General features: G+C 36.3%; 2 protein-coding genes and 1 long non-coding RNA gene across 3 annotated transcripts; 2 read left to right on the forward strand and 1 right to left on the reverse strand.

Moving 5' to 3' along the window:
* The first annotated feature begins 385 nt into the window (after positions 1–385).
* LOC138323095 (uncharacterized) lies at positions 386–2,548 on the forward strand. The gene is made up of 3 exons (XR_011208524.1): positions 386–475; positions 1,697–1,846; positions 2,215–2,548. It is a non-coding gene; the product is annotated as an uncharacterized lncRNA (long non-coding RNA).
* Positions 2,549–14,704: 12,156 nt separating this feature from the next.
* On the forward strand, positions 14,705–28,532 carry LOC138323086 (uncharacterized). The gene is given in 10 exon segments (XM_069267433.1): positions 14,705–14,866; positions 14,869–15,027; positions 16,379–16,732; positions 17,049–17,426; positions 17,945–18,060; positions 20,700–21,052; positions 21,490–22,369; positions 23,212–23,236; positions 23,355–23,675; positions 25,513–28,532. Coding segments are annotated over 10 exon segments (2,913 nt in total). The 5' UTR covers positions 14,705–14,841; the 3' UTR covers positions 25,815–28,532.
* An 8,992-nt stretch (positions 28,533–37,524) lies between these two features.
* On the reverse strand, positions 37,525–55,448 carry LOC138323090 (nose resistant to fluoxetine protein 6-like). Its single transcript, XM_069267438.1, has 15 exons — positions 54,720–55,448; positions 50,509–50,657; positions 48,249–48,348; positions 47,707–47,803; positions 47,405–47,583; positions 47,141–47,305; positions 46,774–46,867; positions 46,038–46,130; positions 45,184–45,346; positions 44,945–45,024; positions 44,606–44,731; positions 43,092–43,218; positions 42,555–42,741; positions 42,213–42,355; positions 37,525–41,860 (listed from the first exon to the last, which is right to left on the reverse strand). The coding sequence occupies exons 1-15, from the start codon at positions 55,255–55,257 to the stop codon at positions 41,741–41,743; spliced, it is 2,361 nt and encodes a 786-aa protein (XP_069123539.1). The 5' UTR covers positions 55,258–55,448; the 3' UTR covers positions 37,525–41,740.
* Between the last annotated feature and the right edge of the window lie 7,649 nt (positions 55,449–63,097).

The following is a 63,097-nucleotide window of genomic DNA, read 5'->3' on the forward strand; positions in this document are numbered from 1 at the left end:
TGAGCATGTGTCTAGTTTATTTATAATACATGTATATACATGTGTACAATAATAATATATACTGTGGCCTTGGAAATAAACCATAGTATTACATGTAATAAAGAAAATGGGACTTGTGTAAGACTACACAACATGACTCTGTCATACGTCACAACTCGACTCGCTTACGTCACAGACATTATAAAATAGAACATAATTTTATTCCGGAAATAGTACCCACTTCAAACTGTATTACTTGTTCCTAAAATAAGATAACAAGGATGTTCAAAATATATCAAGAAATACAGATTATTCATATTGATATTTTAGTAGCATTGATTTGAGATAAGTATTTGAATTTGAATTAAAACGTATTCTTATCGACGTTTCACTTTTCCGGAATTTCGTTGTTTCGGCAATTATGCTGTGACCTGAAGTGCACGGCGATTGTGCTCGGCAGACGATCAATGCATTTGACGTTCATGGAATATGCACGGTAAGTTGTGAGTGAAATAACACACACTATATAGTTAATATAATACATTGTTTAGTTATTAAAAAATCTATGTAAAATTTCGATGGCCATACTGCAGTGTAGGCTAAAATGAAATGCCGAACTGATCAGCGCGGACATTCGTTTTGATATCGCATTCGTGGTGGTACACTATAGGTACCGTGGCCGTTTTCGTTTATAAAATACGGTTCGACCGGTTGTGAAAGTCATTATTTAGGCCAAAGTTTAAATCCTGACGGATCTGCGTTTTTATACCGGTCTACATGCATGTAAGAACTTTTTCAAAGTTCGTCTAAAAACAATTAATATAAAAAACGAACAACTAGCCAGGCTATTGTACATGTACTGTAGGTCCAATCAGTCATCGAAAACCAAAAATGGAAAACAGTCCGCATTTCATTTTTTCTAGTAGCCTATACATTTAGGCCTACATTTATATGCTAAATATTGAAGCACTATGATTCAAGATTTGGCCCGCTTTACAATGAGAACACATGATTTTTACAGTGAGTAACTTGTACATTTACAATATGTTAGGACCTACAAATACAAATGAATTGTTACACTGTTACGTAATCAGTAAAACACGTTTATAACGAACACTGTTACAAAGTTTCCCATGATAGGCCTATATCTGCATTATCTGTATAACGAACTTTGCTAATAGCGAAATGATTCTGCTGGTCCCCAGGGGTTCATGATAACGTGTTATACTGCAACTCAACTGTGTTTTACATTACGAGTGTGTATACAGTGAGTGTGACCTTATGATGTGTTGGTCTGTCTTACATTGAGTATACATGTACATGTTCATGTAAAGCCAGTTATAGACCTGTTTTACAGCGAGTGTATTTTGTAATGAATGAAGTCTGAAAGGATTAACTGATATGGCATCCCTAGCCTTAGCCCGAGATACCCTAGCCCTGACACCAGACTTCGACATTATGACATCTACAACATGTATCTGTCATAATCTCCAAGGATTTATAAGCGTCATGTGCGTCCTTGTAATGTCTAAACTATTAAGCCTGGTGTCGGGGCCAGAGTATCACGGGCTAGGTAATATAATCATCCTCGAAACTGCAGGGGTTACTATCAATGACTGTCACAGTGGCGTTATATCCAGTCCTGGACTATATATCTCGAAAAACTAGAGGCAACATCCACTGCTTTTAATTGTATTTTTTGGTTCATATTCAACAGTTTTCACTAGGATGGATCTGGATCTGGTGCTTGTGAAGTTCAGAACCTAATTATAAACCATTGACTACAGGAGACTTTGCAGAGGCGACTATACTGTACATGTGTCCCACGTTAGTCAACAGGAAAATACGAATACTAAGAAGCCAGAAGGTAATGTATGTTCATGTAAATATATACATCGGTCTAATTTCTACCATGAATAATTCGAAGTCTCGATGTTTCGAAGTTTTTCTGACGGTCCCTTGAACTTCGATACATCGAGGTTTGACTGTATAAAGATGTGAAATTTAGTGAAGGAGGTGATAAACATATTGTACAATCATAGTGAAAATTATAAATAACATGTATTATTTATATGTGTCTTACACAAACAGAGTTCTAATTACTTGCTGGACCCACTAGACACATTCAGTACTTAAAATAAACTGATAAACTACTTCAGTTAACAATTTAGCAGTAACTGTTACATGCAGGCTGCCAGCTAAGTTTTACCCTGAATTTTCACATCCGTTTTACAGGTACAAAGAAATGCTGACCAGAGATGCAGGAATTGAAAGAATCCATGGATATAGGATACGTGAATGCAGTTCAGAAACATTTACAATTTGATTTGAGGAAGAGTAAATTTCCCGTGTACAATTTAAAACAATACCTAGCCTGGTATCATCAAAATTGTGATGGCGATGACTGTGTTCCTTTGGCTTGAATGATGTAATGATAAACATGTTAGTTCAGACTCCTGACAATATAGTACATGTAAATAGTGAGTGGTATAAGTGTAATTTGAATATGTACCATCACAGAATGATTTTGGTATATGGTATTGGATTGCATTTGATGTTTATTAATAAATTTGACACTAATTTAATGTTATCTTTCTTTTAATTATTCTGCTGGCATCCTTCATTGTGTCAGACAGCACTAGTGTATTCATTTCTATCACGGAGAGTGTACCGATACATGTAAACGATCAACAGAGAAAACTGACAGGAACACCACCTGATTTACATATGAAGACTTTGACTTGATTTCACATGAACATTTCTTCAGGTCAATTTCAGGTGATATTCAGGTCAATTTCATATGAATTTCAGGTCAATTTCCAGGTCAAGATTTAGACCTGAAATGAATTTTTTGCTTTTTCAGGTAAATTTCACCTGAAATTGACCTGAATTTACCTGAAGACATATTGCCTGTGTATACTGGAAGTAGATCAGAATAATTTTTTTCATCTAAAGTCGATTACAATTTGAGTCAGACTCTCGTCTTCAAAGTGGTCGACATAAAATATACAATATTTACAACATGGCATATATCACGGACAATACAGCATTCTATCCCAGTTAGCTTAGCACATATTTTTTTAAAGGCACTCATAAAACTTATGGTGCATAAATATATGGAAAATAAAAAGCACATCTTAATGACAAGTGTCTATTGTACATATATGTCAATATGACAAAAGTAAAAAATATTATAAAAAAGAACAAAAAGTGGTGAGTTTACTAAAATAGCTATATTAAGAAGCATATGAAACAGTCATCACTGAGATAAATGTAGAAAATGATTTTTGCTTTCGTATTCAAATCTAGAAAGTTTTGTAGTTTATATCTCGCCCATGTGAGGTAGGCTCTGGGTTCTGGCCCCTGACCGATAATACCATAATCTATTAAAGTAATAGTTGTGCACCTGCTTATCGCTCAGCATTAAGGGAGTGGGACGACTGGTTTGCTGAAAATGGTCAGGTTACATAATCTATTAAACCATGTCTTTACAGCATAAAAAGAGAGAACAAGGACATAAGTCATTCAGATCCCCCGCCAATGAAGATATCAAAGCTGAAGTAAGTTTGATTGTGGAGACTTACGTGTAGAAAAAAAAACAGGAAAAAGGAAGTTGAGCTCAAGAAAGATGGAGTATAATTCAAGTAGAGCGGGGCTGCAATTGTTGAATCGGGTATACAGCCTTGACATTTATTTTAGACTATATACACAAAGATGGGTGGAGTTTTGCAAAGTAACATTTACCATTTACCATGATATTTTCAGCAATGTTTCCATGGTAACGGAAAAAGTGCAAAAGGTACTACTAGACCATAAAAAGAATGTGTCTATGAAGTTTCGTGGAAATATCTCTGCTGGTTTTAGAGTTATGCTCCGGAAATGAACCTGGTACAAAAATATGTTATTTTCAGCAATGTTTCTATGGTTACAGAAAAAAAGCACAAAAAGTGAAAACCTAAAATAGCAAAAGGCACTACTAGACCATAAGAACAATGTGTCTATGAAGTTTCATGGAAATATCTCTGCTGGTTTTAGAGTTGTGCTCCGGAAACGATTCTTACACAAAAATCTGCCATTTTCAGCAATGTTTCCATGGTTACAGAAAAAAGTACAAAAAGTGAAAACCTTAAAATAGCAAAAGGCACTACTAGACCATAAGACTAATGTGCCTATGGAGTTCCGTGCATATACCTCAACCGGTTTTCCAGTTATGCTGCGGAAACGAACCTTGTACAAAAATATGATATTTTCAGCAATGTTTCCATGGTTACGGAAAAAGTGCAAAAAATGAAAACCTAAAAATAGAAAAAGGCACTACTAGACCATAAGACCAATGTGTCTATGAAGTTTCATGGAAATATCTCTGCTGGTTTTAGAGTTATGCTCCGGAAACGTACCTGGTACAAAAATATGATATTTTCAGCAATGTTTCCATGGTTTCTGAAAAAAATGTAAAAAATGAAAACCTAAAAATAGCAAAAGGCACTACTAGACCATTAAACCAATGTGTGTATGAAGTTTCGTGGAAATATCTCTACTGGTTTTAGAGTTATGCTCCGGAAACCATTTGTACGGACGGAACTTCGTTGGGCGGGGGATAAAAATCTAGGGAGTGAATGTATAGAGGCTTAGATTCGATCCTTTTGACTGTACCATCATGAATGTCGATAAAAATTTTAAATGAAATATGAAAATTATCATGCATTTTGTCTGTGTATTTGAATGATCTTGGTGATCATCAATAATTACGGACAATTTACGGTTTACAAAAGATTACTAAAGGAAAAATTAGATGTCAACATTTTCACTCACATATAACTTTTATTTATTATATTTTCCCGCCTTAACATTATATCAAACAACCGCAATGCCCTTCGCTTCCGGTGGTATTTTCCAATGCGCTATAAATATACCTATTGTTGTATATGTAAGGCAGTCTCGGTGAGAAACCATATATCTATCGGTCAATGAAAAGAATAGTGGAAGAATACTACATGAATATGTTTTTTGCTGTTATTGTGAAAGGATATGGTTGACTTTTGATCATAGCAACACGAAATACAACTGGACGACGTTTGACAACGTAATGCGTTAAGACAGGTTTGTCATTTGATCTCAACAAAATGAATAAGGCCATAGGAAGTAATATATAGTGCAATGATTAAATGCTATAGCAACTGAAAAAACATATATTGGTGGTACAGTGAAACCTGTCTCCGTGATCACATCTGTATAATGACCACCTGCGTAAGGACAGAGTTTTAGAGTCGTTAATGGTAATTTGTAATACCATTTGACCAGTATATCAAGACCACTTATCTATAAAGACCATTTTCCACTTTACGACTACTCTGCAATATTCTATATGGTTAATGCCTTATTTAAAGCACTTATTTTTTGTCTTCTTTGATAAAAGAATATAATATATATATATTAATAAAACACTGATCGATTTGCATAGTAAACCCGTTTTGTGGCCTTCGGTTTGATAAAGACATTTTACATTGTGGGGATATTTAATGAATAACAATGACGGCCTACACGGTTTTTAAGCATTACATGTATAATAGCCATATAGAGATATTCTGATAAGATTGAATGATTTAAACATAAACAAAATGTCAGTACGTAGCTTGAAGTAGGAGCTGTTAGTGACGAAATAAAATAGCCGTAGGCATAAACACTTAACAATATAAGTGTAAATTATCCAGATATTGAATGAGATAAGATATGAAAATAATAATAAAAAATAACTAGATTTGATCGCGATCAAAACACGGGATTTCCACCTATGTGATGATAAAGTAATGTTAGCGAACACACGATTGCTTGAACGAACGGACGATCTCACTCAATATTAATCAGAAAGCGTTTCTTACGAAAGTAGTCTGGTTCAACCGAAAAACAGATTTAGGGGAATCCCCCTTTGGGCAGAAGATTTCATAGAGAGGTGAATATTCAGGGTACACCAGTTAATGGTTTATGTGTGGGTCGGACAATACATGTAGATGTAAAATTTGTAAAGAATTTTGATAACTTCATTTAACCTGAATAGTAGCAAACGTTAACACGGTCCTCTATGGGAATTTATTTGGTTCTGTGATCTCAAAACGGCCGGGTAGTTTCTCAAAATAGCACCGGTTGTGTTTGAACATCCGGTGTCACAGGTGACGGCTCTGCCACACACATAAAAGGTTTTTAAACCTGTCAGTTATTGTGTTTGTGCATTACTTTTATTGTTTGTTTGTTCAAATGTACGTCCTATTAACAGCTAGGGTCACGTAAGGACGGCCTCCCATGTATGCGGTGTAGCTACACATGTACGTGTATTTACGCAAACACGTGTACATTGTTCATATATACGTGTACATGTAGAACTTAAAACATCCCGAAAAGTATTCAAAACTAAATGAAAAAAGACCTTCGAAACGGCCCGTGTGTATAGAAGATTGAGCCCAGGACAAAATTTTAACCCGGCTGCTGATTGGCTGGCTTATTATGAATTTCAAAATTAAAAATGTTTTCTGACAGGTAATTATTCCTTGATAACCGTGATATGAATTTGGAAATTCCGATTGAGATTTAGGTTCAAAATATCAATTTTGATAATGAATAGGTAAACACATTAGAATTTCAGGTTTTTTTAAAGTGCAAAAATTCTCCATTTCTTATAAAGATCTTGGACCAATGCGGAATAACTCGTACGAGTTTTAGTATTAGAGGATTATCTCCCTTTGGTGACATCATGTAATCTCAACTAATGTACAAAATCGCTGAAAGGACAATTGATGTTCTATACCTCCGCCATTTTGAATCATATGACATTGAAATTGGTCAATATATGTGTCTGAGAGCGTGCCCTTTCACATTCGATTCAAAACCTTTCTCTTGAAATTTCTTAAATTACGGTAAAATTTACGTTAAAAAAGTGAACGAAACGCCATATTCATAGGGCTATATTTCGGCCATTTTCTAATTCGTGATTTTGAAATTATAACCCTGAACAGGCAATATGCCAATGTCTACATTCACATAAAATCAACACCCTAAATTAAATGATAAAGGCTCTACGATCTCAACAAATTACGGAAAAAAAAAAGGAAATGGAACAAATTGACATATTGAAGAGCTATATTTCCGCCATTTTTCTATAAAACCCCTTTTAAATCCATAACTTTTGAAGACAAAAGTTTATACAACATAGGTATGAAAAATCAACATTGTACATGTAGCGGGTGGAATTTGTTCAATAAATGACAAACCCGCTGGGTTCAGATTCCTTTATGATGTATGTTTATTCCATTTTAAAAACATTCTGTAAATATAATAAAACACTATTAGAATATTCAACTCTCAAATCATATATCATTCATTCATCACCGAATCACGCGAATAACTTTCAAAGACAAACTTTACATTTCACACAATACCGAAAACGTATTATTGAAAAATAGATATGATATATGAAAGTAAAAACACACACTTACAACACGTATGGTGTATCAATGTAATTGATGTATTCACTACAAAGTATACTAGCTCCGTACGTCATGAGTACGACCATGCAATCACAACAGATCGAACTACAATATAAAACACACAATTCTTACTTCATTTCAGAAATATATAACTTAGACATTTTACTCACTTTACAATTACAATAATCGGATCACATGTATACAATACATGTTTATCCGTATATATTTCATATTTTAAAAATATCTAAATTATAATAATCACATTCAAACCATTTTCATACTGGGAGAATAGAATAATGTATTAACCAAGATAAAGAACAAATACTAGAACAACCGAAAAGCAAGACTTACCAAAATTAATGAATTTCTCGACCGGGCAAACGAAACGTCCAACCAAGCACAGGGACGAAATTCAAATATCCCGAAATACAAAAAGATATATATCAAATACGTTAAACTGACCACACTGACCAATCAAACAACTTCGTCAATGTCCGTAACAGTCACATGTCCTGTCCGTCATAAAAGTCCGTCAGTGAACACTACTAACGGGTACACAAACATATACGTACATACACATATAGACAAACGCAGCGCTCGCGAATATATACGATATATTACGCACGCGAGTAAAACACGGCACGGCATAGATACATACTAATATTATTATTCACTGCAAATTATATATTTGCAAATATTGAAACATCTTTCAAATACACTTTTATACCACTTTTATTTATTACATAAATTCACATAAAATATGACCCTACTACATACATACAGGTTTAAAGGCGCTGATACTTCTCGCGCAGGGACAAATATAAACTAAAATTTCGATTTTTGATGTCCAATATCTCCGCCATTTTGAATCTTATGACCTTGAAATTGGTCATTTTATGTGTCTTAGAGCATGCCCTTTCACATCCTATTCAAAACATTTCTCTTTGAAATTTCAAAAATTACGGTAAAATTTACGTTAAAAAGTGAACGAAATGCCATATTCAGAGGGCTATATTTCCGCCATTTTCAAATTCATGACTTTGAAATTAAAACTCTGTACAGAGAAAGTGCCAATGTCTATATTTACAAACAATCAACACCTTACAATAAATGATAAAGGTGCTACGAGCTCAGAAATTACGGGACAAAAATAAGGAAATGACACAAATTGCCATATTTGGAGAGCTATATTTCCGCCATTTTTCTATATAACCCCTTGCAACTCATTTGTTTTCAAAACAAAAGTTCATACAACACAGGTACGAAAAATCAAGACTGTACATACAGGTTTAAAGGCGCTGAAACGTCTCGCGCAGGGACAAATATAAACTAAAATTTCGATTTTTGATGTCCTATATCTCCGCCATTTTGAATCATATGACCTTGAAATTGGTCATTTTATGTGTCTTAGAGCATGCTCTTTCACATCTAATTCAAAACAATTTTCTTTGAAAATTCATAAATAACGGTAAAATTTACTTTAAAAAAATGAACGAAACGCCATATTCGGAGGGCTACATTTCCGCCATTTTCAGTGCTTTGTCTTTGAAATTGAAACCCGATACAGATAATATGTTAAAGTCTACATTTACAAAAAATCAACACCCTACATAAAATTATGAAGGCGCTACGAGCACACAAATTACGTTGAAAAATAAGGAAATAGAACAAATTGCCATATTTGGAGAGCTATGTTTCCGCCATTTTTAGGTCATCTGACCCAAAGGGTCAGGATGACCTATTGTCATCATGCACCGTCCGTCGTCGTGCGCCGTCCGCCGTCCGTCGTCCGCCGTCCGCCGTCCGTAAACTTTTCATTCAAACGACTTCTTCTCAATAACCGGAAGGCCCAGGGTACTCATATTTGGCCTGTAGGTTGCTGGGATGAAGGGCTACCAAGTTTGTTCAAATGAATTACCTTGACCTTCATTCAAGGTCACAGGGGTCAAATAGGCTAAAATCTTTAAACGACTTCTTCTCAAAAACCAGAAGGCCCAGGGTACTGATATTCGGCCTGTAGGATGCTGGGATGAAGGGCTACCAAGTTTGTTCAAATAAATGACCTTGACCTTCATTTAAGGTCACAGGGTCAAATAGGCTAAAATCCTTTAAACAACTTCTTCTCAAGAACCAGAAGGCCTAGGGTACTGATTTTGGGCCTGTAGGATGCTGGGATGAAGGGCTACCAAGTTTGTTCAAATAATTGACCTTGACCTTCATTAAAGGTCACAGGGGTCAAATAGTCTAAAATCCTTTAAACAACTTCTTGTGAATAACTAAGAGGCATAGAGACCTGATATTTGGCCTGTGGCATGCTGGGATGAAGGGCTACCAAGGTTGTTCAAATAAATGACCTTGACCTTCATTTAAGGTCACAGGGTCAAATAGGCTAAAATCCTTTAAACAACTTCTTCTCAAGAACCAGAAGGCCTAGGGTACTGATATTGGGCCTGTAGGATGCTGGGATGAAGGGCTACCAAGTTTGTTCAAATAAATGACCTTGACCTTCATTCAAGGTCACAGGGGTCAAATAGGCTAAAATCCTTTAAACAACTTCTTGTGAATAACTAAGAGGCCTAGAGACCTGATATTAGGCCTGTGGTATGCTGGGATGAAGGGCTACCAAGTTTGTTCAAATGAATGACCTTGACCTTCATTCAAGGTCAAAGGGGTCAAATAGGCTAAAATCTTTCAACGACTTCTTCTCGAGAACCAGAAGGCCCAGGGTACTGATATTGAGCCTGTGACATGCTGGGATGAAGGGCTACCAAGTTTGTTCAAATGAATGACCTTGACCTTCATTCAAGGTCAAAGGGGTCAAAAAGGCTAAAATCTTTAAACGACTTCTTCTCAAGAACCAGAAGGCCCAGGGTACTGATATTGGGCCTGCAGGATGCATGGATGAAGGGCTACCAAGTCTGTTCAAATAAATGACCTATGACCTTCATTCAAGGTCACAGGGGTCAAATAGGCTAAAATCCTTTAAACAAGTTCTTGTGAATAACTAAGAGGCCTAGAGACCTGATATTAGGCCTGTCGCATGCTGGGATGAAGGGCTACCAATTTTGTTCAAATGAATGACCTTGATCTTCATTCAAGGTCATAGGGGTCAAATAGGCTAAAATCTTTAAACGACTATGTTGTATTGTACTATTAGTCAGATGACCGTTAAGGCCCATGGGCCTCTTGTTCTATATAATCCCTTTAAAACCCATAACTTTTGAAGACAAAAGTTCATACAACAGCCGTATGAAAAATCAACACCGTACATACAGGTATTAAGGCGCTGAAACGTCTCGGGCAGGGGCAAATATAAACTAAAATTTCGATTTTTGATGTCCTATATCTCCGCCATTTTGGATCATATGACATTGAATTTGGTCATTTTATGTGCCTGAGAACATGCTCTTTCATATGCGCCCTTCGAAACATTTCTATGGTAAAGTTCATTTTTGACCTTTGTTTGACCTCATTTGACCCCCTAGTGAACTCGTGACCTTGACATAATTTCTGATAACATGTAATGAGAAAAAAACGTGAATTATCGTGATCTACATGGAGAATGAAACGTACATGTTGTGTAGCGTACGGTTATGAAATTATGAGCGTTTAAAGTTCGTTCGAAAAAAGCAGTGTTTTACGTCTGTGACCTTGACCTTGAACGTTATCCTCCAAAATCGAGAGTACATTTTAAGAACTCATGTACGTACATAACGTCTCCAAATTTCAGCGCTCTACACCTCTTATTTATTACGAAGATGTCGTTTAAAGATTTAAAGCTTTTTGAACCCTGTGACCTTGAATGAATGTCAAGGTCAATAAAACAGCATAAGTTCTGTAGACATTCGTCCATGCTATGTCTATACAAAAAATCAAGCATGTGTGTTAAGTATTAAAGGCGCTGAAACCTTAAAAAATTTTGGCGGGAAAACGCCAAAATAGCCTTTTTTCAAAGGCCTATATCTCCGCCATTTTGGATTTCATGACCTTAAAACTTGTCATTATATATTTCTGAGGGCATGCCCTTTCATATCCAACTTTCAAAACTTTTCTGTGTTGAATTTCGTTTTTGACCTTTGTTTGACCCCGTAGCGAACTCTTGACCTTGACATAATCTCTGATAACATGGCATGGGAAAAGCACGCGCAATGTCAAGATCTATCTGAATAACAAAACGTGAACGATGTACACCGTACGGTAATGAAGTTATGAGCGCTTAAACTTCGTTCCAAAAAATTGTTTTTTTCGTCTATGACCTTGACCTTGAACATTTTTGTAAAAAATCGAACGTACATTTCAAGATCTTATGTACATTCATAACGTGTCCAAAGTTGAGCGTCGTACCTTATTCCGTTCCTGAGATATCCTGCTAACAAGATTTGTGGAAATAAGAAAAAGAAAGAAAAATAATAAGAAGAAAAAACAGAACAATAACAATAGGGATTTCCATCCTAAATGGAAATCCCTAATAATCAGGACAATAGTATAGCATTTAACAGGGAGCGTTTGATTTTACATGTATACTGGTCTGTTTAATCTAGTTATGGATATGTAATTAGTAATGTACGTGTTTATATGATGTTAAGTAACATGTAAAACAAAGTCAATCTAAACCTTATCTTATAATGCTAGGTTTACACTACGTTCCCGGCGGCCACGACAGCCCCGTTTCAGGCCACCGTGGACAAAAGGTGGTGACCGCGACACAACGTGAAACAACGCAGGAGGACGTGATAAATAAACGTGAGCGGCCGTAATTACCGTGGATGACGTGCCAGATTTTTAAACTGTCAAAAAATTTGTCACGTCAGTCACCTTACAGATGGTAAACGTAACATGACGTAATAAAACGGGATTGACGCAACAAAACGTTACAGTGCGTATGAAGCCGTAACATAACTTTCAGACGGTCCGTGGTGGAACGGGAAGCAAGCACGTTCCCCGGCGACTCACGGTGCTTTCAAGATTTGTAACGTTCTGTTGCGTTTTTTCCACGTTTTATCACGGTTGACGTAGAATGGCTGCACGTTTTGTTCCAGGTTTGGCACGATTTTCACGGCAAGCCAAGGTGGATGGTCACCGTTTCGATGCGTTCTGGCAAGGCACATAGCGGTTGAAAGCCCGACGCGCTACGGCGTGGTGCGTCATATTACGGTCTTACGTTGCATGCAATATATCATGGAGTATCATTGCTGGCTCTGGTACATATTTAATACATGGAGTATTAATGAAAAGTAGAAATAATCATTATCAAACACATTTTTACCATCAAATTATACCAAAGCTATTACTACAAAAAAAGCCTATTAAGTGAGAACCATAACATCACAAATGATCTGCGTAGAAACACTTTACCATATGAAACTGCTGTCTCCTATTACTTCGCTGCTATATAATACATTAGATTTATGATAATGATATATTTATACCAAATCTAGTTCAGTTTTCTTTTCTATTAATACATTTTGTAATTAAAATGTGTTTTAAAGAAATGTTCGGCTATAGATATTGTTTCATTTCTGATTATTTCATTTCAACTTTAATTCTCTGGGAATACACCTGCTCCAAAGAGCCCGTCATCAGACTATCATCCCTATAGAGACCGCAGAACCAAATGATTTCGCTATATACGATATATTAACGTTTGCCACTGTCCAGGTTAAATGGAGTTTTCAAGTCTGGTCACCTGTCACTAATTTTGAAGAATGGCATCTGGCATACCTGTGAATAAAAAGAAATAAAGATCTACCATCTTGCTAAAATATTCATGAAATTCCAATATTGATTTCCTCCCCCTGTCAGACACACACTTGACAGAATTTTAAAATTTCTTTACATATTTTACATCTACATGTATTGCCCAACCCACACATTAACATTTGAAACTGATGCGCCCTGAATACCCAATCAGCAGGCTCCGAAACATTCACCTCTCTATGAAATCTTGTGCCCAAAAGGGGATTTCCAGGAATCTATTTTTGGTTTGATTCTGCGGTCCCTATTAAGCCTTTGCGAACCCTGAAAAACTTATAAGAACTTGATCAAAACGTGCAAAACGTAGTAGACCTTATCAGATCGCAGAGTGCCTAGAGAGAACGAAGTGTACCTTTAACCTCCGGGGGAAGTCCTTTCCCCTACATCCACGGTCCACCACGTTATCCGTAAAAGACCGTAGCAAAACTTCGCAAGACCTAGCTCAACTTGAATATAGAGACAAAAATAGCTAAAATTCCATTGCGTACTAAGTTTCCGGCAAAGAGGGCTGCCGTGGTCGCCGGGAACAGTGTAAACCTGCCCGGTTGTTCAAAAGGTGGTTAGATTAATCACTTTATTAGTGAGGTTTTCATTTCTTATTTATTGCTAAATCTGTGATTATATTGATCTCTAAAATTAGCTGGTAGGTATTAAATGGAATAGTTCAGGTTTCAGTAAATTTTGGCAAGTTTGGTTGTGAAAAAAATATTTTTATCTTGATTTGAAAATTGGCATTTGGAAAACCGTTAAAGGCCCACTACCTTTCCGGAGCAAAATTTAAAGGTTTCTAAAAATCATAGATAACATAAGAAAATATATATCGATGGCCTAAGATGAGGTTATAACATGAAGCTTATGCAAGTTTTCCTGCGTAATATATGATAACAGTTTCATTTCACTGTTTTGCCTTCTGGGGCAGTGATAGTCAACTACCGCGCGGCATTTAGGACGACGGCGGGAAACATAAGACGACCCGCGTTATGAAAATTAAGATTATATTTGTTTAAATTAAATTGTTCAGAAGGTGATGATAAGTGTAGCATTACCGGTAAGTTGATAACTTTTGCGACTTTATAAATTTATCAATCTCGTTTTACATTTCTATTTTAAAAATTAAAAGCCGTTTCGGAAAGGTAGTGGGCCTTTAAAGAGTGATAAGTATAATCATCATTTGGAAAACCGGGCCCAGCAGTCCGTTAAATCAAAAGCAAACAATATACACCTGCATTATATAGATTGCGTAACCTCACCAACTGCTGCAGTATATTCGTGTTGTGTTTTCTTGTAATATTAGGACTAAACACAGCACCAAGTCACATTGTACTGATAACGGAGAACCTGTCTTCCTGTCGAACTCGGGTAACAGTTAAAGCCCATGCGCCTCTTGTTTTCTAGATATGAAAGCGGACAATGTCTTCACTTCCTCCTTTGCACCTAGAAGCCAGTCGTGGGGATCTAGGAAAGGTACAGGTCCTATTAAAAGAAGGCGGATTATCGTTAGGAAGTAGAAGCGATGATGGCCTTACTCCTCTCATGCATTCAATTCACAATAATCATAAGCAGGTGGCGAGTTACCTAGTCGATGAAATGAACGGTAAAGACCTAGTCGTTGAAGATATATTTGGATACAATGTGCTTCATTATTTGGCAAGGGATGGACGTCCGTGGTTACAGGTAATGAAGACAATCTGTGAAAAATGCCCTGAAGCAATACAACAAGTTAACTACAAAGGTCGTCGACCAATAGACATTACAAGAGAAAAGTTGGACGACAATCCAGGTCAAAGGAATCACAGGGAAGTCATCGAATATTTGGGTATGAATTCTAGTCGGTTTTTTTTCAAATGTTAACCTTGATTTTCTTCACTTATGTTAACAATTATTAATATCAGGAAAATTGTCAAATTTTCGAGGCGATCTGTCCCTTTATCAAGACCCTAGAGTTGAGTGTTCGCCCCGGTGAGGAAGGCTTTGGGTTCAGTCTCTTGGCCGAGACACACCACAGTCTATAAAAGTGGTAGTTTTTGCTCCTACTTAGCGCTCAGCATATAGGGAGTGGGACGACTTGTTCGCCCGTTGTCAGTATAATGTGACCGGGTGGGATGTGTTGCTTAGTGTCTCCGGCGGCAAGCTTCAGTGATATACCACTATAAAAAAGGCAACAGTTCCACTATATAAGAAGACATAACATGAATATATCGCAGTCTCCCAGAACACGCACATCGCACAACATACATGGGAGGCCGTCCTTACATGATCATAGCTGTTAATAGGACGTTAATAAATCAAATAAATCAAGAAGTTATGAAATCCTGATGTTATCAACAATAATTTTGTTGAAGTGCAATAATTTAAACCGAGACTTTCTTAATAAAACATTATAATATCATTGATTACACATTATTAAACAAATAAATCTGGGATTTTTCAAGGTACGTTCGATCACAGATTATTGTGGGAAAATATCGTTATGATTGTTTGATTATTTTAACGTCCTATTAACAGCCATGGTCATGTAAGGACGGCCTTCCATGTATGCAGTGTGTAGCGTTGCGGGGTGAGTGTTTTGGGAGACTGAGGTATGTTTCATGTTTTGTTTTCTTGTATAGTGGAACTGTTGCCCTTTTATAGTGCTATATCACTGAAACATGCCGCCGAACACACCACGCAACACACCCCACCCGGTCACATTATATGGACAACGGGCGAACCAGTCGTCCCACTCCATTAATATTGAGTGCTAAGCAGGAGCAGAAACTACTACTTTTATAGACGTTGGTGTGTCTCGGTCAGGGGACAGAACCCAGAGCCTCCTCACAGGGGCGAACACTCAACTCGAGGCCAGAAGGAGGCGTTTTGTCTGTCATGTACTCAATTACACAATGATGATATGCCACGCTTGATCCGTTCTAACCTGGTGGAGTTTGCTTATTTGATGACTTTGGCGGCCTGCTTCAGTTTGATAGCACTATAAAAATAACACACCGCAAGGAGGCCGTCCTTAAATGGATACTAATAGAACATTATTATAATTAATCAATCTATCAACAACCTTTCACATAACAAACCGGTATACCAACAAAGAAGTATAGTGCTATTGCATGATATTTGATTTGCACCAGAAAGTGATTCAAGTGCATTATACATTTTTCGGTTATATGTTTTAGAGAAACTGGCGCATTATCAAGTCAAAAAAGGCATTTCCGATAAAATGATTCAGACATGCAACATCACAATTACTTTCATTGGTAATAATGGATCTGGAAAAACATGCCTCCGCAAACAATTATCAAGGGAAGCGTTTCCAATCAATGGACCTGGTTCTACAAATCTTGCAGAATTTTTGGCAAACTACATGGATTGGGATCCATTAACAGGTTTTCGTCAGAAACTTGATGAAGGAGGCGAAGAGGCAACTGGGATTGAACGTTTAAGGCGAATATTTAAACGTTATAGTGCCCAGCAGACCGTCGGCGAAATTCCAGGAACAGGACAAAACGAGAAAGTGACAGAGAAACCAGGTTATTAAGGGCATTTTCTCTAGATAACGTTCGACTTCGAAAAAAAACTAATTAATCAACTTCTTCAAAATTCAATTCTGAGTAGGGACCATTTACATAATTATTAAAGGTCAAGCCATAGCCGAAATATTCTCCTGTGTGTATATCATTTATATTTGCTGACAATTTATTTATCAACGAATTATCCCTCCCCTATTCTCAAACACAAAAATAGATAAAGAAGTTTGAGATAAGGTTTTGTGGTAAAATGCATATGCAATGAAATATTTCTTTTTAAATCGTAAAACTAATTTTAATTTTAAATTGAATATTTTAGATGATAAATCACGACGAAGTGAAGAAACAGACATATCCTCGATAACTGATGTTGACACAAGCCATACACAACAAGAATTGGTTGGCGATATTTTACATCAATATGACGACGATACCTACTGGTATGATCGGGAACTAGACGACGACTTTCCGAACGATGAAAGTGACGAGGAAAACATACACGAGTTCGAAAAGAAAAACGAAAACCCAAAGGAAAAGGAAAGTGATACGATCAAAGGTTTCATAACCCTTTACGACTTTGGTGGTGAGACGATATTCTACAACACTCACCACTGCTTTATGTCTGGGGATATGGTTTTCATTCTACTTTTTGACGTAGCAATGTGTGTTGATGCCGAGAAAGGTGAAAAGGAAATTAGTGAGTATGACATATATGATTTTATTAGCCTTTTTGTAACATATTAAGGTTTGTAAGTCCTAAGTGTAACCTAATACTCAAAGTGACAGACCCTAGAATCCGTATTGAAAAACGCATTATCTTCATCTGATTAAGCGTTGTGCAGTATTACCGACATTGAAAAAAATGAATAAGTTACCGCCGCTGATGATGATGATGATGATGTAATGCGACTATATTAAATGTCATATGGCATTTCCTCCTTCCATCTGGGCAAATTATTTCTAAACTGAAATTCGGCATTTTCAATGTTCCTCAAGCTGAAATTTTGAATAATCCTTACATACTCCCCAACCTGAAAAAGTTAAGAAATATTACAATATGTTTAGGGCTAGTGGTCGGAATGTCCTTACTACCATGAGAAGATACTTAAATCATTTAAATTAAGCATTATACATTCCATTAAATAAATCAAAACTGAGCGATACAAGCACTGTTGATAAACTTCTGATTCTAAGGTGAATTGCTATTATCAACAGAAAGTATTGAGAAGTGGCTGTTCTCTGTAGGAACATACTCCATAGACGACGATGGTGTCTCGGGGACACCTCCTATCATACTAGTTGGATCTCATCTAGACCAAGTCCCGGGATCGGTAAGATTTGTTTTCATAATCATTTTATATGTACACGATCTAGGAATTCATATATTAAAAGTATTGGCATACTCCTGATGGAGTTTTTATAGAAAAGTCATGCTTTATAATCCGCAGTATGTGTATGTTAAAGGTTGTTTTTAAATTAGTGCTGTTGGAGGGAATGAACTTTTTCAAAAACAAGAGGCCCATGGGCCTTAACGGTCACCTGAGTTAGAATATATAATGAAACAAATAATGAAACAAATTAAAGACATACAAACACTATATGCTGGGCCTTGAAGTTGGTCAGTGATTTATAAATTTGACTTTTTAGACTATGAAGAGTATTTGCTTCCATCAAACCTGTGAACTTAGAGGTATTTTTTGAAATTTTAATCATTTTGACCCTGTTTGGTCCTGCCCCTCTGGTCCCCCAGGGGGTCATCGAGGACGGATATGGATGTTAAAATGCTATATCTTAGGCTAATAATTCTAATCAAGTTTGACTAATTTCTTACGAAAATTGGGCAAATAATGTTCACAAATATGTTTTTCCTATATAAACTAAAGTAAACTTGACCCCTCCCCAGGGGGTAATGTGAGACCCCAAGGTCATGATATAATTCACAATTTTTATAAAACACCTTAACACCTTTCCATCTATAATTATTTGATTCTACTATATCCAGAATTTTAGAAGATTTTTGAAATTTTAGCCTATTTGACCTTTTTTTAGCCCCGCCCCTCTGCCCCCAGGGGGTCGGCCAGGACCAATGTGGATATGATATTACAATGCTATCTCAGGCTAATAATTCTAACCAAGTTTGACTCATTTCCTATGAAAATTGAGCAAAAAATACTCATTAATGTGTTTTTACATTATAAACTATTATAAACTTGACCCCCTCCCCAAGGGGAAACATGAGACCCCAGGGTCATATAATTTACAATTTTAAAAACAAACTTTAAGACCTTTTCATCTATAAAGTGTATTTGATTATACCATTTTCAGAATTTCAGAAGAAGATTTTTGAAATTTTAGCCTATTTGACCCTTTTTTAGCCCCGCCCCTCTGTCCGCAGGGGGTCGGCCAGGACCAATGTGGATATGATATCGAAATGCTATCTCAGGCTAACAATTTTGACTCGTTTCTAATGAAAATTGAGCAAAACATGCTCATAAATGTGTTTCCCTATATAAACTATAGTAAACTTGACCCCCTCCCCAGGGGGAAACGTGAGACCCCAGGGTCATATAATTCACAATTTTTGTAAAGGACCTTAAGACCTTTCTATTTATGAAAAGTATTTGATTCTACCATTTCCAGAATTTCAGAAGAAGATTTTTGAAGTTTTAGCCTATTTTTCCCCTTTTGACCCCGCCCCTAAGTCCCCTGGGGGTCAGTCATAGAAAATTTGTTAATAGGATTAAATGGCCATCTCATACTGATAATTCTGACAACATTTGACTCATTTCCTATTACAAATGACCAAATAATGCGCAAAAATGTGTTTTTCCAATATAAACTATAGTAAACTTAACCCCCTCCCCAGGGGGAAACTAGAGACCTCAGGGTCATATGATTCACAATTTTTGTAAAGGACCTTAAGACCTTTCTATCTATGAAGAGTATTTGATTCTACCACATCTGTGAGTAGAGAAGAAGATTTTTGAAATTTTACTCAATTTTACCCCTTTTGGCCCCTCCCACAGCCCCCTGGGGGGTGGGGACCACATAATTCACAATTTTGATTGGCCTTATGCCTTAGAAGGTTTGTGCAAAATTTCATTGAAATTGCTTCAGCAGTTTCGGAGAAGAAGTCGAAAATGTAAATTGTTTACGGACATACGACGCACGACGGACGACGACGAACTAAAGGCGATTAGAATAGGTCACTTGAGACTTCGTCTCAGGTGACCTAAAAAAGCTTTTAAAGATGCTCCACCGCTGATAAAAGGTGTTTTTTTCTCAATCAAAAGCAGCAGCAGAGGAATTACTTCTCTTCACTTACAAAAGTTACATACTTAACACCATTGAAAAGTTTAAGCTGCTAATATAATTTTACTGTAAGATAAAATGAAGTGGAATGAAGTACTGATTGCGCATGTCCCAAAAACAAAATAAATTATTTTAAGTTATTTTTTGTGTTAATTAGACATATGTATATACACGACTAATCACCAATAATTGTTCAAATGATGAGTATCGTTTATGCTCAATCTTTAAAGACAAACTCTTGCAAGGAAAATGCATTCATTTAAATAGGAAAGATGGTCATAACCTGCTTCTTAGAAAAGGGGATAGTTATATATAATTAACATATAATGTATCAAATTTTAAGTAGATCTTTATGGAAAATATATATGACTAACTGTAAAATAAGCAAAATTTAATATCGCAGGATAATTATTAAACTAGTTCATTGATAGAACTGATGTATTAATTTCATTTGCATATCGTATTATAATTAAACGTACTGCAACAGACAATTGTTAACCATTCATATACATCTTTATTGAAATTGATTCGATTTTTTTAACAAATAGCAATTTTATTGTTACATGTGTCTTCGAAAATAACAAATAGCCATCACTGCTATAAAAACTGATTTCTGATGTTTGGGATTCCTTATACCAAACATTTGTTCTGTTGGAAGGAGGAGGACAAACTCAAAGTCTTCGGGTCAATTTTGGATAAATTGTACGAAAATCGACGACTTAGACGAATAATGGAAAACAACGTTCATGACATGTTTCCAATATCCAACCTGAACGACTCTTCAAAACACGAGGATTTATATGAAAAGATGTGGAGAAAGATTTTCGAGGTTGCACCTTTTCAGTCTGAATGGAGAAAACTAGTTCCAGCAAGGTGGGTGGCTATTGAACAAGAACTTCTAAAGAGGAAACGATCAGGCATAGACATAATTACTTACCCACAGCTTAGAGAAATTAACCAACATCTCCTAGTGCCGCTGTCAGACGAAGATGATATCCAACGCTTTTTGAAGTAAGTCTGAATAGAAATGTGTGTAACTTATATTGAAATTTAGTATCATTTTAATATTACAAATACTTTTGAAAAATTAAATATTAGAGATGTGTTTCCGTTTTCTATTACTTGATAGTGTAAACATCACCATGTGTGATAATGCACCTCTTAATTATCCCCCGCTTTCACCGAAACAGGGGATATTGATTTAGGTCTTCCTTCTTTCTGTCTGTCTGTCTGTCTGTAACGATTGGTTTCCGTTCAATAACTCGCAAATATTACCGAATTTTCTCGAAACTTGGTACCATGGTTAAATGTCTCAGGGCCTTGGCCAAGTTCGTTCGGACCTTTCATAGGACCCTATTAGGCGGAATTTTGGGTCTTTGATTAACGAAAGCGGGTGATAGAAATTCCATGAATTTGCTTGTTTATTGTATGTTTTAATGTAATTTCAGGAAATTACAAATAACCGGATCGATGTTGGTAATCAATCTTCACAGCAATCCAGTGATAATTCTGAACCCAAACTTTGTCTTGGACGCACTGAAATGCATCATCACAAATCCAAAATTTACGCATGGATTCAAAGAACGAATGAAATGGAATGCATTTGCAAAATCCGGAAAGCTTCCTCTCTCCGATCTGCATGCATTCCTGCGCAACGAAACAACCAGAAGTTTCAGCAATTATCAGGATATCATCGAAGTTGCTATGGAGACATTTGGTCTCTTTGCCAAACCCATTTCGGACGACTCGGGCATTGATTACTACATTGTGCCATGCATGTTGTTGGAAGCAGACCCTGATTTATTGCAACCACTTTTAGCTGAAACAGATGTTGTCACATCCTCGAGTCTGTGTTTCAAGTTCGAGAAAGAATTCATCCCTTTCGCCATATGGGACAAAGTAGTTGCATCTTGCATCCATAGGTTCTATTGCATTAATGAGCATGTAAATGATCCATCCATTTTCGTTCGCAGAGGATTCGTCTGTCTAGCTGTTGACAACCTATGGAATATCGTTATTAACTGCAACAGAAACGCCATGAAAGTCACCATGTTTAGGAGAGATAGGGGTCACCAGTTGCCAATAGGTAGTGGTATACAAGTCAGAAACATTCTTGAGTACCTTCTACAAAACGTTTTGGAAAAGAATCGGCAGAATCACCTGAAATACGAATTCTACCTCCATCATGACTTCCGATTTTCGTCTGATGATAAGATGATTAAAGTGGATCATCTTAAATCTGTAAGCCTGCCGTGTTATAGCTCATCATCTGGTAGAGGCTGGATCTCTATCGAGGACTATCGGTTCTGGTTTTTAAAAACTGGAGACGTGAGTTATGCTATTTTTACTAGTAATGAATGAAAAAATCATCTGAAATAAATGTTTCTTTGAAGGTATTACGCCGAAAAGCTTTTCAAAAATACTATATATTCATAACAAAACATCTTTCTGTTTAACTACAATATGTTTTTAAAGTAGATTTCTTTATCGCATTTCACTTTAAAGAAAATGATAACAGATAAGTCCCCAATATTCAAGTGTCTAATCAAATTGGTGCTTTCAAATTATTGTGAGATAACATTCGAATGCAAAGTTTTTGGGGGGATAACGAACGGCTATGGAGTTACAACTTGATGTAATAATCACGTAACTGTGTCAACTACACAAAATGAGAAGTTGTTGCATGCAATATGATTTTTTTGGGTATTTTGAAGTGAAGAAATGTATATATTTCTTTGAAGATATTACGCCGAAAAGCTTTTCAAAAATATTATATAATCATAACAAAACATCTTGCTGTTTAACTACAATATGTTTTCAAAGTAGATTCCTTTATCGCATTTCTCTTTAAAGAAAATGATAACAGATAAGTCCCCAATATCCAAGTGTCTAATCAAATTGATGCTTTCAAATTATTGTGAGATAACATTCGAATGCAAAGTTTTTTGGGGGGATAACGAACGACTATGGAGTTACAACTTGATGTAATAATCACGTGACTGTGCCAACTACACAGTATGATGAGTTGTTACATGCAATATGATTTTTCTGTTTTACAACCGATAAGAACCATTATTATTTCTTTATTATTTGGTTTCAAAATTTGATAATAACTCACTAGAATCGCATTTAATGTATCTAAAATATACTAATTGCCTTTTTTATTTCAGCGTAGAGGACACCACTCTGGTACAGGTGAGTAAAATCTTATCCAAATATTGTATCATTAATCGAAGAATCCGTATGCAATTATCAAATAAGTTTCTTTATATCTTAGATTTGCTATTAAACCATTTAAATTATATGTTTACAGCTGAATTTCTGATAAATGATGATGTTCTAAACAGACGACCGTCGCATAAGGAGGCTGGCAGAATAGCAAAACTGATCAGCGGGAGAGGATATCAAATGTTCTTTTCAGACCTGTTCCTTCCAATGCATGTGTTAGATCAAATAATGGAGGAAACACGTAACGCCTCGTTTAGGACACGCATTACGAGGATCTTCCTTCATCTCCTGAATACACGACCTGACCTCACTGTTGCAGAAATTGCAGCAGCAATGCAAAGACATGAAATGCCTTATGATAATCTGGCAATGACACTGGAAACCAACAGGGTCAACATGTGTAATGGTAAGTGCATGGAATAAGATCAACATATTTTAGATATTCCAAAGTGAAAGAAAATAACAAGACACTAAAAATACAGCTTTTCATATCAAAATGGGCGATATAAAACAATCATTTGTTTTAACAATGATATCAAAAACGTGTATATATGTGTCCAATTAAAACAAAAATACATATATAATAATTAATTTTGCCTTTGGTACATGCACAATCATCCCATATAGGGCATTGTGGGATACAAAAATTATTATTTTTAAATATTTTTATCTTAAATTAAGATAAGAAACTCAAAAGTGATAATGATGGTAATGAAGTAAGTAACTTTTGTAATTGAAGAGAAATAGAGGAAAAATACTAATTCGTCTGCTTCTGTTTTTGATAGAGGAAAAATGCTATTCGCAGCGGTGGAGTGTCTTTAAAATAGATAATAGTTGTTTGTAACAACTGTTCCTAAATGTTTTGTAATAAAGATAACAAAAAATATCAAAAGGCGTTTGTGCGTACAGGAAAGGAACATGGTCTTACTCGCACATAATTTCCGTTGATTGTAATAAAGTAGCATTTTTTTCGGACATTTAAAGTACAGAATTGGAATATTAATTGTAATACAATCTCAGTTTTAGTCTAAGATGCAGACGTACCACGTACAAAGGGACGATAGTGGAAGAATGGCGAGAAGCCAGGCGGCCATCTTTGATTTTGATAGTTAAAGTTTGTTACCGCTATTTCTAAAAAAGTACTGAAGGGATCTTTTTCAAATTTCATATGTAGCTTTCCCTAGGACCCTTGTTATGCATATTGCATTTTGGGACCAATCGGTCAACAAGATGGCCGACGGGCAGCCATCTTGGATTTTGTTAGTTAAAGTTTGTTACCGCTATTTCTCAAAAAGTACTGAAGGGATCTTTCTCAAATTTCATAAGTAGGTTCCCCTAGTGCCCTTGTTGTGCATTTTGCATTTTGGGACTGATCGGTTAACAAGATGGCTACTAGGCGGCCATCTTGGATTTTGATAGTCAAAGATTATTACCGCTATTTCTCAAAAATACCGAAGGGATCTTTCTCAAATTTCATATTTAGGTTCCCCTAGGGACCTTGTTGTGCATATTGCATTTTGGGACTGATAGGTCTGCAAGATTGCTGCACGACCGCCATCTTGGATTTCATTGTTGAAGTTTGTTACCACTTTTTCTTAGAAAGTACTATAGCGATCTGTCTCAAATTTAATATGTAGTGTGTTTGAAAAAGTTTGAAAAGCAGGGAAAAGATCCCTCTTTAAATTGTCAGACATAGATCACTCATTGGTGGGCGCCAAGATCCCTCTGGGATCTCTTGTTTTCTTATTGGAATTTAAATTGTCAGCTAAATAAATTAAATATAATATGAAAAAAATTGGATTTTAGAGTGTACTGTGCAAGATCATGTGCCTTGTTTACTTCCGTTTCAAACATGTGGTAAGGTCAATGTTTTTCCCTTTTTTGGTCAACTGAAAAAGTGCCATTTATTTTTGGAAATGTACTGAAAAACAAATGTTTGTTCCTTACTGTCACTATGATACATGGTATAACAATAAATTTATATTAAAATAATTATCTATCAGCTGCGAATCTCTTAACTGCGCAATATCATGTGCAGGCTTTACAAGTATACAATCTTATTTTCTGTGATGCTTTATTGTTCCAGCATTGATTACAATTGCTTACAAACCGCTACACTTTGTATCAATGACTTTCATCATAAATTCGAGAGTTAGACGATTTACATATTACGTAGGTAACATCAGGTGGATAACATTGTAATATAGGTTAAAGTTGTTGATTCTATTTTCCTTGTGCCATAGGTGATGATTTACCGAAGGAAGTGCTGGATAAGCTGATTTCAACTCTAAACCTAGCTGCGGTTGCCAACCACATTAGTGCAAAATCCTACTATAATCTATTTTTAGAGCTTGGTGTTGATTCCAAGGCAATTGACAGATTTGATGTCGATCACGATAAGATCAGCGACAGAATTCGAGCTCTTCTTCAGAAATGGATTCGTGACAATGGCAAAAGCGCTACAGCAAAACAACTTCTCCTGGCGATGAAGGAGTGCGATATGGATACTCAATCTCTTGTTGATTACATATCCGATGTCATTTAACGTAATAATCTATCGAAATCTATCTCAACCCTCAGAATTTGAACTACATTAAACAAAACCCATTGAGCAGACATCAGCAAGATGATCCCAAAATTTTCGATTCGTATTGTCTGCATTTGTTTGCAAGAGAAATTTACGGATCGTCAGCTGTCAATCAAGAAGTCCGGGTACCGCACGTGACTTTGCATTTTGTATATTGTGTATGTACATTTGCTACCATATTGAATAGGTACACATGAGTTTGCGAGCATGATGCTTGGCTACATACCGCCTGACGATCGATCATTTGGACTAGCTAGTGTTGTTAAAGTTGACGATGTGTAATGATTGCGTTTCACTGTTAACCCCTTAACTCCAAACTTCGCATTTCTACGCATTTTCATGTCGGTGTTGGAAAAATCATGCTGTAAAACTACAGGTAATAACCGACAAGTAGCAATAATTCATACTTGTAGTTCAGTATATGTAGTTGATATTGTCAATTTTATGTGTGACCAATTATTGAAAGAAATCCACACTTACATTTATTTTCTCGTAGCTTAAATACATGTAATAAGTATCATGTGTACTACACAGTAAACTTCGACGAATCCAATAGTAACAAAATTAACAAAATATCGTTTTTACTAAACATACCAAGAAAACTAGAAACCACTGGTCAAAAAAAACTCAAATTAGTTATTCATGCCGAAATAGTTTTCTATTGCCTCTACAAATCAGATGATAACTTCGACGGAAAACGCGGTCCGGTACAATTTCTAACTTTGACGTTATCGATACAAAACAAGCACATGTGTGATGAAGATGGGCATCGATTTTGACTTTTTTTCCTCAAACGATATGCATAGAGATACATTTATTCACACGAGAATTTATTCAATTTATCATTAGAATAATGAATTTTAAAACATCGTTTGATATATGTGACGAAGAAAAAGATATATATGTATGGGATTCCATTTCGGAACAAAATCTGACATGTTGATGTAATGCTTGAACAGCTGGAAAAGGAAATTTCAGACATATGCATTAATTTTAGAAAGAAAAAAAATGAGCAGTAACATTTTATAACACTTAACCAATGGCACAATGAATGTCTATTACTCGTCTCATTTTTACGTCATTCCTTGGGTCAGTCTTAATCCGCTTAAATGAATTTACATGTTGACTTCTCAGACTTTCCGAGAGTAATAACAAAGCCTAATATATAAAGTTTGTTTACTTCATATATATTTGTGATTTCGATAGATCCGTGTTCTAGAAAGCCACGTGTCCCTTGTGCGTTTGTTTTGCAATATATATATATATATATATATATTTGTTCTGTGAAAAATAAACATATTCCTGAAGAGCCATCATGAAATGGTGAATGTACAAGAGGAAAGTCGTTGACTTTTATTTTTTATATATATTGATATAGAGATAACGTAGATTAAGGAAGTACGACATGAGAATTGACCCGCCGTAGTAAATTCGCTATTGGTGTCTTCAGGAACAGAACGTTTATACATTCCTTGTATATAGTTTAACATAAAGTGGGGGTTTGTAATTCGCCGAATTGTCTTGTTGAAATTTATATAATAAAATGGGATTCACAATCAATATACTATAAACTTTTCGCAACCACAACATGTCTCATCATCACATTACTCAATACGTGTTATGCTGAGTTATCTCACTTCATCTCTCACCACTCATCTATTTAGATGTTCTTATCTGTATATCTTTACACAAAAAATAGTGCAAATATACATATAAGTTCAAAAATGACATTTGATAGGTCATTCTATAAATGCACACTATCAAAATAACTAGAAACAACATGCCTTACCTTCACATCCTATACTACAGTTGCTTGCTAAAATACACGAAAAAACCTATGTACTATGATAGTATCAACGTAAAGTTGAACATTAAGACATGCTACAGCATAAATGATTAAAACAATAACACCCTGACAGTCTTAATTGCATAATTTATTTATCAATATGCTCAAGCGTAATACATTATGATATTTCCTGTCATTTTGTGGACAGTTTATATGGATCCATATAAATCTGACATACTTCCTTAGTATTGAAGTCTTTGTTTGTTTCTAGTGAACCGGCACCTTTTAAAGTATGCTAAACGGAACTTATCATGTTGGGAAATAGCTCTACTTTTACAAAAGCAGTGTGGCGAAATGCTGAGGTACCTTTTTTCCAGACAAGTATATATGCAAGTAATATCAAGTTTTCTTTTCGTCGAAAATACCCAGCAAATTTAATAACTATTATTTGTTCAATGGCGTTAAAGAGAAAAACTGTTCTTTTCTTTTTCAGTTTGCTTACAGAGATAGAAATATGAATTTATTCTCTCAAAATACAGGATGATCCAAAGTAGTTGTTTATTTGATTTATTTTTTATGTTTCGATGTTTTGATGCAGTATTTACGCTATTGGTAATAGATTAAAACATCTTGGAAGTCCGTCTAAAAGAGGTCCACTTCGTCATACTATAATATAATTATGCTATGTCAAAAGTCTTCCTATACAATAGCTTCTTCTAACACCAACTCATTAGTCAATGTAAATGAAAACAATCGACATGTATGCAGAATCCCTTCAGCTTTGTTAGAACACAAAAACGGCTATCGTTTTTTTGTAGCTTCAGTCAGCAGAAGTATCCCATTATTTGTCTGGAATTCTGGAATACCATACCTATTTCCGAGAAAAGACACTTCGCTCCAAAATGACATTTTTGGGTGGTTTTTATTTTATTGATTTTTTATAACACCAACTCATTAGTCAATGTAAATGAAAACAATCGACATGTATGCAGAATCCCTTCAGCTTCGTTAGAACACAAAAACGGCTATCGTTTTGTTGTAGCTTCAGTCAGCAGAAGTATCCCATTATTTTTCTGGAATTCTGGAATACCATACCTATTTCCGAGAAAAGACACTTCGCTCCAAAATGACATTTTTGGATGGTTTTTTTTTTTATTGATTTTTTTATAAAAAAAAATTAATTAAAAAAAATTAAGATAACATGTTCCTTTCACAGAAGGACTTGCACATACATTTCTATATTTAAATAAATTATTCTAACTTTGAACACAAACTTTCAGCGCTTTCACATTATTACAGATATATTCATCATTTATTCAACATTACCTCTCAATCATTCATATCCGTTTAAAATAAATTGATATTTGTAATTGCAAATAATTAATTTACATTGTGTATATATACCAGGTAGTTAATATTGCCATCAAATATGTCAGGTAAGGGGAGACAACTCTAATATAAAAAATCGGTAGAAGGGAGACTATTCCGTATCACCTAATCTGACATTCTATTGCAAATTGATATAAATGATTGAACATGACATCAAAAATGATTACATACACGTTCCGGTCCCCTTTAACAGTGTAACGTGCTCGAGTCTACTTAAATAGTATAGCCCTCTGGTAGGCGAGGTGCTCTATAACCTTTGGTAACAAGGTTCAAACCCCTGGTAGCGAGGTACAACTTACACCTTTGGTAACAAGGTTTCTACAGGTACAACCTCTGGTAGCGAGGTATCACTATTACGCCTTTGGTAGCAAGGCTATAGATATTTAAGTTCAACCACTCAGTGACAGAATTGACAAACTCAGTAAATCAAGTTTCAGTGTTTGTATTATTATTTACATGGCCATATAAACAACCAGGAAATTACAGATAACACACAGTACAATATCTAACAGTTATAATACATTATAGCTACAGTAGAATAGATCTCAATAGTATAATTCCACATTAATTCACTTATGACAGATAAATACTATTTTCTTTATAGTAGTATCCCACAACAAATTAATACTATTTCTATTCCCACTACTCTATTGTAGTACCACACTATCTGGAACTACCGCAAGTCTACGACCTTGACAGCGTCGCTAATGTAAATAAACCGAAAAGACAAGCTGTAAAACCCCTGTTCTATTAATAGCCTAACTATGACATCACACTTAATACACCAAAGCCATTTACATGGGAAGATAGGGGCTGAGTTACGTAGACCCTAGGTTATCGGTTCCGAGATCGAGAACACAACTTACCTCATCGACTACAGGGGCGCAACTGACCCGGGGGCATAAGATGCCCCCCGATGCCCCGAATTCGCGTGCGGGCACTCCGTCACGCTGATTGGCTGGCCAAAATAACCAAACCGGAAATGTGATTCCCAACCGCGGACATGCGCAACACAATAGTCGAAGCGGAAAAGGCTGTCTGAAGTTTGCAAGATTCACGGTGCCTAAGACGGCCAATAACATCACTTAACGACCGTAATATAGGTAAACTCGACATCGCGTAGATAAGATACAACTCGCTAAAACCTAGAATAATCGTAACACGTATTGTTACCGCGGGTAAATACGACAATCTCACAAACTTCATCCAGTCACATGGCCGGCTAGTACAACTGTAAACGTAAACATGTCATCGTATATTAAACATTACAAACTTATCTTTACTTAATACATGGAATGATGACAATAATAACCATCTATAGATATATGTACAATAGACGTAATTCTAGTCACGCTACATTACTCCCACCTCACTAAAATGTCCGCCCCGGACATACCTAAATACAACATAAGGTGTAGTTTACCATCTTTCACATGAAGTTATACTTATGCTATTGTGGGCTAAACTATCACAAATAATGAATTAGTTAAAGATATACACATAAACATGATATTCTGTATTTCTGTACAAGTCTTATTCTTCGGTTACATTCGTCTTAAATTACGTCGTTTATATTTACACTATCAAGGATATAACAATTAAATTAATAAACATGGACTAAAAATTATTTATCGATAAATGTGCTTAATGATTACACACCACTTTCAAACTCTCTAAATATTCTCTATTCTCTTGTATCATACTTCTGAGTTTACAACTAACTCTTCTAGTATAAAATATTGGATGTACAAACATGTACACTTTCTCACCAGTCTTCACATAAATCTCTATGTACCACTCACAGAAATATTTACCTTGTATAACACTATACAATTATAATAATTCTCACACTATATGACAATAGCATGGTACTAAATACACACTGTACCTATATAATATACACCGTCACTCGTCAACATTCTTACTAGTGTTTGGTTATACTAACACAACACACTATTGTGGCACTATGTGAAAAGTTTAAAATTACTCGCTAGTAATTACTATAAAGATACAAATCATTTACATAGGCCTATAAATATCAAAATATTAGAAATATCCACCCCCCCATCCCAACTACCTACTAAAATTGGTCTACGTCTGCGTCGCCTTGTCGGAAGTCTTCTTACATTCAGGGTCATTGGTCCAAAAGTCGGTCAATTGATACGTCGTCCCGTCTGGAAGTGTCGCCCTCTCTATACGTCGCACACTGAGATATCCCTCGGGCACAAAATATCGTTTAAATTGATGTTCCTGGCTCCTCGCTCTGTTCTTGTTCTTCTTCAAGAGTTGTGCAGTATTCCCCTCCAGGATAGAACTAGGGGCACCCAAGAAAAAGAAACGCGGATCCTCTGCCAAGTACTCGAAGTTCAAAGCAGTCTGGTTACTGTCCAACATACTATGGTCATGGCTAGCCTGGGGTACCTGGGCTGTCTCAGTAGGCGTTGGCTCCTCAGCCGTCACAGCCGCCTCGGGTATGAGAATATCCTCTGGCTCAACTACATGCTCCACCATATCGGCGCCACCCTGTGTTGATTGCTGAGCCTCACTAGTCACCCTGGTCGCTATCTCCCCCACTGGAGTAGATGCTAGTACTTGTCTGGCTTCCTTGGTAACTTCAGGGAGCTCCATGTCACCCAGGCCCAAAAAGTCCACCTCCTCTCCCAGAACCACAAGCGGAGAAGTCCCCCACTCTGACAACAGAGGGGATGGAGGACACCTATCCAACATACTGGTCTGAGGGGGTGTGATGTCCGTCCTCCTAGGTGGGTCAAATGTCACCTGATCACTCACCACCTCCCTCGGCCGTCTCCCTCTTGGGTTCCCTCTAGGACGGGGTCTCTCCTGATGGTCCCTCATGTGTTCCCTCAATCGGTAGGCCCTCGCTCCAGGAGTAGAAAAGTTACACATTTGGCAATATAACCGTGGCCCATGCACCGACTTGACATGCCGATTCAACTGTCCTCTGCTGTAAAATCTCTTGCCGCAATCGTCACACTGATGAAGGGGGGTTGGTTGCGCTGCCTGCAGGTAACGCCCTCCTTTGTAGGTTACATAATGTTGGTGAGACATGGTGATATGTTTCTCTGAAACATATGAATATAAACAATCTTTTACTATTGGGTGTACTATCAAATATCCATATAGGTTTTCTCCTGATTGTCTCTATGGCCTGAGTATCCTATCTGACGGGGGTACAAACCACTTCTTTACCCTGCCCAGGTATGGCTTTAACTTCTGCATGTTCACTATTTTTACTTTAGAACGAGGTGCCCTCTTTACTTTGTACACTAGGTCTGACAATTGTTGAATTATAATGTATGGACCTTCCCAGGGTCTGGTTAACTTCCTACTACCACCCTGTAACCTTGTGTTGTATAGCCATACTGCATCTCCAGGTTTATATACTGTCGTCGTAGTATTTAGGTCATAGTGTCTCTTTTGTCTGTCACTCGCTCGAGTCATCTGTTTACGTGCAAGGTCATGTACAGCCCACATTCTGGTCCAAAGGTTCTCTAAGTAATCCACTGAGGTTCTCTCGAGATGAGTCTCATCTGTCGGGGGTTTGCCATATAAAAGGTCCACAGGAAGTTCCACTTCACGTCCAAGCATCATCATAGCTGGGGTCTCATTAGTACTTTCATGTACAGACGACCTATACGCGTACATCACTAGTGGTAATTTCTCTTCCCAATCTTTTTGGTCCTTTGACACCATCTTGCTTAGCATACCCTCTATCGTGCGATTCAACCTCTCTACAAGACCGTCTCCTTGTGGATGATAAGGAGTAGTGCGGGTTTTCTCAATTCCAAGCCGCTTACATAATTCTTTGAAAAGGTTCGACTCAAATTGCCTCCCTTGATCCGAATGGATTTGTTTTGGTATTCCAAAGCGAGTAATGAAATTGTTCAACAAGATATCAGCTACAGTACTAGCCTCCTGATTTGGCATAGGAAAAGCTTCTGCCCACCGTGTAAAGTAGTCAGTTATAACTAGTAAATAACGGTGACCCTTCGAAGACTCTGGTAAGTTAACCATAATATCCAACCCTATTCTCTCCATGGGAGCTCCTACTTGATATTGTCCCATTTTTCCTCTGGTACTGCACCTAGGTTGTTTCCGGGACTGACACTCAGGACAGTGTGCTACCGCTCTCCTCACTGCCCTGTTTACTCCAGTCCAATAGAATCTGGCCTTTACTCTGGCTGCCGTTCTAGTAATGCCCAGATGTCCTGATCCCCGATCTCTATGTAACTTCCGTATAATGTCCTCGGTGAACTTCTTTGGTAAGATCAACTGCCACACTACATTTTCTGATCCCTCTTTGACCCAACGACGACGTAGTACTTCATCTTTTAACTCAATTCTATCCCATTGAGCCCAGTATGCTTTTACGTCCCCTGATAAATATGCAATATCCTTCCACTTAGGACGTAATCCAGCCTTTTCCACTGCCATATATATTTGAGGGTTTCATCCTTCTGTTGCTGGTCTCTCAACTCATTTTGTGGGATTTCCTGTGTCCAACCACTGGATTTGGTTGTTACCGTTCTAATTATATCATTTCTGTTTTCTGTTTCAGGTAAAATATCTCCATTTTCCTGTTGCTGACGAGCCTCCTTCACTTTCTGACAGAATTTACATTGGTCACATCCTCTCCTTGACAACCCATCTGCGTTACCATGTATACGCCCTGGTCTATGCTGAATAGTATAATCATATGTGTCCAATAATTCCAACCATCTGGCTAGTTGTCCTTCAGTATTCTTGAAACGCTTAATCCAATTTAAGGCTCCATGGTCAGTTCTTATGAGAAACTTTGCCCCATATAAGTAGTGATGAAAGTGTTTCACAGTTTCAACAATTGCCAACAACTCTCTCCGAGTTACACAGTACTGTCTTTCTGCCTTTGTCAATGTTCTACTAAAGTAACAGATCGGGTGTTCGCCATCTTCATATTGCTGTGATAGGACACTTCCCACTCCGAAGTTACTAGCATCTGTGTCTATAACAAACGGTTTTCTTTACATCTGGATACTTGAGTACAGGGGAGGTAATCAGAGCCGTTTTCAAAGTCATAAATGCTGTCTGACATTCCTCGGTCCAATGGAATTTCTCTTCTTTCTCTGTGAGCTTGTGCAAAGGCTTGGCTATATTTGCAAAGCCTTTAATAAATTTCCTATAGTATGAGACTGTTCCTAGGAAGCTACGTATCTCTCTCACACATTTAGGTTGCGGCCAATTTGAAACTGCATCCGACTTGGATGGGTCTGGTGCTATGCCTTGCTCATTTACTATATGGCCCAGGAATTTTACCTCTCTTTGTAGAAGCCTGCATTTTTTTGGTGATATTTTAAGACCTTCTCCCCCTATCTTTCCCAGTATAACATCTAACCTTTCCAAGTGTTGTTCAAATGTATCGGCAAAAACAATCACATCATCAATGTAAATCAGAGCTGAATTGCCCCTCTCATGAGTCTCTCAAAGGTTGCAGCAGCATTACAGAGTCCAAAAGGCATAGAGTTGAATTCAAACAATCCACTGGTGGTTGAGAAAGCTGTTTTCTCTCTGTCTTTTGGATCCATTTCTACTTGCCAGTAGCCGCTTTGAAGGTCGATGACTGAAAACCATTTGGATCCCCTTAAGGTATCCAGTGAGTCATCTATTCGGGGTAATGGATACGAGTCTTTTACGGTTATTTCATTGAGCTTACGGTAATCTACACAAAAACGCCAAGAGTTGTCTCCCTTTCTCACTAGCACAATGCCACTAGCCCATTGTGATTTTGAGGGTTTGATCACTCCAGTCTTCAACATCCTTTTGATTTCTGCTTCTGCATCTTCTCTTTTAGCCAATGGTATTCTCCTAGGTGGTTGTTTGATTGGATGTGCATGTCCAGTATCGATCTTGTGTTGGACAATTCCTGTTTTCCCCAAATCGTCCTTGTTTTTAGCGAAGACCTTACTATGTTTTTCTGTAGTATTGCCCTTACTTGCTCTCTCTGTTCATCTTTGATATGATCTCCACATGATTCCAATACTTGTTCCATGTGAGGGGGTAGAGTTCCTTCTGCAGTATCCATATGCCTAAGTTTTGTATCTCTGTCAGACACGCTGTTGTCTGGAATGGATGTCACTTGATCAGGTCTTATGGTTTCACACTCGGCCGTAACTGTTCGTTTAAATAATGTCTGGAGTTTATCGGACAGGTTAACTACTCTTACTGGTATCAACTCCTCTCGCGTATCAAATATACACCTTCCGACCAAGATCCCTTTATCATTTAATGACTTACTTCCCCTTTCCACCATAGCATTTGGCTCTACAGGACTATCACCAATGACCTCTGCCGATACAATGACCTCAGCAGCTGGGGGTATAACGGTATCTTGAACCATTCTTATACGAAATACCGTTTTAGACCTCTGGCTCTCTAAATGACATGGTATCTGTTTACCATTCAAACTAATTGTTCCTTTCCCTATGTTTATTTCCCCGTTATAGGTCTTTAGGAAGTCATATCCTAGTACTATAGGTACTTCTATATCCGCCACAATCATTTTACATGTGTAAAGATTTCCTGTAATTCTAAGAGGAAATGTAGCTATTCCTTTGGGTGTAACTAATTCTCCATCTGCCACTCTAAGCTTTCCACATCCAGACTCCAATGTTGGTCTCACTCCAGCAGGTAAACTTTGGTACACCTTACTGTGCATTACTGATATGGTTGCTCCTGTATCAATTAAGCAATCTACCTCTTTTTGATATACGTTGGTCCATATGAAAAGTCCATCTTGTTTGGTTCCCTTATTTGAAATCTCAAAAACATGTTGGGGTCTCTCTTCATTACTAAGTAATGTTTCGGCTGAGGCTGTAACGTAAAACAGCGTGGCAAATTTTCATTTGGAGAGATTTGTGTGTCATTATCTTTTGTACAAAATATCGTGACACATTTACTTTACTAGAGATTTTTCGTGCCATGTTGTTTACTGTACAAATTATCAGTGCACATTCACTTTACCATATATTTGTGTCAGGCTGCTATCGGCGGCTATCATATTTTTTATGCCTTCAATTTTTATTTACTTCTTGACAAAGTTATTTGACATTGCAAAATTAAGTTGTCGGTATTCCAATGAAAATTTTTAAAGCTATTTTAAATTCTTTTCTTTAAAAGAGATATCATGCATATGTTTGTTTGGCATGTATCGAGAGTGAATTGTGTAGTACAGACGCAGGTGACAAGGCCTAGTGACAAGTGCACTAGGTAAATAAAAGGTGATTTCCCTATGTGATTTCATCTACTATATTAATTTAGCTTGAGCACGATCGGTGATGTCTTAATATTCTTGGTCGAGAGCCAACATAATTTCCCCCCTTATCCCATAAACATTATTACATAATAATCATATCAAGTTTTCTTTTATCTTTTCCAAAGTCAGTGATTATGTATTTTTGAGGCGACCTTAAGGTACATTAAAGATGCTTCACTGCCGACAGAGCATAAACATGAATTATCATTGAAACAACACTTAATATTTAAAGATGCTCCACCGCTGACAAATGGTATTTTTTCACTATCAAAAACAGGAGCAGACGATTCCAGTAGCGTAAAATTTCAGACACATGCTTGATTTTAGAAAAAAAAATGTGTTATAACACTTGTCGAAGGTCACAATGATTATTTATTACCCGTCAGCTTAGTGCCAATGACTCGTCTCATTTTTTGTTTGAAAGAAGGCAAAGTTACATAAAAATCAGTAGCGTGAGAGCCCGTATGTTTAAACTCCATTTAACATAACAAAGGATCAAATATCAAGACTGGTATGTGTTAAGGACATTTCAAGGTGTGTTCTCTCAACTATGTATAAAGGGAAGCATTACATAATACAGAGGCAGTCTTCGTATACATGTTTTTTGACAGTACACAGCCTCATTCAATGCAATAGTCTCAAATGATTATTTCAATTATTTCAAAATATGCTTCGAATAAAATCCAAATCGATGCATATGTAAATATATCGACCCCATTTCTCTTTTAAATCGAAGATAAACATGCGCATAAGCAGAACATTCAATTTAGTATTTTAAGTATATATGATAATGTGTCAAATTTTTAATAAATAAGTGTATATACGTGAATCTGCTGCTGTCGGACATCTCCACTAACTAAATGAGCGGGAAGGGTTTCAACCAAAACCACAAATAAACCGTAACTGTACTTTGTTAACTGTTACTTCAAAGGAACATGGTGATCAGCGGAACGATAGGAAGTAAGGCAGTGCGTTTCCGCCGTGGTGCATTTACTATTGTATTCAATATAAGCATTTTTCAAAAACGATATGTATTCATACTTTGTAGAGTGTACCAAACATTTCATATGATGCTTGTACAAACATAGACTTCCATTCAAATGATATAATTCAGTAATATAATTTAGGATGGATTTTTTAACAAGTGTTTTTTATTAAAAACTTACAGATACATCACTTTGGACTACATGTATATAGACATCAATGGGTGAATATCTTAGGAAGATTACCAATTTCCTATCATTAAACTCACTAGTTCATCACTATTTTCCAACCTGCATTATTAATAAAAAATAACATACCTGTATCTGACTTTAAATTCTAATTTAATATATACGGTTGTGTATGAAGTTATTGTTAAAAAGGATAACATGACAGACATAATGTATAGATACATGAACATGGATATTTTATATTCATGGTTAAAGCAACTGAAAACGTGAGCTAAAAGTAGGGTGCATGTATGATATAACCAAAGGCCAAAGATACAAGAAACATGTACTCTTTGTATCTACAATTCAGACAAGACACAAAAAACATGCATTTAGACGCAACAGGTCTTTGGCTCTATAGATATACGGACGCATCGATATATGTGTAACACAGTATTTTGCATACATAGAGGTGTCTATATACAATGTACACATGTATATATTTTGTAGATAAAGCAGTGTATTTATGAAATGGACAAGACAAAACAGAAGTATGTGCGGTGCAGTGTTTCTACAAACTAAACAAGACACAACACCAAAATAGCATTTTTGTATAGGCCCGCTTTTAGTTGCCATGGTAACATTTTACTGATATACAATATGGTCAACACATTGGGGGTTCCTGTCCTATGCATTTCTTTGCCTGGCCCTGCAGGTAGGGCGTTAGAATTGTACCTGCTGCCCCTATTGCATGATCGTAAAAGGCGACTAAATTTAGGATCTTATCTTTTCTCTTCCTAACCGACTTTATCTTTCCTAATTCCTCCCTTGGCACCGCCTCACTTTTGGCCTTGAGTTGAGCGTTCGCCCCTGTGAGGAAGGCTCTGGGTTCTGTTCCCTGGCCGAGACACACCAAAGTCTATAAAAGTGGTAGTTTCTGCTCCTGCTTAGCGTTCAGCATACACGGAGTGGGACGACTGGTTCGCCCGTTGTCAGTATAATGTGACCGGGTGGGGTGTGTTGCTTGGTGTCTTCGGCGGCATGCTTCAGTGATATAGCACTATAAAAAGGGCAACAGTTCCACTATACAAGAAGACACAACACGAACATACCGCAGTCTCCCAGTACACTCACCTCGCACAACATACACGCAACACACCGCATACATGGGAGGCCGTCCTTACATGACCATAGCTGTTAATAGGACGTTAATAAATCAAACAAACAAACAAACAAACAATTTCCTTAGCTGTATAGCTATTTAGAAAGCACATTGTACACATGCATGATAAATCTAACCCTATGAAACATTGATAATCGTACATATATATGTACATGCTTTACTTTTCCTGTTACAGTTTGTACAGGTAAAATACATAATTTGTTTCCCTTTAAGTCAATTACTGTTAGAAACTTCTACTTTGTGAACTTTGATTCTGTAGATGGTATTAATACTTTTTTGTTGAAGTATAAGAAAAAGGGGACACTAGGTAAATTGATAATTTAGTTACCTTTGTAATCAACTCATTAATGCAGTATGCACATATATGAAGAGTACTGCATTGCAATTATAATGATATCCAATGGCATATGTAAACCTACTCATCTGAATATCTTGATTTCGGAACACATACGCAATCGGATAACACTATAATATGACGAAATAGGGAAGGTTTGGTATATAATATTATACATGTAATGTTGAATATTGGCATTCTAAAATCATCTAAAATAATTAAAAATGTGCATAGATATAAAATATTTGATAATGCTAACATTAATGAGTCAAAAAAAACGTTGCAAAATGATGAAAATATATTTCCTTATTTCATTTTACTGGAGGCCCTCACTAATGTTTTCTTATGCCCAAAATTGCATTTTTGTTTTGGCCCGCTTTCAGTTGCCATGGTAACATTTTAGTTCCAAAAACCAATAATTTGTCATCAACTTTCACCATGTTCTGTTCAAAAGTCAATTTGCAAGGTGAAAGGTTACCAAAATTATAATATTAAACATTTTGCTACAGCTAAAGCAAGACAAATACAGCGCTAAATCAAATCATTTAAAAAAAATCATCGGCTATAGATATTCTTGATAACCATGGTAATAACTAATCCTTAATTAAAAATGTGACATTCAATAGAACTTTCATCTCTTATCCAATGATATACATGATTATTAAGATGTTAAACGAGGTTCCATTTGCTTAAGAGTTATTCACTTTTAACATTTCCAGTTTCTATGGTAACGTCATTAACGCAAAAACTTTTTTTTTCATATAAAATCTAAAAATGGTGTGATCTGAAGCTTCTAACTATATTTATTGATTGTTTACCAAAATAGTTGGTGCAAGTAGGATTCTCTGTGAAATGAAACAGGATGAAGACAGTCAATTCACGGTAGATTGATAACTGGTGGTTATTGAAACTACTGGTCAGAGAGTGCTAGGTAGCTTGTTTCTTTCATTAATTTTCAATAGATAAATGTATATTCAGCTAATTGCCTAATTCATATCAAAAGCTATTACATTTCAGGCAAAACAGCCATCTTGATGCCAAACATTATTTGTGTTAACTTTTTTCATTATTAAACTTATAATTGAACAAAAATCAAACAAAACAGTTTATATCTTAACTTTAATGAGATGATACATATATTCCAGACCAATATTTTTTAGAGGTGATACCTTAAATAATATCATAATGTATAGCCTAGTTCAGTTAAATGTTTTTTATTGTCATATTCAAATCCAATACTAACGCATAACGTTATGAGCAGAAGAAAATGCATGTCCGAGTACTACCCATGTGATACTATTGAATCGGATGCCGTTGAAGGCACTGAGAGCTCGACCTCCTTGTTCTGTGTTGAGTAACTTCTTACCATTGGTCTACACAGAAAATGTCAATGCCAGTTTCGCCAATGTTCCTTAAAAATAATAAGTTTGAAGAAGGAAACTACATATCGATTGTTATTTCAGAAATGATAAATACAGTTGGAGTATTCCCAAATACAAGTAGCTTGTCCCGAAAAAGATAATAGCTGTTACGACCATGAACTCATTCTTACAAAATTGTTAGGTCATAAGAGACAAAGCATTACGACCGCCATTCATTGGTACATTGTCCACTTCTCCAAAACGAATTGACCTAACTTTCAGCAGAAATGATTGGTCAATATATTATTCTAACTCTCAGGAAATCTTCATATCTTCATATCCCTGGCCGAGACGCACCAAAGTGGTAGTTTCTGCTCCTGCTTAGCGCTCAGCATACCGGGAGTGAAACGACTGGTTTTGCCCGTTCGCAGTATAATGTGACCAGGTGGACTGCTTCGTGTCTTCGGTGGCATGCTTCAGTGATATAGTACTATAAAAAGGGCAACAGTTCCACCGTGAAAGACACAACACGAATATACCGCAGTCTACCAAAACACGCATCGGGCACTTAATACACGCTTTATACCACATAAAAGGTGTCATTGTCTCAGACATTTCAGATAAGATCGAGATAGCATTTAGAACCTTTTTCTGAATGCAATACATTTGTAACTTAGAGCTGTTCTATACATCGGAAACTAACGACTGCTTTTAGAGACAAACATGGTAGGACGAAAATCAGTGAACTTACATCGTACGGTACCCAGGGCAAGTTATCAGGTCTGAGCAGGTAAAGTTCAACTTTTGAAATTGAATAAATACTGTAAACCCCTTTATTACCGGAAAATACAAATTGTTACATAATTTTGCGAGAGCTCAAACGCGAATATTTCTTGAATATCGTCATAAAACGTACATACGATGCACCATTGTCAGGAGGAACCCTTGGGCGCGCTAATAAATATTCGCAAAAATGTTCTAATAAACGCAAACGCGAAATATTGTGTACGCGAATATGAAGTCGTTTTCAGTCATGGGCATTAACTAAAGTGCTTTTGAAGACATTGCCATAATCTTGTGACCTTAGGCATGTGCTGTTGACTTTGCTCCTTAATGTATTGGGAGGTCTGACCTATCTTGACTGCAGTCTCATTACATTGGTTTTAGTGGTATTTTCATTTACAAACTTTATCAATGAAATTATGAATTTGTCTTATTGTAAATTGTATATCTCACTTGAATACCGTCGTTCATCCAAACAAAGTAATATAAACAGTAAATTTTCGGACAAAACTTTTATTAAGGTGTACGTTTGCATTATTCCTCAGAAATAAGGTCAACTATGTATTTATTATGAGAAAAAGGTATATTTCACTTTTTCCCTCGTCTGAAGATAACCTTCTCTAGGGCCATCATTGGAGCCTCGAATGCCAGAGAAGCGACAATGGATACAAGAATAGACAACATTAAGGTTCCAAGGAAGATGAAAATCTGAAGAAAAAAATATAAATTTTTGTCAGTATAAAACGAATATGGAAAACCATGTTTTGGTTTTATATCGCTTCGTCATTTATCATAAATGATACAAGATGTGGGATTACAGGTTTTTCCGAACTTCTTTTGCACAAGTATCAATACAAATCTATGTGTAACTTGGCATTTGCTTAAAACGTCAACTAATTTTGTCAACATCTAGTAACTCAAGAACATTTTCAAATCTTTTCAGTTTCAACTTAAATGTATGTTGACGATTCATTTCTAATGTTGTAATCCGCTTGATATTGAAACATTGTGTACTTTTGCGTATCGGTTCTTTTGATACAGCTGTTCATGCGTTACTTACGAATCTCAAAGTTGTGGCATAAATCGGCAGTCTCAGGGTCAGTAGGTAGTACTGGAGAACGAGAATGTGGGTAAGATAGATACAATAGCTCAGTCTACCAAGGGGCACGAACAGCTTCCACGACAGAAAGTCGTTTACGACACCTTAGAAACCAAAAATGTTATAGATTAATACAGATTCCTTGCATGACTACGACGATTTTCCTTCAAAAATCTAATATTCATATAAAAACCTTAGTTATAAGTCGAATACAGTTATAAAAGATGTTACATATGCTAATCGATACATTCCTAAATATAAATACTTGGATTCATATCTTTATAGGTTTTATAATCACTTTACCTCCATTACCGGTGACACAAGCGAAGATAACCCAGCAGACACACATTCCCCACACAGAGCGGTGTACGGCGTTATACAGGGCGTTAACACCGTTACTCCACGAATGTCCATTAGCGGGGCCATTGATACCATACACCACCAGACAGGCTGCCACGGCAACAGCTAGCCATATCAATAGGTTGATTCCCTAATGGGATCACAAAATTCCGAATTACATTAAAAACAATAGAATTATGATTTGTTCATGACATATAAATGATGGTTCGCCAGCTGCCATCAAACCGCCTTAGTACCGCATTGTGTTTGATCTGACGTAAGTTCCGGTGAGCACGAAGGGTGGCTAGATACCGTCTGACGATTAGTCAATTCATAAATCAATTTTTCATCAAAGCCTAATAATGGTGCTATCTAGTACAAAGTAATTGCACGGAAATAAAATTTTGAAGATTTACTGCCTTATATCTATCTATTTTAACTTAAACGAACAGATGTAACAATAAAATATATAAAAGATTAAGGTATATTGATTATACCTACTCGTCGTATTTTGTATTGGCCTTTGGTCCGGTAGAGGATGTACCCGGTTACTATGCCGACGATGTAAGGTCCCATACGGCACCAAGGAACCATGTAGTAGTCGTACAGGTAAGTATCCATATCTGCCCTAAAGAATAGTCAAGAACATTTTTTTTGTTTAGTTGAAGAACAGTTATTATCCTATCTATAGCCCATTTTTTTGTTATACTTTGTTGAATCACATTCATAATCCTACCTGTAGCCCAAAACTTTTTGTTTTTATTTTGTTGAATAGCATTCATTATCCTATTTATAGCCCAAAACCTTGTTTTTGATATTGTTGAATAACATTCATTAACGTATCTATAGCTCAAAAATGTTTTTATTTTGTTGAATAACATCCATTATCCTATCTATAACCCAAATATTTTTTTTGTTGTTAAATAACATTTATTATCCTATATATAGCCCTAAACCTTTTATTTTATTTTGTTAAATAACATTTATTATCCTATCTATAGCCAAAACTTTTTTTTATTTCGTTGAATAACATTCATTATCCTATCTATAGCCCAAAACTTTTTTTTATTTCGTTGAATAACATTCATTATCCTATCTATAGCCCAAAACTTCTCTTTTTGTTTTGTTGAATAACATTTATTATCCTATCTATAGCCCTAAACCTTTTATTTTATTTTGTTGAATAACATTCATTATCCTATCTACAGCCCAAAACTTTTTTTTTTCGTTGAATAACATTCATTATCCTATCTATAGCCCAAAACTTCTCTTTTTGTTTTGTTGAATAACATTTATTATCCTATCTATAGCCCTAAACCTTTTATTTTATTTTGTTGAATAACATTCATTATCCTATCTATAGCCAAAACTTTTTTTATTTCGTTGAATAACATTCATTATCCTATCTATAGCCCAAAACTTCTCTTTTTTTGTTGAATATCATTTATTATCCTATCTATAGCTCTAAACGTTTTATTTTATTTTGTTGAATAACATTCATTATCCTTTCTATAGCTCAAAAATGTTTTTTATTTTGTTGAATAACATTAATTATCCTATCTATAGCCCTAAACGTTTTTTTTATTTTGTTGAATTACATTTATTATAATATCTATAGCCCTAAACGTTTTTTTTATTTTGTTGAATTACATTTATTATAATATCTATAGCCCTAAACGTTTTATCTTATTTTGTTGAATAACATTCATTATCCTATCTATAGCCCAAAACTTTTTTTATAATTTTGTTGAATAACATTCATTATCCTAGTTCTTTAAAATGTAGAAAACTAAGTGTGTTCTTTCTTAACATTTTTACATATGAAGGTGGTTTTTTTTTCTTAATACAATGCCGATCAATAGCATAAATCATGCCAACAGACATATCTTAATGACATCTTGTGAAAAGAGAGGAAACAGGATTGATCTTACAATGTTTAAATGCTTAATTAACACTTTTATTGTTTCTCACTTAAATTATTGATTTCCTATTATAATCTCAATTGGTATACTTACATCATATTTGTTGCGTCAGTACTCATGACAACAACGTTCAACTCGTAATGGTTCGATACGATCCATGTTGCTATGAAAATCCCTAGCAAGGCCAGAAAGTTGACAAAAAGTCCAATTTTCTTGAAGCTGAGTTTTGAAGAAAAAATGTCATGTTTTGTTAAAGTTTTTACTAGGTCTGACGTATAACTTAAGGGTATACTTTGATATAATTTGGTAGTTTTACAAAATGATAACGATATTAAATTCAACAAAATCTAAATATACAAATATCGTTTTCGCATGTATGCTAATTTTCGTTTATTATTCATTCTTTATTGTATGAATCTATAGTACACTTACAAGAAAAGGGGCACCAGGAGAAGTGGGCTCACTACGTAAAACTGCATGTCATTGGCCAGATACCAGGCCCAACCGAAACACTGTAAACGAGTTCAAAGAAAAATACATTAAATGTCTTTGATTGGTATATTTTTTGAGATGTTGGTCATCAATTACGAGTGATAATTCGACAGGTGTCGCTACATAAACAGTTTGTAAGTAATATTGACATTTTATTCCTATATCCTATGCCTACTCACCATTTGCCTTCCTTTGTAGATATTGTTGATATAGAGAAGGTTCGTCCACCAGTTTTCTTTACAGAAAGGTTCAATTCCGTCCTTGGCCCATGACGGCCCATCGCCCAGGTAACGGAACAGGGACATATCCAAAAATAGCACCAACATGTACACTGGTGTAAGCCTAGTTAACACAGAAAAAAACCAGGGATATCATTCAGTCCATTGTAGTCGGATTTAAACGACTTATATATAAACTCAGAAATTAACATCATAACATGGAAGTCATCGTTACAAATGGTTTCTACTTATGTTTTAGCATTAAGACCACTACTTGCTCATTCACAAAACGCAACACACTGCACCTAAGAAACCAAACGCCTTGATCTGATATAATATTTGGTTTCACATTTAACTGGGTCTTTTTAAACGATCTGTTTTTGAAGTAGTTTTGAAGACCGCTTTATAATATTTACATTTTCCCTGCAACCCCACTTTGTAACTGAGCCAAATGCAGTTGACGGTGTTCAGTGCATGAACTGTTTTCCCCTTAATTTGTCGCCATTATTACTGTGATGTGAAAAAACAGATATCCGATATTTGTCAATAAGCCTCGCCCCTTACGATACTGTCGCTACGCGCCTCAAGCATGATAGAAGTTACCGACCACTCCGAAAGTATATGATTTTTTTTCTTAAAATTAAAATTATTTACAATTGAGTGATGACTGTTCGTTCCTTGACGATAATGAATTGTTTATTCATTGCTGATGCATGGTTCCACAAGATTTTATAATAAAATTGTTATCATATGGTAGAATATTACTAAGGTCCCTATGTTTAGTTCATCTAGATGAGCTTAATTTTGATGTAAACCTCCAGAAACGGTGGAAGTAGAACATGAACCAGTTGATTCGTCCCTTCTCCCTCTTCATCTCCTTCATAAACAGGTAAGCTACCAGTAGGCCACTGTTGACAATAATATAAAGACATTATAAAGAGTAGGAATTCAATATTACAAAACTTACTAATAGCTTATATATTTCGGCAAATATGATATGATTGCTATTTCAAAACCAATCAAATTCCGCCTTAGCTTTTCACATCAGTGACAAATACATGAAATGTTATAACGTATAGAATTCGTATATGTTCCACAGCGTCGGGTGTTTAATTAAATTATTGCCTTTCCACAAGTTTTAGTCATCTGCCCTACTTGAAATGATTTTGTGGTAACTTATTCATTTTTATCCTGGTCATTTGCTGAAGATTTGTTTAACGAAGTTGAACAATTTTAACTTCATTTTAAAATTTGCCAGTTACATGTTTACAGACATAGCAAGTAAATATTATCAATATATAATTATAAAATGAATTTGAAAATAGATATGAAAGAAATATGAAAACACAAGTCAGGACATAAACAACACCCATCCCGTATACATTCTGTCGCTTAAAGCTGTGGCCATATCCATGGAATATCAATTACACCAACCAAATCAATGTAGTGATGACATACATATCCATATAGACTACAAATAATCCTAACAAGATTATACAAAACTTTCACATGTAAAGAAATTTGCATGTATGATTTCTACGTTGTACCTACCTCAGAGTAAAGAACGAATCCACAGACAGGAGACCGTTGACCATAGCCATTGATGTCCAGTTACTCACGAATTCTGACACAAAGGTCGGATTTTCTGCAGAAACGAAATAAGCGTATATATAGGAGAAAGTAATTGATTTTATTCACCATTTTGAATGCAATATAGATATATCGCAAACATCATTCTAGAAACCACCCGAGAAAACGGCCAGGTTGTCATTGTTTGTGTATCTTTATTACTGATTTACCTCTATATCACAAGCAGTTACCATTTTTTTGGTGATAAAATGGTTATCTATTAATGCTTTGTGCGATGTTGTAATTAGTCTTCGAAGTCAATAGTCAAGTGCCGTAATCGATGACTTACGCATAGAATTGAGACCAAAAGAAAATGAATGTCCTAGGACCACCCAGGAGATGCTGAGGAATCGGATACCGTTGATGGCGCCTAGAGCTCCACCCCCTTTTGTGCTGAGCAGCTTCTTACCATTGGTGTACACAGAAAACGTCATGGCAAGTTTCGCCATTATTCCTATAAAATATGATAATAAAAGTGATAGTTTGTACAATCCTGACTTTGCCTATATGTATTCCTGTGTTTATTATTCAAATAAGAAAAAACACATCATACCTGGTTGTGTTGTTGCTTTTGGTTTCTCCGCCACATCTCCATTAACTTGGTATTTACTCTCCGGAGAAGTTCCATTCTCATGCGGGACTGTCTTGGTAGATTTTCTCTGGTGGTGATTGTACAAAACATCGAACAGAGTCGATAGGAGCATCAGGACGCCAAACACACCACATACTGTACTAAAATGTAATTTATGCACGGTGATATAATTACATGGTTATTGATGTACGGAAAATGTCACAAATATGGTATTCAACACAATTTTCCTTTATTATTACTTGATATTCAACTGAAAGACTTACAATCCTCCTATGGCCAAGTCGTCGTACTCAGCACGCTCTGAACATGCAGTTGCGGAAGTTTGTAGTTTGTTTTCACCAAGGGGAAGTAAACCCAAAGCTTCAACGTAACAAAATACAGAAGTTAGAGAGTACTAAATAGACTGAATAATATCGACAGGAAATATTTTATTGTATAGTTTATTTTATTAGATATAGGACAGTGTATTCGTCTTTGTATACTAGAGGTATCTGCCTTTCCGGGGATGTTCTGAAATGTGACGTAATGTGTTTGCGAGTATAGCGGCATAGTTTTCTGTCTGTTTCGCTCTTACAAATAATTATGATATAATCCATACCTTCCCACATGAGAGGTTACCCTTGAAATGTGCGAAAACTGAATATTCATTATAGAAATGCATTATACACTGAGTGTAGCGCATATGAAGAAGAATTAAAGTACAATTGAATTGGTTTGTTTTATCAAGTTTAACGTCCCATTGACAGCCAGGGGCAAATTTCAAAAGGAGTAGGGGCATTAAGGGCCATTTTCTGAAAATTCTTACTTGTGTTTAACACGGTGTTGATTTCCTGAGCAGTACAACTGTCCGGCATACACACGCCCATATTTAAGTTTACTGCCTGTGCCATAGGAATCAGGTCTCCCTATGAGCATGAAACATAAGTTATTTAACGTTACTTTTATCGAGATTTAAAATTATATTATTATACATATCAAAAGGTTATCATCTTTGAAGTAGACAAAACATTTGATCTGACAACAAGTAGCAAGAGGCCAAGAGGGCCTGTATCGCTCACCTGGTTTGTAATGCCAAGTAATGTTCTGAATACAAGTTCATTGTTTCTTTTCTGAAAGAATTTGAATATTTACCTCTAATTCCCCTATTGGGCCCCACTCTTTCTGCTCCATGGGGTCAAAGCCAAAATTTATACGAATTCTGTTAACCTCAAGGATGTTTGTGGCCAAATTTGGTTACAATCAATGCAGAACTCTAGGACAGGTAGTGATTTAGAGGATTTACCTCTATTTCCCCTATTGGACCCGCCCCTTCTACATTTGTACCCCCAGGGGGGCAGAGCCAAACTTTATACAAGTTCTGTTCCCCTTCCCCCAAGGATGTTTCTGGCCAAATTTGGTTGCAATCCATGCAGAACTCTAGGACAAGTAGCGATTTATAGGATTTACCTCTATTACCCCTATTGGGCCCCGCCCCTCCTGCCCCAGGGGGGTCAGGGTCACCATTTATGCAAAATCTGATCCCCTTCCCCTAAGGAAGTTTCTGGCCAAATTTGGTTGCAATCCATGCAGAACTCTAGGACAAGTAGCGATTTATAGGATTAACCTCTATTACCCCTATTGGGCCCCGCCCCTCCTGCCCCAGGGGGTCAAGGTCACCATTTATGCAAAATCTGATCCCCTTCCCCTAAGGAAGTTTCTGGCCAAATTTGGTTGCAATCCATGCAGAACTCTAGGACAAGTAGCGATTTATAGGATTAACCTCTATTACCCCTATTGGGCCCCGCCCCTCCTGCCCCAGGGGGGTCAGGGTCACCATTTATGCAAAATCTGATCCCCTTCCCCTAAGGAAGTTTCTGGCCAAATTTGGTTGCAATCCATGCAGAACTCTAGGACAAGTAGCGATTTATAGGATTTACCTCTATTACCCCTATTGGGCCCCGCCCCTCCTGCCCCAGGGGGGTCAGGGTCACCATTTATGCAAAATCTGATCCCCTTCCCCTAAGGAAGTTTCTGGCCAAATTTGGTTGCAATCCATGCAGAACTCTAGGACAAGTAGTGATTTATAGGATTAACCTCTATTACCCCTATTGGGCCCTGTCCCTCCTGCCCCAGGGGGGTCAGGGTCACCATTTATGCAAAATCTGATCCCCTTCCCCTAAGGAAGTTTCTGGCCAAATTTGGTTGCAATCCATGCAGAACTCTAGGACAAGTAGTAATTTATAGGATTTACCTCTATTACCCCTATTGGGCCCCGCCCCTCCTGCCCCAGGGGGTCAGGGTAACCATTTATGCAAAATCTTATCCCCTTCCCCTAAGGAAGTTTCTGACAAAATTTTTGTTAAAATCCATGCAGTACTTTTTGACAAGTAGCGATTTAGCGCGCTTCAGTCCAGTTGGCATTCATATTGGCTATGGATGTTAACTGGTCAATATGAATGGTACCTGATAGACGTTCAATGCTTAAATATTTACCTTTTCACTGCAGTCAAACTATTTAAGCTTACCAAGTGCAGCTGGCAATCATAAAGAATATGAACTTCAATAGCTTATTATGACGTTATTATAATTGTGACGTCACAATTGTCGTGCAAGCGATAATAGAAAACGGTTGTTCAAATGGTTGTTCCATATTTCGATAACGGACAGTTAATTCATTATATAACAAAATTCATTGGTATTTCAACATGAAATAATAACCAAATATAAATATATGCATTGAAGGTCTTTCAGTTGTCGCCAGCGTTTCGTGTTGGATTTGCCTTTGTCCAGTTGGCATTCATATTGGCTATGAATGAAAACTGAAAGAGTTTTAATATTCATATTATGATGTGTATTTTTTTATAGTGAAACTCTTTATGTCAATTAAACAAATGGTATGTGAATTTTCATGTTCCTGCTATATTGCACCGTTATTTGTTCATGGTGTATTGTGGAAATTGACCCAGGTATACAAATCAATCTTTCATGGTATCGTGTGATAAAGGATAGGTTAATCTATGTTAGTTGTGTTTAGTTTTGTCAATGTTTCTCTTCGAATACTTTTGGATCTAGGCCATGCATCATACCAACACTGGTGCGAAGGGGATAGTAGCTGTACAGTATCTTCCATCAAACTTCCCAGCAGCATTCACACTCAGACACTCGTCATATGAGCCTGGCCAGAACAGGTTCCCGTCCATCAATCCAGACGACAGCTTCGCTGTAGCATCTATCACTGTAACAGGAAATAATGTTATATTAAGAAGCAGCTGATATATTATTAAGCGAAGTTGGGGAAAATGTATGTTGCTAAAGTTGTAACTGTCACAACGTATAAAGTATATATCAAGTCAATAAGAAAACTAGAGGCCCATGGGCCTTAACGGTCATCTGACTATTGGCACAATACAACATAGTCATTAAAAGATTTTAGCCATTTTGACCTCTGTGATATTGAATGAAGATCAAGGTCATTTTTTTAAAAACAAATATGGTAGCCCTTCATCCCAGCATGTCACAGGCCCAATATCAGGTCTCTAAGCCTCTTAGTTATTCACAAAAAGTTGTTTAAAGGATTTTAGCCTATTTGACCCCTATGACCTTAAATGAAGGTCAAGGTCATTCATTTGAAGAAACTTGGTAGCCCTCATCCCAGCATGCTGCAGGCTTAATATGAGTATCCTTGGCATTTTGATTCTTGAGAAAAAGTCATTTAAAGATTTTAGCCTATTTGACCCTTCTGACCTTAAATGAAGGTCAAGGTCATTTATTTGAACAAACTTCATAGTCATTTATCCTAACATGTCAGGGGCCAAATATCAGGTATCTAGGCCTCTTAGTTATTCACAAGAAGTTGTTTAAATGATTTAAGCCTATTTGACCCCTGTGACCTTGAATGAAGATCAAGATCATTCATTTGAACACACTTGGTAGCCATTCATCCAGCATGCTATATGTCTAATATCAGTACCCTTGGCCTTCTGGTTCTTGAGAAGAAGTCGTTTGAAGATTTTAGTCTATTTAACCCCTGTGACCTTGAATGAAGATCAAGGTCATTCATTTGAACAAACTTGGTAGCCCTTCATCCCAGCATGCTACAGGCTCAATATCATTACCCTGGGCCTTCTGGTTCTTGAGAAGAAGTCGTTGAAATATTTTAGCCTATTTGACCCCTGTGACCTTGAATGAAGATCATGGTCATTCATTTGAACAAACGTCATAGCCCTTCATCCCAACATGCCAGGGGCCCAATATCAGGTATCTAGGCCGCTTAGTTATTCACAAGAAGTTGTTTAAATGATTTTAGCCTATTTAACCCCTGTGACCTTGAATGAAGATCAAGGTCATTCATTTGAACAAACTTTGTAGCCCTTCATACCAGCATGCTATATGTCTAATATCAGTACCCTGGGCCTTCTGGTTCTTGAGAAGAAGTCGTTTGAAGATTTTAGTCAATTTAACCCCTGTGACCTTGAATGAAGATCAAGGTCATTCATTTGAACAAACTTGATAGCCCTTCATCCCAGCATGCTACAGGCCCAATATCAGTACCCTGGGCCTTCTGGTTCTTGAGAAGAAGTCGTTTAAAGATTTTAGCCTATTTGACCCCTGTGACCTTGAATGAAGATCAAGGTCATTCATTTGAACAAACTTCATAGCCCTTCATCCCAACATGTCAGGGGCCAAATATCAGGTATCTAGGCCTCTTAGTTATTCACAAGAAGTTGTTTAAATGATTTTAGCCTATTTGACCTCTGTGACCTTGAATGAAGATCAAGGTCATTCATTTGAACAAACTTGGTAGCCCTTCATCCCAGCATGCTACAGGCCTAATATCAGTACCCTGGGCCTTCTGGTTCTTGAGAAGAAGTCGTTTAAAGATTTTAGCCTATTTAACCCCTGTGACCTTGAATGAAGATCAAGGTCATTCATTTGAACAAACTTGGTAGCCCTTCATCCCAGCATGCTACAGGCCCAATATCAGTACCCTGGGCCTTCTGGTTCTTGAGAAGAAGTCGTTGAAAGATTTTAGCCTATTTGACCCCTGTGACCTTGAATGAAGATCATGGTCATTCATTTGAACAAACGTCATAGCCCTTCATCCCAACATGCCAGGAGCCCAATATCAGGTATCTAGGCCTCTTAGTTATTCACAAGAAGTTGCTTAAATGATTTTAGCCTATTTGACCCCTGTGACCTTGAATGAAGATCAAGGTCATTCATTTGAACAAACTTGGTAGCCCTTCATACCAGCATGCTATATGCCTAATATCAGTACCCTGGGCCTTCTGGTTCTTGAGAAGAAGTCGTTTGAAGATTTTAGTCAATTTAACCCCTGTGACCTTGAATGAAGATCAAGGTCATTCATTTGAACAAACTTGATAGCCCTTCATCCCAGCATGCTACAGGCCCAATATCAGTACCCTGGGCCTTCTGGTTCTTGAGAAGAAGTCGTTGAAAGATTTTAGCCTATTTGACCCCTGTGACCTTGAATGAAGATCAAGGTCATTCATTTGAACATAATTGGTAGCCCTTCATACCAGCATGCTATATGCCTAATATCAGTACCCTGGGCCTTCTGGTTCTTGAGAAGAAGTCGTTGAAAGATTTTAGCCTATCTGACTCCTGTGACCTTGAATGAACGTCAATGTCATTTATTTGAACAAACTTGGTAGCCCTTCATCCTAGCATGCTACAGGCCCAATATCAGTACCCTGGGCCTTCTGATTTTAGCCTATTTGACCCCTGTGACCTTGAATGAAGGTCAAGGCCATTTACTTGAACAAACTTGATAGCCCTTCATCCTAGCATGCTACAGGCCAAATATCAGTACCCTGGGCCTTTTGGTTATTGAGAAGAAGTCGTTTGAATGAAAAGTTTACGCGCACGGCGGACGGCGCACGGTGCACGACGACGGACGGTGCATGATGACAATAGGTCATCCTGACCCTTTGGGTCAGATGACCTAAAAACCCAAAAAGGTACAAAAGTCTTGTTTCCAAAATTTTTAAATGGAACATATTGATATAATATAAAGTATTTGGAATTGAGCATTTGTTGTCATATTTTTGACATACATTGCTGTGTAACATACATTTGGTGCTCTAACATAACATATGGTGCGTGTTATAAAAAGAAAAGCGGTAATAAATAAAGTATGAAAATAAAGCGTATACCTTTGTATAGTGAAAGATTTCATTTAAATTAATGGAACAGTCAAAGATTTCGCGGGAAATATTGTGTTCTTGAAACTTCCGGTATGTTGCCACGACGGACAACCCACTGAACAATAACAGTAGATGAAATAGCCCCATCGATAAAATGGGATACACATCAGTCCAACATTTCAATCCATTTCAAATATTTTCATAAGGTGATATTTCTATATTGATCTATTTTCAATATATGATATATTCCTCAGTTATAATTATGACATTATATCATAATGTATTTCCAATAAACAAGATGCTGTGAAGAAAGATGATCTAAATTCAGTAAAGAATGTCCAACTGCTTCGGCATAATAATTCTGTCAAGTATTTTATCATTTTATATTTCATGAAGGATATGGTTATTCTACCCGATGGTCACAAAATGTTTTCCGCCTAACCTAAACAAGTCGCTGTATATGGACATATACTAATATATGTGTAACATTCTAGATTGTCTGTAAACATCTACTCATTATATAAATACCATGCTTTACGTATAAAGCGTAATTGCTGGATCAGATTCATACATTATAAATAACTTGAAAATAAGGGACATACATGATGTCCTTCTGTGGCGGCGGACACTTGTATCACACCTTATCCACGTGATAAAGCTTTACATGAGGTGTCAGGTCGGGATAACCCTTGACCTCGAAATAAAAACAAATTATCATTTGCTTTTTCACATTTTGACGACTGTTTTGATATTATTAGCGTTGTTTATTTTCGCAAATTATTTTAGCAGCCAAAAAGAAGGGTTATTTAGACGACAGGCTACAATATGCAAAACCATGATTATGATATTTCGTGAGGTATTAGACTTAGCGACTTTGGGTGGATCCGCGAATTTAGCGAAATTAGAAAACCCGCGAATATTAGCAAGTATACAATATATTAGGTATGGTCGTCTTTAAATATAATTTTCCATAGCATAACTGTATTATTAAAACTTGTCCGGTTTCTTTAAAGTATTCGTTATTGATTGTTAAGTTGTTGTTGTTTTTATAAAATATTCATTTGTGTAAAGAACACGTATGGAGCCTTTCTTGCACAGAACAAAATATATAATGTTTTATATTTACTTACTCTTCATCGCCCATTGTTTCCGCGCCATGAGTCCAGAGACAATTGTCTGTAAGTGACCGTAACACTGAGGAGAAATGCCTTGTTCCAACCCATCGGTAAAATTCTGTAATTCGTTTGGGATGTTCGTAAGCTGTTCAGCATACTGAGAAAGGACTTGTAGGTTACTGGAGCTAGAGCCTAGTAACTGGAGGACTTTTTGTAGATTTTCTGGTGTCAGGATTGAAATAGGGAACGACACATTGTTAGATCTAATGAAGTCTCCGATCTGTTTCTGAATTAGGTTGGAAACCTGAGAGTTTTGGAGAAATGTCTGTATGTTTTCGAAAACATTCGTTGCAGCTGATGTGGTGATATTCCTCTCGACTGGAAGGTTAGTGGTTACGGTATCCGTTAACAATGGGACGCCTGTATTGTCCGGAACACTGTTGGTCGTTACAGATGGAGGAAACGTTCCATCACTTGTAGCAGGAATACTTATCACGTGGCCAACTGCATTCAGTATAAAGTACACAAATAACATTCGCAACTGTAAATCCATGTTGCTTTGTATGCTTGAATGCTATGTGAGAACTGTTTCAAGACATAAAATTTAAATGAGTTGATCGACCTTTGGTTAAGGAGATCAAAAGCGAGGAATAACCATGTAAATCTGAATACAAAATAATTTCTAACCTGGAGGTTGATAACACTTTACATGACATCTGTATTTTACCGAGTCTTCATTTTTGAACCCTTACTTTTCTGAACCCCTAACTTTTCTATGATAGCCTGGAGTTGACATGGGGATCAGTGTACGCCAAATAAACACACTATTCAATAGAAAACAATTTATTTTATTTGTTTTCATACAACATCCTACTTTCTAATTGGTACTTTATTTTTCTTCGTATTACTATGATGAAAAAAACTAGTATGGCACGAAAACCCGACGTTATCATGACGTCACAATAGAGATGTTGATGTTGCGTTTTGATTAAGATAAAAATAATCCATTGGAAAATTATTAGAATCGTACGTTTAAATGTATTTTTATTTTAAGTAGTCTTAAAAATTAATTATAAGCATTGAATTAACTTTTTTTTAACTTTATCGGATTATGAAATAAATCATTTTTGAAACATTTGTAAGAATCCGCTATGGTTCCATACAAAGATTGCCATAATACGATCAAATAAAGTTTTACATGTATGTGATTTTTGAGGTACATTTAGAACTGTATCAAATACATGTCTTTCCTGTGACAATTTTGGATTGTTGCATTTCCCTGCTCGACTGCCGTATTTTCTTGTGTGGCAATACATTGTGATGAAATACCCAACACTTTTCCGACTGTTGCCTAACGTTTCGTGGACAACGTAGGAATTGGATAAGGCCTTGCGTAAACAAGACATACTTTTTGTGGGACCGTTATATAGGGCACGTGTGTATCACATGACTGGAGGCACTGACCTCTACATAAAATAACTGTTATAGTTGGTACATATCGATGAACGGTTGATATTGGCCATCTTAAAATGTTATCGTACATCTACATACACATACAAAATACGTTACATTGTCAAAGGATATGATTTAAGTTTATTATTAATTTACCGCCAAATACTTACTAAAATATCATTGCTTGGGCTAAAAAAATTAGTACATACTTTTCGTTAGATCCGTATAATTAGTGTCCGTTAATCAAAATTGAAACAGTTTTTGTGGTCTCAAGCATTTAATTTGTTTATAGAACGAAAGGAAATATGCACATACTGGCGAGGGCGTTTGGGTTATTCCCCCTCGCCCAGACACAACAGTATATAAGGTTTTTTTTCTTGCTTAACGTTAAGCAGTAATGCAGAGAAATGACTGCTTTGCCCGTTTGACCTCGTGCAATATGTGGTTCGTTGTCTTTAGTAGTATGCTTAAGTAGATGGACAATTGCTCCTGATCACAAGAATACAATACGGTCTTCAGAACACACTAACAAAAATACCACATGCAACATGACAGGCCATGTTTGAAACACTCGAAAATCACGTCATCATTAATAATCTTTAATATGGCCCACAAACAATTTATAAACAATACAAAGCATACATACTGCTGGTACATATATTGATATTTATATTAATCTGCTGAAGGAATGATACACTAAACTTTGTGATATATGTGATGACACTGCACATTAATTATATGAAAAACCCAAAACATTTTATTACTGAATTACTGGCTTTTTTATATAGATGTTTGAAAATATGAGTGCACATTATTGTTGAATATGGAATAAAAATCATATGGAGGTGTGCATAATTTTAACTATTATGAATGAAAGATAGTTATTTGGCACAACGTAATCATACATGCGAGAAACTCAAACAACATTAGTTGTATAAACACTATAATAGATAGCGAAAATCAAGAGGAGGCAGTCATTCTTTTTGTGATTCTTATATAAAATCGAGATTTTATTATTTTGCCTTTGTTTCCGTAAGTTATTGATAGATATAATCTTACCCACGAGTTTCCGTTACTATCTATCAAGTTATTGATTTACAATAAATTCCATTGTACATACGTGTAGCCACTCCAGTAAGTTTCTCTTTATCTATTTTACTAATCAAAAAGTTTGTAAGTGTCTAGGTTTGTATGGAATAGTTAAATATCAAAGAAACACAATTTAACAAAACATGACAATTTATTGACTCGCGCCCTATCCGGGCCTCGAACTCACGATCTACAGCACCCAATCGCCTATTGATATTTTTATGGATATAGTAAGGTATACATGGTTAATAAAAATGAGTAGCGTACAATGGATATATATCTTGATCACCTACATCAAGGATTCCAAGTAAAATTGTAACATCAGATAAATCCCTTATTTTCTTAATACTTAGCGTACCTTGTACGATAGTTAGCAAAAAGCTTTCTCAGTCATGTATGACAAAAACACCTTCCATTTTAATGTAAATAATGCAAATACGAAAAATCCATTATGCAAACTCAATAAGTTCACATTTTATGACTACGATAACAATCGAGTCCATTTGCACCATGCTTGTCTCTTTTTATATAAATCACCTTGTGCTCAATTAGTGCCAATCCTGAACTACCCTAGCGTTAATATGACAGTTACTAAAACTTAACAGTTCAGACCACATAACGTGTGACTTCCACTTGAAATGTCTTGTGTCCTGGTCATTGCTATGGTATAGATCAATTACATATTCAGGGTTACACATGACCCTTGCAAACGTATGTCTAGAATATCTATTACAAGTACGTTAAATAGTTCATATTTAGAAGTTTAACGGCCCATCGACAACTGAACTTAACATTAAAATACCATATAATAATATGACCTTAAAACGTATCAAGGTTTTAATAAGCATTGTTTTCCAAATAAAAAAACGATGTTCCTATTGGTATTTAAAAAGTTGTAAACTGTAAAAAATGATTTTTAGTTAAATAGAATAACAATCATATGAGAAATGGAAAACACTTTAAATAGATAACGTCAGATGATTTAAGTAATGTGAAACAGGTCGATTCTTTATTTAAGTACATAAAATAGCATCGAGTTTCACGACATGAAAAAGGGTTAGTCTGTCGCAGACATCAAAGTTCTTGTCTCTTATAAATTTAAAATCCTCAGCGTAATGAATTGTGTTCTACTGTAAGAGCATAATCATATGCATGCTACGTAAGAGAATCCTCCAATTTCAGCAGATGCACGAAGCAACTGAATACAAACAGACACAGAATAGTAAATATGTAGCATGTTGGGAGATCCTAACAGTGAAGTAATAGAATGTCAATTTTTCAAGTCTACAATTCCTTTTATCAAGACACATAATCAGCAAATCAACAAACACGTATATATAAACAATAGAAAATTAAACAAGAGGCCCATGGGCCTGAACGGTCACATGAAATATGACACAAATTAGTGATGTCTAGTGATTTACTAGCCAACTGACACCTTTTGTTCCTTTTGCCAAAAAAATAACGAAGAAACATTTATTTTTTTGTGAACGTATAAATATTTTCATCATATATAGCAGTCAAGAACATCAAAATAAAATAAATAATTCATTCATCATTGATGTATATTTTTAAAGTGAACAGTCGGGCAAGGATGGCTAAAGTTGGTAAAAATGGTGTGAATATATCCAGTATTATTTCTTATGAAATAGAAAAATAAAATCTCTCGTCAAAATCTGTCTGCGTACGAAGAAATTAATTTAAAGTATGGGAATTCTAAAACGTCCTCCCGGCTCACTATGTCCGTGGTTACATTTACACGCAGCCTCGCTTTCAATGCTTTCAACTTTTCTTTACTTTAATGGTCAGAACTGGGAAACTAAGCAGAACTTGACCATCCTATTAATATGTGAGAACTTTTGGAAGGCCAATGAACGCATTTAGACTGGTTTTCTATGCCCGACTATTCACTTTAAGTTCCAATGAAGATTATTATTGCAAAGTGCAATGGCACCGTCACTGTCAATCAAATCAAGCCGATTTTCAAACTGGCCTAAGATCTTTTGTGTTTCAGTCTACATACAAAATTCCATGATGTTTAGTGAATTTTTGCACGTTATCGTATTCACATGTTCCGATAATAATTATTATTGTAAGGGGAATAACTCCATCAGTTACGATTGAATAAAACCTTTTTATTTATGTTTTTTTCTGTTAGTCTGTGTACAATGCTTCCCTTATTTTGGATTATATTACAAGTTAACATGTTCACAACGAAGATCCAATTATATTTTATTTTCGAACGAACTCGTCCGTGATCTTTTCAATATTAGTCTACATATAAAGTTGTATTAAGCTTGGAGAATATTTACTCAAGTTATCGTGTTCACAAGGTTCAATCATTATATTAGTGCAAGGGATAATAACTCCGTCAATTACACTCGAATCAAGCTTATTTTCGAACTCGTCCGAGATCTTTCCAATGTTAGAATACATACTAATTTTCATTAAAGGGACAATTCAGTCTAAGAGAACATTAAAATTTGTACATATTTCGAAAAAAAACAGTTCTAATGGAAATTAGATAATTCGGTTTTACTGTGATATGCCTGAAAAGCCCATGGTTGTGACATGTGTGTAGATGTTCAAACTCGCTCGCTGTCCGCCATTACACATTGTGGTCGAACTTCTTGTATGCCGAACCCTGTCCCTTGCTCGTAGAGTAATGCAACTTTTGTCTAGAACTGCTCAAATCGCTCTGACAGTAGTGTGTTTACCTTATTAGGTGAATTGTCTTGCCTAAAAACCATTTCATCTCAGTGGTTATGTAGTTTATTTGCTTAACGTGCGTGACTTTGGCTCATGCATGGGTACAGCGGCCATATTGTACCTACAATGAAATGTTAACGAACGACACATGACAGGCGACGCACGACGAGGGACAAAAGACTACCGCAATAGGTCAACATAACCTATGGTCGGGACCCAAAAAAGACAGAGGAAATACATATATTTGGTTTTGATAGAGATTCTTGATTTGTCTAATTATTTATTTATTTTCTTTACTTTAACCGCCCCTGAACCACTGTGTCAAAACTTTGTTGCGCGCTGTTTAGCAACGACCAAGTGTATTCCTCACAATATGCTAGTAAGTGGCGCCAAATGGGACACTTGTGATTTTGTACACGAAATTCAATTTTATGTAGACAACAATGAATTTTGTTAAACAAAAATATGCTTTGTTATACAACCTATCTTTCAGTGGACAAAAGTAACGACGAAATTCAATTTTGTAGACAAGAACACAAAATTGAATTCTGTCGAAACAAAATCACTTTTGTCTAACAAAAAATGTTTTTTATAATAACTTCACTTCCGTAATGACAATTTTTTTTTAAAACAAAATTATCTTTCAGTGGACAAAAATCATTTTTGTTATGACAAATCTAATTTTTATTTTTTTTGAACAGAATTCATTTTCGTCATGACAGAACTCAATTTCGTCTCGACAGAATTCATTTTCGTCAGTTAGTATGCAAATGACCATGTTTGACCTTTACTTGTAAGCTGCTAAACGATTGGTTGAAACCCTTACAGTTCGCTCATTCTTTGGCGAAGGGTAACCAGACTTGGATCTTGTGATAGTAAACGAATATTTGTTGAATATGTATGTAATCATTACGCTTATGACAAATCATGTGCATTTCCCATGAAAGACCATTTTCCATAGAGTATCCATTTCTGTATGTACGTAATCGGCCTGTACTTGATATCGTAACCTCCCCCCCCTTCTACTAGGCCTAATAAATGATATTCCAGTGCATGTGCCTTTCACAAGAAGTCGGGACATATTCTGCTGATCAATGTAAGTACCTGATGTATATTAAACATCCACAAGAATGAAACGGATTATACAAACACAGGTGCTTGCAGCCTATCCATTATGTAATGACACATTGGTTTAACACCGTGTACGCTCGCCATAGCAACGGTCACTATATCCAATGAGAGGCCACGTTACAAAATCGTGATGAGACAGTTCATTTGCATATACCCATATTTGGAATCGGTGACAAAATTGACTTTTGTTTTCAAATTTCACTTTTGTCTAACAAAACTCAATTGAATTTTGTCATGACAGAAATAAATTTTGTGTGTTGGAAGATAATTTTGTAAGACGAAAATGATTTCGTTCTGACAGAGTTTAATTTTGTTTACACAAAACTGATTTTAATTACAAAAAGATAAAATCCCAATCGGCGCCCCGTAGCTAGGAGTAATATATAAATGCACACCCATTTTTGTGAACACAGGTCATAGCTACATAGAAAGCAATTTTAGTGGAGGAAGTAGTTTCGCTTAATGTATTCCTTTCATCTGCTATGCAGTTAAAATGATATTTTACTTTAAGAAATTATTAGAATGAACAAATGACAATATACGCTACCACGGCGTGATGTAGGTTTATTAAAGAAATGCAGATAGATATCATTGACATCCATTGACAAGAGGCCCATGGGCCTTAACGGTCATCTGACTATTAGCACGATACAACGTAGTCGTTTAAAGATTTTAGCATATTTGAGCCCTGTGATCTTGAATGAAAATCAAGGTCATTCATTTGAACAAACTTGGAAGCCCTTCATCCCAGCATGCTACAGGCCAAATATCAGGTCTCTAGGCCTCCTAGTTATTCTCAAGAAGTCGTTTAACGATTTTAACCTATTTGACCCATATGACATTGAATGAAGGTCAAGGCCATTCATTTGAACAAACTTGGTAGCCCTTCATCTCAGCATGCTGCATGCCCAATATGAGTATCCCGGGCACTTCGGTTCTTGAGAAGAAGTCGTTTAAAGATTTTAGCCTATTTTACCTCTGTGACCTTGAATGAAGATCAATGTCATTTATATGAACAAATTTGGTATCCCAGCATGTCACAGGCCCAATATTAGGTCTCTAGACCTCCTAGTTATTCTCGAGAAGTCGTTTAAAATTTTTAGCCTATTTGACCCCTGTGACCTTGAATGAAAGTCAAGGTCATTCATTTGAACAAACTTGGTAGTCCTTCATCCCAGCATGCTGCAGGCCCAATATGAGTATCCTTGGCCTTTTGGTTCTTGAGAAGAAGTTGTTTAAAGATTGAAGCCTATTTGACCCCTGTGACCTTCAATGAAGATCAAGGTTATTCATTTGAACAAACTTGGTAGCCCTTGTTCCCAACATGCCACAGGCCCAATATCAGGTCTCTAGACCTCTTAGTTATTCTCAAGAAGTCGTTTTAAAATATTTTAGCAAATTTGACCCCTGTGACCTTGAATGAAGGTCAAGTTCATTCATTTGAACAAATTTGGTAGCCCTTCATCCCAGCATGCTACATGCCCAATATGAGTATCCTTGGCCTTTTGGTTCTTGAAAAGAAGTCGTATAAAAATTTAAGCCTATTTGACCCCTGTGACCTTCAATGAAGATCATGGTCATTGACTTGAACAAACTTAAAAGCCCTTCATCCCAGCATGCTGCAGCATCAATATCAGTACCCTGGGCCAACTGGTTCTTGAGAAGAAGTTGTTTAAAGATATTACCCTTTTTGACCCCTGTGACCTTGAATGAAGATCAAGTTTATTCATTTTAAAAAACTTGATAGCCCTTCATCCAAGCATGTTACGGGCCAAATATCAGGTCTCTAGGCCTCTTAGGTATTCACAAGAAGTTGTTTAAAGGATTTTTAGCCTATTTGACCCCCGTGACCTTAAATGAAGGTCAAGGTCATTCACTTTAACTAACTTGGTTGCCCTTTATCCCAGCATGCTACAGGCCAAATATCAGTACCCTGGGCTTTCTGGGTCTTGAGAAGAAGTCGTTTAAAGATTTTAGCCTTATTGACCTCTGTGACCTTGAATGAAGGTTCA

The sequence above is a fragment of the Argopecten irradians genome, chromosome 5, assembly GCF_041381155.1.
Source record: "Argopecten irradians isolate NY chromosome 5, Ai_NY, whole genome shotgun sequence".
In the NCBI taxonomy this organism is placed as follows: Eukaryota; Metazoa; Mollusca; class Bivalvia; order Pectinida; family Pectinidae; genus Argopecten; species Argopecten irradians.

Excerpts from the sequence above, each read along its gene's own strand:
- LOC138323090 (XM_069267438.1), bottom strand. The coding sequence starts at position 55,257 with ATGGATTTACAGTTGCGAATGTTATTTGTGTACTTTATACTGAATGCA. Across the intron at positions 46,868-47,140 it reads TTTTGGTCTCAATTCTATGC|AAAATCCGACCTTTGTGTCA; the intron begins GTAAGTCATCGA and ends TCGTTTCTGCAG. Across the intron at positions 46,131-46,773 it reads GATTCGTTCTTTACTCTGAG|TGGCCTACTGGTAGCTTACC; the intron begins GTAGGTACAACG and ends TATTGTCAACAG.